Source organism: Schistocerca americana, chromosome 3 (genome assembly GCF_021461395.2).
Source record: "Schistocerca americana isolate TAMUIC-IGC-003095 chromosome 3, iqSchAmer2.1, whole genome shotgun sequence".
NCBI classification, from domain to species: Eukaryota; Metazoa; Arthropoda; class Insecta; order Orthoptera; family Acrididae; genus Schistocerca; species Schistocerca americana.
In genome coordinates, this window is record NC_060121.1 from 662,448,982 (window position 1) to 662,521,070 (window position 72,089).

Consider the following 72,089-nt stretch of genomic DNA (forward strand, 5'->3'; position numbering starts at 1 on the left):
TACCATGTTCCATATCTAACAAGCCAGATCAGTGTTATACAAAAATAGTTTGCAAATTAAAGATCGTACGTCCACAGCAGAAAATCTTTCAGTGTTGTGCGTATCCCCACATATTAGGTAAAAGTGCATAAAGTTAAAATATTTTCAGTTGCAGAAACTAATAGTGAAAATCGTATTTTGCCAGTTGTGCTTGCAACAATAAGGAATATAAAATTAATTAAAATATTATGTCATAAAAACTACATATAAATTAAAAAATGTGTGCGGTGGGCACTACGCGACAAGCCGGACGAGAGGGGGACCCTAGCGCATGGTCCAGCCGCATGGCTGGGAATTCCAGGGTGACGCTGTGTCTATGAAAGAGACTTGTATGCCGAGAGTGCCAAAGATGGCGGACGTTGTGAAACCATCATGACAGACATTTCACAGTTCGTGTAGAAATTACTAGTAGCCAGATGAATCTTGATACCTCAAAAGGAAACATGTACATTGCTATTATTTGCACGACGATTCTGATGGTGTAATCAGATTTTCATGTCCTTATCAGTTTGAAGTTCAGTATCTGACTAAATTAGACAAGTAACACCCAGCATCGCCCGACCTCATTCGACTACGTTCCATTATCATCGTTTTGCTTTTGTTGATGTTCATCTTATATACTCCTTTCAAGAACCTGTACATTCAGTTCAACTGCTCTTCCAGGTCCTTTGCTGTCTGTGGCAGAATTGCAATGTCATCGGCGAACCTCAAAGTTTTTATTTCTTCTCCATGGATTTTAATACCTACTCCGAATTTTTCGTTTGTTTCCTTTACTACTTGCTCAATATACAGATTGAATAACATCGGGGATAGGCTACAACCCTATCTCACTCCCTTCACAACCACTGCTTCCCTTTCATGTTCCTCGACTCTTATAACTGCCATCTGCTTTCTGTACAAATTGTAAATAGCCTTTCGCTCCCTGTATTTTACCCCTGCCACCCTCAGAATTTGAATGCGCGTATTCCAGTCAACATTGTAAAAGCTCTCTCTAAGTCTAAAAATGTTAGAAATGTAGGTTTGCCTTTGCTTAATCTATCTTCTAAGTTAAGTCGTATGGTCAGTATTGCCTCACGTGTTCCAACACTTCTACGAAATACAAACTGATCGTCCCCGAGGCCTGTTTCTAGCAGTTTTTCCATTCGTCTGTAAAGAATTCGCGTTAGTACTTTGCAGCTGTGACTTATTAATCTGATAGTTCGGTAATTTTCACATCTGTCAACACCTGCTTTCTTTGGGATTGGAATTATTGTATTCTTCTTGATATATCTTGATCACCAGATGGTAGAGTTTTGTCAGGACTGGCTCTCCCAAGGCCATTAGTAATTCTAATGGAATGTTGCCTACTCCCGGGGCCTTGTTTCGACTTACGTCTTTCAGTGATAATCATACAAGTAGTTCTCTTTTCTCCGAAGGTCTCTTTAATTTTCCTGTAAGGAGTACCTATCTTACCCCTAGGGATATATGCGTCTACATCCTTAGCCATTTTGTACTTCCTGTCGATCTCATTCTGGAGACGTTAGTATTCCTTTTTGCCTGCTTCATCTACTGCATTTTTATATTTTCTCCTATCATCAATTAAATTCAATATTTCTTCTGTTACTCAAGGATTTCTACTAGACCTCGTCATTTTACTTACTTGATCCTCTGCTGCCTTCACTACTTTATCACTCAAAGCTATCCATTCTTCTTCTACTGTATTTCTTTCCCCCATTCCTGTCAATCCTTCCCTTACGCTCTTCCTGAAACACTGTACAACCTCTGGTTTAGTCAGTTTATTCAGGTCTCATCTCCTTAAATTCCCATCTTTTTGCAGTTTCTTCAGTTTTAATCTACAGTTCATAACCAATAGATTGTGATCAGAGTCCACATCTGCCCCTGGAGATGTTTTACAATTTAAAACCTGGTTCCTAAATCTCTGTCTTATCATTATATCATCTATCTGAAACCTTCCGGTATCTCTAGGATTCTTCAATGTATACAACCTTCTTTTATGTTTCTTGAACCAAGTTTTAGCTATGATTAAGTTATGCTGTGTGCAAAATTCTGCCAGGCGGCTTCCTCTTTCATTTCTTACTCCCAATCCATATTCGGCTACTACATTTTCTTCTCTTCCTTTTCCTACTGTCTACTTCCAGTCACCCATGACTATTAAATTTTCGTCTCCCTTCACTATCTGAACAATTTCTTTTATAGCATCATACATTTCAGCAAACTCTTCGTCATCTGCAGAGCTAGTTGGCATATAAACTAGTGCTACTGTAGTAGGCGTGGGCTTCGTGTCTATCTTGGCCACAGTAATGCGTTCACTATGCTCTTTGTAGTAGCTCACCCGCACTCATATTATTTTATTCATTATTTAACCCACTCCAGAATTTCCTCTGTTTGATTTTCGTTTATGTATCTAATAATGTGTGTTAGAGCGTGTTTGTGGTCAAACAGTAGGAATATTTAATTAATTTCAAGTTATTTAAATGTAAATCCAGTACTTCGAATGTATTTCATTATGTTTGTGTGGGCGCGTTGGCATGAAGATATGACGCGAGCGCTCTCGCCAATCACAGCGCTCGTGAATGGGGAGACTGCATGGAAGGTAGTTCTGTGAGTGCTGGACGGTACGGCAGAGAGCACGGAAAGTGCTGGACGTGAAGGCGCGACGTAGAGTCGGCGGAAAGACTTGAACAGTGGAGCAGTTTGCGCGTGGTCCGGACAGAAATATTTCGAAGTGCCGACCTGTGCTCTTGTGTGATTTCCGTGGCCTCTGCAGTGAAGTCGTAGTATGCGTTCAGAGGTGAATATCTCGCGAGCTATGTTGTTGTTCATAACTAATTACGTGAAGTAGGAATCTATTGTTTCCCTGTTATTCAACTTATATTTTATTTAATTGCTGGACCATCGACACCAATAAGTGTTTTGCTGAAATATATCGCATTCCCAAAAGTAACTCTACTATCGTACTCATCATTTAAAGTTTTTAAACTGGTACCTGCAGATTTTATTTAATTGCAAGCTTACATTTATAAATGTCTATATTAATTCGCAGTTGCCGAGTGATAGAAACCTTCGACCATTCGATTCATGTGTGTATTATTATCGTATACTGTAGACTCAGCAGTATTTGGCCTGTAATGCGGCAACTGTGTATCCCAGCCCCTAGACAACGAAACCAGCCAAAACTTTTAATATTGCAAGTCTGAGTCGGAGGGTACGTGGTTGAGGCCAACATCATTTCATTCATTATTGATTGAAAGCCCGCAACCACGATGTCACCTCTCTGGTGCCTTTACCTTTCCTAAAGCCAAAATGATTGTCATCTAACAGATCTTCAACTTCCTTTTCTATTCTTTTGTATATTATTATTTGACAGCAACTTAGATGAGGAGCTGTTAAGCTGATTGTAAGTTCATTCTCCCGCTGATCAGCTTTTGCAATCTTTGCAATTCTGTGGATGACATTTTTCCGAAAGTCTGATGGAATTCCGTCAGTTTCATACATTCAAGCAGCAACGAGAGTAGTGGTTTCCTTGCCACTTTCCCAAATGATTTTAGGAATTCTGATGGATTATTATCTATCCTTTCTGCATTATTTGATCTTATGTACGTACTGCACTGGGATCCTAGAAACGACGGAGAGGCTTCGTCCCCGCCGTAGCCCTCAATGGTACACAACCCCACACCCCACCGCCGCCCCACACCGAACTTCCTGCATTCATGAATTTCCGTGAACATTTATGTACTTCCTTCTTTCATCGATCAACTCAACTATTACTTCTATTACCCATGGTTTCTTCACACTTATCTCCCTTGTACCTATGTTTTTCTTCCAACTTAAGAAATAGCCTTCTTCGGAGATGCCACTCATCTTCAACTGAACTGCCTTCTGAACTTTCATTATCACAGTATTTATAGCCTCAGACCACTTCAAGGATATATCTTCAATCCTTTATACACCGTATCCCACTTCTTTGCGCACTAATTCTTCCTTACCAGTCTCTCAAACTTGAGCTCACCATTCATCACTGGTAAATTGTAATCCAGTATCTACTTTCGTAATCTCTGTCTGATGATGATACATTGGCTCTGGAATCTTTCCGTATCTCCCGGCCTTCTCTTCGGATTCCTTAACAGAGCGATCGTTATTACTGATACTTAGTGCAGAACTCCATTAGTCTTTCACCTCTGTGGCTTCTACTACCAAGCCCATGTTCTCCCTTAATACTCTATATGAATGCTACCAGAAATCCTTATCTCTTTTACATTTCACTTTACTGGTCTCCACTATATTTAGAGTGAGCCTCTGCATTTCCCCTTTTCAGATTTTCTAGCTTCCCTGTCACATCTAAACTTCGGACATTTCACGCCTCGTCTCATACAACGTTACTATTTCGTTTATTAGCCACTCTTTTTCCCATGGCCACCTTTTCCTTGGCACTCTCCTCCCCGAGATCTGAATGGATGACTATTCGGGAATGTTTTGCCAATGGAGAGATCACTGAATGACAGATTTACAATTACACGCCACACGTGCAGTGGATACACATTATGATTTTAAGGGGGAAGGACGTCAAGCGGACCTACTTGGAACAGGAGAGGCACCACAGGACATTCTTATATCAAATCAATTCATAAAACTTTGTCAACATGACCAGGAAGAATTCAGAATTCACACTCACACTTCTAAAACATAGCAAAATAATTTTTTTCATGTGAAATATTATCATATTTTTCCCTTACTATTGGCTGCATTTCTTGCTATAGGTACACTTTCCTTCGTAAGTAAAACAGATTCTTCGATGAATTTTGCACTGCTTACTAAACACAAACTCCTTAATGCAAAACTCTAGAATTTTCTAAATTTTTAAAAACTATGGTAAAATTTGAGATAATTATCTACAAAATTTAAGTTTTTCCTAAACATGAAGTGTACAATGTAACAGCTCATTCATTTTTTCATAAATTAAATAAATTCTAGAGTTTCATACACCTGTAAGTATGGTTGTATGCTGTGCAAAATTTATCGAAGAATCTCTCTGACTTATGAAGGAAAGTATACCTATAGCAACAAATGCAGCCAACAGTAAGTGTAAAAATAATGAAATTCCACATGTAAAAAAATTATTTTGTTATGTTTTTGAACTTCCACTAGTACGGATGTGAATCATGAATCCTCCCTGACAAAGATTTTTGAATTTATTTGTTGAAGTATACGCAGTGGAATTAAAATGTCCTGTGGTGTTTCTCCTGCTCAAAGTCGGCCCATTTGACCTCCTACCCCTCTTAATGTTGTGGTTTCCAGTGTCTTCTGCATCCCTACGGTGTTGATCATTGCTGATTCTCTCGCCTTTCAGGCGCAGTGTTGCACCCCGAGGGCCAGAGAATGCTGTGAACTTCTGTTCACTCTTCCGCCCTCTTGACAATGCCATTGCCTCAATGAGGATGAATTACGTATTTCTTATTCTGCAGTGCCTACAGGAACTTCAAGATTATTGATTATTTTAGCAAGAATGGCTTGAGTGTGGATGTTATAATACCAGATAAGAGGAAATATTTTACCGACAGAGGAACTTTCGCTGGTGGAGAGAACTGATAACAGAAGTAATACTGAGTTTTTTTACAGCACTGTCGCCTTCCCTCTGGCTTTTGTCCCAAAGTTGCCGACCTCTCGTACTGTAATGGAGAACTTTCACGAGGTTACTTCAACATCCTAGCGAAAAAACGAAGTCCAATTGAAGAAACCGTTACCACACTAGGTTGGAACGCTACTATGGCTAATTTATGCAGAAATTCAATGAAATGTCATGGCAGAGGCCTCTTAGACTCTGCCGAACCAGTCCGGTCTTCATCCTCGCGAATGGTGTGCGGGGCGATACTTCAACATTGACTGATAATACAATGTTGATGGTGTTACGACAGCAACCAGCCAATTAAATTTGTGGCTGGTTGCTGTCCTAACACCATCAACATTTGTCTTCAAATAACAGCCACGGTCTCTATCATGTCATCATATGACAAAATTGCATGTTAATACAGTGTTTCCCTTTCCGTGGAGTGAGATGAATACAGTTTCTCTCAACAAGAATCGTTCTTTCCGTCAATTGACCCGCGCACTTGAAAGCTCGTTTCTGTTCTGAACAATCGATAACAACTTTTGGAGAAAGATCTCTGATAAGATGTCGACTCAATATGAAGTAGTATGAATCCCTATCTCCTCATTGTAGGATGAGCAGAATCGGGCATGTATGTTGTACAGAATACCCTCAAACTTTCTTGTCCCATTCCTGTTTAAAAGAGAAGAACTTCAACATTAGAAACTTTCAAATGATAAAAAACACCTGTATATCGACTGGGGTTCGTTCTTGAGGTTCTTGGAAATGCTATAGTCGTGAAATGTCACTTTTCGAATTGACTGGAAATATTGAGTATTCTCTTAAATGCGAGCAGTGAAGACATAAGAGAGTCGTTGCTACCCAATCCAATACCTGTAAGAGCTTTACCAGGCTTTTGTTGATAAATAAGGGTGAAGCATATTCTATACAAGACTAAATAAAAATGAATCTGTCAGATAGGACTGTTACTCGAACTTGATGCTGTATTGGAATGTGCATTTGAAAATTATTAATCAAGCTTGTTAAAGCCAGTAGCTTGATTAAAATGTATTTTTACATACATAATTTTAATCCGGTTCTAAGGATGTGGTGGTATCAAGAGATTCCTTGTTTGGAGAGCACTTTATATCTAGACAATTTGAGAAACCTTGGGTTTTAATTTCTTTCCACATCTTGATCAGTCTGGAAGGGGTGGAGATAGCAGATACTGTTTGTTAATTTTGTGGGACACCCCATAACCGTTACTTCAGGTTGAATCATATTGCCAGTTCCAGCGTACAAAAGTATACATGTTCGTAGTTCTAAGCTACCACCTCATCCATTGGCTGAACTGCTACTGAAGGTCATATTGCGTGACCGAGTATATCTGCAGTTTAACAATCAGGCTGAAAGTAATTCCTATACACTATGTGCGGAAGACAGTCAATATTCTGATATTACAGTGAGTACAAGCCGTACTGACAAAAAGTTCATCAAGCTCCAAATCCGTTGGTATATTTCACGGTACGTGTATTTAAGCAGTTTGCAAAATGTATTTGAATAGGTAGATTGTATTTCTTAAGTGTATTTGAGAGACAGGACAAGAGAAGAGACTATTAGAGTTCTAGAAGCTTTGCAGTGCAGTTATTTTTGAAGAACTCTTGCATTTCGCCATTTCGCTTTCTATTATATTTGGCTTTGTATATGGTTCAATCCCTCTATGAATTGTAGTAGAAAATGATTCAGGTTACGTCACACACTATGTGTGGTAATTGTCGGTTCTCTGATTCCTATCTTTCAGGTGTAGACTTCAATTTAACCTTTAAATTAGATCTTTGGTATACTATTGTAGGTTTGCAGCTCAGTAAATGCTAGTGTCCCTCGATTAGTTCGGTTGGTGGATAGTATGAATCAACGAATAATCGCAGTCGATTCATTTAATGTTAATGTGAACAACATTGCACTAATTTGTTAAATGTTGATAAATAGTTTATACATGTAACTGAATACTTGTCACCTCGAAAACAGGCATTTTTACATAGTTAATGGGGAAGTTGCATAATTACTCGCTTTCATTCTGGACAGATCGTGTTAATGTACGATACCCACAAAAAATTGCTGGACATTGTGTCAGTCAGCCATTGAATCGAATTTCACTCATAATGCAACAACCACAGCATTCTGTCACGGGCGACTAACTGCTCAACACAGGGCTGGATCCACTCGCAGATCGCGGTCGCCAGTTTCTGGTTTATTTGCCGGCACATTATGGCAGTGGAGTACATTATTGTAACTGCACTGTTCACAGTGGAACCTTCCTCCCACGATAATGCTGGATATGATGATTCTATCAGAGGATTTTCGTAATGTCTACATCATTCGCTATTTTATGAATAATGAGACGGATAGTGTGTTACTTCGAAAGTTTATCTTTTCTTCTTGAACAGTAATTCAGTCACTTTATATTCAATGATTGATTTATCCTATTTACCTCGGGAAATACACTGGGCAAATAATGTATCACTTTTTCGAAACCTGGTAAACTTTCTGCCTTTGCGACTCATAATTTTGAAACTGGGCTAAAAGGTACCCGAAACCTTCTTCTGTGATGATGCAAGTGTGTGGCGACCTACGACCGTCCCTCGGGCTCGGCGACGCTTCACACAACGAAGAGGTGTAAGCTGGATAATGAAGTCACAATAGCACCAAATTCCCCACACTTCCGCCCAGCGCCATCGTGAACATGTCACGTGATTCTGGGGTCGCCTCAACCTTTCTTAGCCATATTTCACCCATTACTTCAGACGTCTCTGCAATGGAGGTCAGAACCGCGACATCAAGCGTTGAAATCACGCGTTTTTTTAATGGGTGGACGAGGGAAAAATATCAACACACCACCTCAGAATCGACACAAAAAGTCTCCCGGACAACGGGTACCAATGGAACAACCCTTTCCCTCGATCCGTTGATTCCCACACATTTCGAGGTCGAAAGCGATAGTTCGAACTGTGATGAGCCACAGGATGACGTACTTCGACAGTACTGGCACGCCCGGACTGTTCAACCCTACTCCAAGGACTTTGTGGGGCTGGATCCCCACTGAAATTGATCTGGAGTGTACTGCGACTGCATTTTTCGTTCTGGTATACAGGGTGAAACCACTAATTGCCATTCAAAGCCATTCGACGAAATCTGAACGTTATCCTAAGCAGCAGAATTTGTTAAAGCTATTTTAGCCCTCCTGTTCCGAGTTGTCCTATGGCATCGTCACAAAGGAGTGCAACATGGACCAGTGCACGAATAAAACTGGTAAGGATCTCCTAATATCACGCAAATTTATAAATTAACTCGGTGCCACTCACACACCATTACTGAGGGCGTTAAAAATGTATCCGTCAGCGCAAGACTTGCTTTGACCTACGCTTCTAAGGGGTCAGATTACGTTTAATGAGGGTGCAGTCCTGCGGTGTTCTTAGAGTAGCGTTGAATACTCGGAGGTGTGTCAGCACTGTATAACGTTGATAGGATCGTCGTCATGTTGCTCATAGCACTGCGAAATACGTGGGAATTAACACCGCTAGAAAATAGGTGATTTCGGCGACGTCCGTTATGCCTCATGGCTTTTCGTGTTGGTTCTGAGCGGTGGTATGTCTTAAATGTTTTCCTCTGACACTCATAAGACAACTCTATGATTTCAACGTTGGGTACGGCGGTTCTGAGCGCCATCGCGTGAAGAGAAGGGGTTAAATGTGGGCGAGAGCGGGTGTGATGACTTCCTATCGTGTGACGCATCCACGATGGCACTGAGCAGAATTGTGGTGAAATTTCATGTCAATGTGACGTCACTAACCCACTTTACAGCTCACGTGAACTGAGTTCTGACCTTTTTTCTTGCATGTGTCGGCACCTCGCTGTTAGAAGCTTCGCCATCTCCGAGGGTGCAGCCGGATCGTTACAGAGAAAGGTTGTATGTACCTCTGAGCAAAATTTCAGGTAATCGTGGGGGTTTGAAAAAATGAGGCTTTCCTTCTGCGAAATGTGGTTACATGACACAGTTCACAGGTGAAGTACGAAACACAAGATGAAATTGAAGAGTATCCACAACACATCTTTCCGTATAGTTTCATACGATATAAGAGAAGCGCTAATACTTCGCAAAAATTGCGGAAAGGCGTTAGGTCTTCACGCACGACATCTGTGAGTTTACGTTCTGTCGACTGCACTTCCCAAGCAGAACTTCGAAACGACCTCTGGGCCTCTGAGATTTCAGTGTACCGGGTGTACAAGTATGAAACCTGAATTTCGTTGCAATAACTACACGTCTGTTGTTTGAAACTGATAAACAATATTTTACTCAAAATAATCTCCATTACTTCTCTGGCGGGATATGAATGCCATGCCAAAGAAAAAGACTTCTTCTTTTGAAGCGAATGAGTCAGTGATCCATTTCTGTACATTTTCATACGAATTCAAACATTATTCGGCTGGAGCGTGTCCTAGTGATGCAAATAGATGATAATCGGATGGAGCCAAGTCTGGAGAATAAGCCACATGCCCCAGTATTTCCCAACTGAACACCTCGATAGTTTCCCTGATCCGTTTTGCTGTGTTGACGGGGCGTTATCATAGAGAAATATGACTTTGTGTTGCCTTTTTTTATATTCCAGTAGTTTTTCACGTAATGCTAGACTGAAATCGATCATTTGCTGTTGATAGCGATCAGTGTTAACTGTTTCACCAGGTTTTACCAGCTCGTAATAGATGACATCCTTCTGATCCCGCCAAACACAGAACATTGTCTTCTTCTCAAAGCGATTGGGTCTTGGAATGGATGTCGATGGTTTGCCTGGATTCACCCATGATTTACGACGCTTAGGATCCATTTTTCATCACCTGTCACTATTCAATGGAGAAAAGACTTTCTTTTGTATCTGGCGACCAGAATTTCACAAGGGGTCTTTCGATTTGCTTGTTATCTTTCATTCAGTTAATGTGGAACCCATTTTCCCACTTTCTGCACCATTTACATAGCTTTCAATCGAAGAAAAGCGCCTTTCTGCATCCCATTCAGTTGATCCGCTAGTTCCTGTTGAGTCTGAGTATCATCTTCATCCAGTAATGCATGAAAATCATTGTGTTTGAACGTTTTCCATGGTTTCCCGCACTCCACTCGAAACGTTATGATTTCGGAACATCATGTTTGCCGAAACTTCGACAAGCATTCGATGCGATTCTGCAGCAGTTTTCTTCAAATGATAAGAGAACCAACGGTGTCCGCAAATCGTAGTTCGTAGGCACAAAACTCGACATGTTTTGCGGGTTTGAAAGAGGCTGACATTCCTCGCCAGCCGTTACAGGAAGCAGATGGCGCTGCAGACGCTGTCTTACGGTCTCTGCACTGACGGCTAGCAGCATCTATAGGGAAATTCCGGTTCGATACTTAGACACCCGGTAGCGGTATTGCTATTGATAATTTTATGGAGCAGTCTTACAGTACGCTCACAGCTGCATGTCTGATAAAGGCTGCGGTATCGTTAGGAGGGAGTAGTCTGTCGGTAGCCCAAATTTGCTCCACAGAGTTTGCTCAACAGACACATTTGTATAATATTTCAAATTTGGTATTAATTACTGCGTCGCAGTTACCAGGTTGAGCAGTATCATACCACGCACTATGTTCTATTTTAAGTAAAATTTTCAGCTTCACGATAAGCACTGGTGTTGCGGTTAATTACTGAACGCAGTTTCCACAGGCACCTACAACTCGTATCGGCCTTCTATGTAATTTCGTCGAGCATTGTTAGTGCTAAAAAATTCATTTTCTCGTATACTTAGGTTCAATGAGATTTCAAAGAGATCTGCACCGCACAAGTCTTGCTCAAAATGATGGGACTCATTACACTAAGCATTCATTATCCATGAAGAATTCCAAATGAAGCTTAATGAATTATTTTTCTTCATAAAACACATCAAGGGAACTTACGTCGCACTTGCGGAAGTTCGGCACTTGCTTGGTAAAATCCCCCGAGGCTGATAGCGTTATCACAGGGCCTCACCTCAAAAATAATCGTACATCTGTTTAAAACTATAAGTAAAGTTGAAAGTCAACGGTTAGCTTTCAACGCATTCCACCCGTTGCAATAGCGCAGGGAACTGGTATGCTCTGTCTTGGATTTATTTCCTGAAATTAGGGAACCTACGTCGCACTTGCGGAAGTTCGGCACTTGCTTGGTAAAATCCTCCGAGACTGATAGCGTTATCGCAGGGCCTCACCTCAAAAATAATCGTACATCTGTTTAAAACTATACGTAAAGTTGAAAGTCAACGGTTAGCTTTCAACGCATTCCACCTGTTGCAATAGCGCAGGGAACTGGTATGCTCTGTCTTGGATTTATTTCCTGAAAATTCGCGTTTACTTTGAGCAAAACTGCTACTGAGCATTAGAATACACATTTCGAACACTTCTCCAACACTTATTGACTTATCATCACTGTGGCTATTTTTAAACAGTCAAAACGAAAGGGTAAAAGCAGCACCGAAGCCCCCAGGCTGAAGCACCGTTTCGATTGTCGTGTAGTGGGTGCTAAACTCGTGAGAATCTCAAAGTTTCCGCAGCAGTGTGTCAACACATACAGCTACGAAGGCCAAGTTATGTGTTCTTCGATTGACAGTAAAAGAACGAGTTCTGTGTTTTGAGAAAGAACTTATTTTTTGACGAGGTTATTTTAATTCCCTTTACTTAATGGAACGCTTTTGCCATAAATACAGATTCCAGGTCTGATGTGTAGGAAGGTCTGCAAATTACCCGTCTAAGGAATTTAAAACTTTAAATGGGAAACAAAATATTTTAAGCCTATCATTTTCTGCACGTATGGGAATAAGTTGAAGTCAGAGGGAAACAAGTCTGATGAATGAGTTCCTCAATTTTTCTTTTCCAATAATCATTATTTTTATAAATTTTGTTTCAAATGGCTTCGGCCAATGAACCACACAAACAAGGAAATTATTCAGAAGCATGAGAATGAGTTAAAGTGAAGTTACTTTATGTGGAGAACATGAGCGTCGAAAATAGTAAAATTTGTAAAACTAATTTCTGTACAGTTTATTATGATGCATATAATGAGATTGCAGATTGTATCATTCAAAGATTTTTCCATAAAAAGTTAAATTATTGACTCAAGCAGGACCTACAAACTTAGATCCCTCTGATAAAGCGAAATAAACTTAGAAATACATTTACAAATTTTATACTTTGAAACGTTGGGATCAACCGAAGGGAGAAATAATTTATAACTATTTGTTCTTCGTGTAATGTTTTCATACTTTATTATCCTTGAATTTTACACACTACAGTAAAAAATGCATGATGCAATCATAAAATGTACAGCAATCTCTATTCAGAGAAGATATTAACTTTAAGCGCTGTCTTCTGTCTAGTTTTTTTTATGACCTGGCCTGCTGTTAACTTATTCATGATCACAATCTCCTCCTGTTTAAGACCTGCGTTAAAAGATATTGAGCTATGAAGTACGTGATGTTGCATACCCAAGTATCCATTTCCTTTGCAGTTAATGTCCTCAACTACATAGCGTGACGAGCATGGTGGCCACATCCACTGTGCAGCGACCATCGCTAGCATACTGCGCACTGGTTCGCGTACTGCAGTTTGTGTCGAGCACACTCATTAGCAGCTGGCGGAAGGCAGCGTACAGGTGGCAAGAGAGAGAGAGAGAGAGAGCGGCGACAGAAGACAACAGCTTGTAAGTGACCAACTTTAGCTACTCATGGAATCATTCATCGGAAGGAATACGTTGTGGATTTCCGTTCCGTTGTAGTAGACCAAGAATTTGTGCGAAGCTGACTGGCTTGTGAGTACTATGAATCTTACCTCTGAAAACGTATCAGGATTGCAGTTTCATTTCTTGCAAAACGAAATATTTGTAGGTAGTTTCGAAACAATATGTCAAAGAATAGTGGGTAACAGAGAAGATTAGGTAGATTTTTAAGCAGTTAGTGTGGCTGTGTCGAGTGCGGGATTAGGTTTCCCTATGGTTGGAATTTACAAGTTACCCATAGAGATTGCAAATGAACAGACTCCATTGGTGCTAAAAATTATGATAAAGTGTTTCAAGTACTACAATAACAGAGGACAACGAGTGGTTACTTTAACATACCTGAAGCAATTAGTTTTGTACGATTTGATCTTGCGAAACATGTCAAGTCATCTATAAATGTTATAAAGCCCTGCGCTCTTGTCGTCTACAATAGGCAGTCACCTAATTAATTACAACTAGCCGACGCTGTAGGAGGTTCTCTGAGGATCCTCACCATGACCTCTCATGCGACAACCGTTACACACGGAAAAATTCAGTCAATAAAAACACCCAATTGAGCTGAAACAAGTCCAGTAGAACATATGAAACAATAACGAAATAGGGGACCCTGTCTCGGCTAATAATGGAACTTCAACAGTGTTATATACAGACGATACTAAAACTCAAATTACTGCCTCGAGTTACGCAACTTGGTCAAAGATGAGAAATTCAGCTACGTGTAACATTGGGACCATCCCATGCAAATGGCGTTCACCTACGTCGAAAATAATAGGTCAAGCGGATTTGATCATATGAAAGCGCAGGCTGACCTTTTACCTCACATATTCAATAGTTAAATTATCTTGTTTCGTTGTTCTGGCCATTCCTGCTATTATAATTTATGCAGCAAAGCAAACAAAAACCATACAGATCACGAGGTCTTTCGTGCTTAACGAGTGACGCATTTTCCGACAGATATAGTAAAGCTATAGACATTCTGTCGCTTCTTAACCCTGCTGTTCTGTTCACTTTTACTATACAAATGTACTTTTTGGGTTAATATACGTAATAACAAAATACTGGAAAAATCTTCTACACTCACGTATTTTTCGTACAGTTGTAAGCCATCGACATTGTTGTTATATTAAAGTTTGCTGTTAATGATCATAGCGATAATAATAATAACAATAATACACAGAACTTCACTAAAGAAAATTTATTATTTTAATATTCATGCAGGATATATTAGGAACAACAGATGATTCCACCTAAAAGTCATTCTCAACACCCATCTGTCCGTCTGCCCATACCGCTTTCTTTCCTTCTTACTCACTGCGGTTGGGACATGAGTACGTGACGTGTGTTTTGCGTACGTGTTTATTACACTTTCAACAGAACGTGTTTGTTTATTGTCATTGCTTGAACGACAGAACTGACAGCGTGCACGTTTAGTAGAGTTTCTTGTTTGTTACTGATTTAGCTGCACCTGCCACTCCTTGCGGTTCTCGTATGCTCCTGACCATTCTCAAAGAATCTTCTGTTCATGGAAAATGCTTTCTTGATGCAAAGTGCTCTGAAACCAGTGACTTTTCAAGTTCCTCCAAAAACATTCTGCTTCTTGTCAATTTTCTTCTATTCCAGTTAGGGACAATCGAAGTCCATAAGACATGCTTTATAAGCAAGAACATCAAGAATACTGTACAAAACTATCATGGGCCATCTATTGGTTTTCCGTTTGCATGTATATGAACCCGTTAGCTGAATCAGTGTGTCTACAGCCCCTTCGGGTGAATTATAATCTAAAATCATTCTTGGCTTCTTATGAGACCTGTCACTTATTTCGCACCATGGTGGAGAGTGCTCAATAGTACAAAATTCTTATTTGTCTTAGGAATATAATTGTACAACGTAGTGTCATTTCTGAAGTAGAATGAAGAGCTATGAACCTCCTTGTTGGTCATATTTCGTGGAAACTATGGTTTATTTTTACGTATGGTATCAGACGTTGTCAGTTTCCTTTTCAGGGTCACTGTCCCAAATTGTAAGACGTAAAAAAATTGTCAAATGTTACATTCTGACCTCACACATCAGAGGTAGGATCAGCAACTACTCTCACTCCCTCATTTTTTCTTGGTGTCTTTACACTCTCCTTTTATGTACAAATTTGGGTTGGTTGGTTGGTTGTTTGGGGAAGGAGACCATACAGCGTGGTCATCGGTCTCATCGGATTAGGGAAGGAAGTCGGCCGTGCCCTTTCAGAGGAACCATCCCGGCATTTGCCTGGAATGATTTAGGGAAATCACGGAAAACCTAAATCTGGATGGCCGGACGCGGGATTGAACCGTCGTCCTCCCGAATGCGAGTCCAGTGTCTAACCACTGCGCCACCTCGCTCGGTACAAATTTGGGCTTTGAGAACATATGAAGATTTGCTGTCACACAGAGTCCATATCTTGATCCCATATTTTGCCGGTTTGCTTGGGATGTACTGCTTGAACGGACAGCGGCCTCTAAATGCTACCAGATGACCGTCGACGATTACATTTTCCCCTGGATTATTCAGGTTAGGAAGAACTTCTAACTACTTTTCCCAGATACTGCGAATTGCGGCGAGTTTATCAGTATGTCGTCTTTCCTCACTTGTAAGTTTCTTATGAAATTGCAAGACGCACGATATTTTACAGAATGTTTCTAGGGACGTGGTTGCTCAAAATATGTTCCATCCAGTATCCTTATCCCACAAACTTTTTGCGGATTCCCCACGTGGGCGATATATACCGGCATGGAATAAGAGTCCTAAGAAAACGTGAAAAGAGAATCATCAATATTTGTCCATTGTTTACCATAAATTCGTTTCCCTTCAATGTTTGAAACCTCTGTTATTTCATTCTGAAGTGCTAAAGAACACAATACTTCAAATGAACTGTGTACATCACTTATTCTGCTGCTTGCATACCTGTTAACTCCTGTGGTATTCCTGATCGATGTTCGAAGTAGGTAGGCGGCCGTGTTGTGCTGGTGGTTGCAACTGCCATTCTACGTTCTCGTTTTTAAAAATAGAAGTCTGTACACTATTTTTAACAGGCTGTGGACTGCCATCAATGACATCAGAACAGTCGCTTACAGATGCATTACTGATATGATCTTCGAGCTCGGAAAGTGATCCTTCGTCTGTTAAGCTATTTTACTAATTCCTCCAACTCACCGTCAGTAAATGACGTAATCGCCATAATGTCACAATTCAGACCAATCAGAAACGATAGAGAACACAAACTGAGCAGAAACAATGGATAATACGAACAGTTGACAAGTCGCAATGACAGACCCATTGTTGTAAACGCAGTGACTTTGTTGACTTGTTGAATGTTGAGAGTAAGTATGAACAATGAAAGTCATTACTGCTATAAAATATGAGACAACCAGGAACTATTTGAGTTTAGATTAATCATATTAATGTTAGGTCACTGTGAACCGAATGTATGTACCCCTTACGGTTTATGACCAGATGACTTAAAATATTTCAAAACTCTTTTAACCACGCACTGCCCTTGCATTTTCATAAAGTTATTTTGATATTTAAATAATAAGAAACGAAATTCATAACCATTCCCGATAAAGACCCGAACAGAACTGAGGGTTAATCCAACTTTCAGTATTGGTTCTACGTGACACCAACCATTATACGCCTGTTAAAACAATTTTCAAGAGGAATTATACACTGGGGACGTCACTGCTCCTGAAATGATTTGTTAGCGGCCAGAGGGCTTTATGACGATACACAAAACAAAATGAAATATAGCAGGAATTAAACCGTTCAAAGCTACCATTGCACAGCTAACACCTATCGTTACAAAGGTGTATGCCATAAGATCAAATTTCAGAAGTTCACGATGCATTATGTTATGAAAGAGTATCACTCCGCACAATATCGCATCATAAAATGGCTAACAGACACGCAGGACCTTAAATACGACACCGAAGGGGAGATGACGTTTTACGACATTTCCGGGATCTATACACTAATACAGCAGCGCCAAACATTCGTGTACCAACCTGACTATCCGAAAACTTCGTACCAGAATGTGAAAACAAACTTAGATAATCAATAACTAGTGTAAACTATAAATCAATGTGAAACAGCTGCAACAATGAAACGAATTCCTCCTACTAAATCCTCGGGCACTGGTGGAATCCTCGCAGGACCGAAACTGACGCAAATTTAAAACGATCTATTACGAGGAAGTGGGTTGCGCTTGATTTCACGGAAGGTTTCATCGTCTTAATGGAGAAACAACCTGCTCCCACCTAAAAAAAAAAAAATTACTTTCATTTAATAATATGTCTCAATACTGATTTCAACTGTTTTATCTATGTTCTCAATTCACAGTCAAAACAAGTTATTCACGGAGACTTGAATGATTATCGAAACATTGTAATTGCTTTTGGAAGTCTAACCAATATAACGGAAACATGTCGTGATGTGGCAGCCATGCCAGGAGGGCCAATTCTCCTGTACTACTTGCATTTTTATGCTTTGAAAACGACATATAATCATGGATCGTGAGGTGCGTTGCTACTACTGCTACCAGAATGAAAATTAACCAATCCCTCACCGCCCCAGTATTGTTAGACAAGGACTCCACACAGGATGCTCACTACCGATTACACAATTTACGTTGGGAGCAGTGAGAGCACATGTTGCACCAATACGGAGATAAAACTATGATGATGGGGACTGTAAGATGATAGTTATGGTGAGGTGTGACTAATGTCTCCCGTCGGGTAGACCGTTCGCCGGGTGCAAGTCTTTCGCTTTGACGCCATTTCGGCGAATTGCGCGTCGATGGGGATGAGATGATGATGATGATTACATCACAACACCCAGTTCCTGAGCGGAGAAAATCTCCGACCTAGCCGGGAATCTAACCCGGGCCCTTAGGATTGACATTCTGTCGCGCTGACCACTCAGCTACCGGGGGCGGACTTGGTGAGGTAAAGGATATAGATACACATTACATTGTCCTATCAGTTCATGCAAGTGCACACTCGAACATCTATTGATTCGGCCGGGCGATGTGGCCGTGCGGTTAAAGGCGCTGCAGTCTGGAACCGCAAGACCGCTACGGTCGCAGGTTCGAATCCTGCCTCGGGCATGGATGTTTGTGATGTCCTTAGGTTAGTTAGGTTTAACTAGTTCTAAGTTCTAGGGGACTAATGACCTCAGCAGTTGAGTCCCATAGTGCTCAGAGCCATTTGAACCATTTGATTCGGCCGGGCGATGTGGCCGTGCGGTTAAAGGCGCTGCAGTCTGGAATCGCAAGACCGCGACGGTCGCAGGTTCGAATCCTGCCTCGGGCATGGATGTTTGTGATGTCCTTAGGTTAGTTAGGTTTAACTAGTTCTAAGTTCTAGGGGACTAATGACCTCAGCAGTTGAGTCCCATAGTGCTCAGAGCCATTTGAACCATCTATTGATTCGATACAATGGAGCTGTTAACGTCCAGTACTGGGTCGAAAACTTTAGAAGAGATTACATAAATCAGAGACCACAGCAGAAAATTCATCCAGACACAAGAAAATAAAGGCCATAGTTATGAGAAATCGTCAAAATTTTATACAACTCCTAGCAGATAGAATTAAAATTCTGAGTGTATCTTGAATCGCCTAGCATGAATATGATCAATTAATAGGATTCTCACAAAGTGCATTTTTCATCTCAGTGATGATCATACAGTGGATGGAAAAGCTGTGAAAAAAATCGAATATGAAATACTACTGGCCACCGACATGTCCTCTGTGTTCTCTTAGAGGTGACGAGAAACAGATTTGAAAAATGCAGTCAATCTGGGTTAGTAATTTCAGCTTAGAAACACGTTACACTTACAATAAACTAATGGAACCAACTATTAGTCACCCTCTTAAAACACAACTTTTTGAAGAGCTGTAGATAGTGTGAATTGGTTGTAGGCATTCGTATAACACTCCGTCGCTGACGTAAGCCATACTGAAGTAGTACGCACATGCAAGTCGGCGGTACAGAGCCGACGTAAGATGGCTCAGCAAGGGGTCTGATGAAGGGGACAATCGTGTTTGTGGTCTATCAAAGCAGACTGTCATATCTGTTACATATATAATGACGGGAAAATAATTTCAGCACCAAGAAGGACTTGGGGGACATAAACGAAAGTTGGTAGGCGTGTTTCTTCATCTGAAAGACTATGTATTTTAGAATTTTGCTTCAGTCGCTTAAGAGTGGCACTAGCAACGTCACTATGAGGGTGAAAATCAAGTTCAGGTTAAATACACATTGTAACGATCGTAAGCATTAGTTACTTTTGAGGCGGGACGTGGTGCGTCAAGAAATTGTGTAAGGCGACAAAGACGCCATTATCAACAACTCACAGTTCGAACGAAGTTGTGTAATAGGGCCAGGAGGAGCTAAATGTTCCTTCTGCGACATTACAGAAACACTTGGCAGTAAAGTAGGCACCGAAACACTTGGCAGTAAAGTAGGCACCGTACATGTTGGCTGGTAGCGGGGGCCACGAGGCTGTATAGTCGCAAGGAGATGAGGCTCCGAAAGGCCACTTGCAATACCGACAGGATAGACCATCGTTTTCGGTGCATGACTCTGGCGCAATATACTGCATCTGCAGGGGAAATCTGAGCAGTGGTTGTTACCACAGTCACACAACGATGTGTTACACATCGGTTACTTCAAGGACAACTCCGAGCCAGACCCCCAGTAGCATGCATTCCACTAACCTAAAACCAGAATCATTTGTGACTTTAGTCGCAACCTAGAGCTCACAGGGTAGTGGTCTGTTGTGTTTTCTGATGAAAGCTGGTTCTGCCTCTGTACCAGTGATGGCCATGTGTTGGTTAGATGGAGGCCAGTTGAGGACCTGCAACCAATCGGCCTGCATGCTAGACATACTGGACTTACACCACGAGTTATGGCCTGAGATGCGATTTCGTATGACAGCAGGAGCACTCTCGTGGTTACCTGACGTACCATGATTGAAAACTTTTACACCAATCCGGTGATTTGACCTCTTGTGCTGTCATTCTTGAACAACATTTCAGGGAGTGGTTCCAATACAATAATGCTCGCCCACATACGGCTGTTGCAATCCAACATGCTCTACAGGTTGTCGACATGTTGTCTTGGCGTGCTCGATCACCGGATCTGTCTCCAATCCAGCGTCATCCACAATGGCATTAACCATCCCTGCACTGACCACAAAGTGCAACAGACATGGAACTCCATCCCATAAACTGACATCCTGCACCTGTACAACACAATGCATGCATGTTTCCATGCTTGCATCCAATATTCTGTCGGCTACACCGTCTATTAATGTACCAGCATTTCACATTTTCAGTGGCTTATCCCACACTTACTTAACCAATGACCTTGCAATATTAATCACTTAAATATGTTACCTATACAAATGTTTGAGATGAAGAGGTTGGCTCAACAGAGGAATTCATGGCGGGTGGCATCAAATGGCTCAAATGGCTCTGAGCACTACACGACTTAACTTCTGAGGTCATCAGTCGCCTAGAAATTAGAACTAATTAAACCTAACTAACTTAAGGACATCATACACATCCATACCCGGGGCAGGATTCGAACCTGCGACCGTAGCGGTCGCTCGGTTCCAGACTGCAGTGCCTAGAACCGCACGGCCACTCGGGCCGGCGCGGGTCGCATCAAACCAGTGAGAAAAAGACTGATGAAAAAAAAAAAATGTTTTTCCGAAATTTCATTACTCTACATTAATTATTTTTGGTACTTTTTTCTGTCATCGAACATAGAAAAACAGAGTGCATATGTGTATATCTGGGATATCCCTAATAACTAGATCGATTTCAACCCATTTTGGCTCAGAAACAGTGGGCTGACACGTATCTACAGTGTGAGGTTTATAGCCTCTTAGGTCTAATACAAGCGGATATATGGGCAAAAGAGTGTTTTTCCCGTTGCTTGGAAGGCGTGTTGTTGGGGTAGTATCAGACTCTTACACTGAACTATTTGCAAAGGCAACGAAACACACGCCAATGAGCTTGCTGGGGGACAGCTTGATATGGATGGAGGGGAGTATGGACAGGATATGGAGAGCAGGAAATGGACAGAGAGAGAGAGGAGGAGGGGGAGATGAATGAGGCAGATGGTGTAATGGGGCAGTGGAGAGATGGACAGGAAGAGAGGGGGAGGAAGAGATAGAAAGAGAGGGGAGCAGGACGATATGGTCAGAGGGAAGGGAGAGGAAGGTGCGGTGAAAGTGAGGGGGTGGAGAAAACGACCAAAGAGAGGGGAAGAGGACACGAAAAGGAGAGAAAGAGGGGAGGAGAATGTAGATAGATGTGGATGGATGAGTTGAATGGCCAGAGGAAGGAAGAGATGGTTACAGAAAGGGCAGGAGGAGGTTTGTTCCATATGTGTGTCGAACGGATTCAAGATCGAAACCATGGGGAAACGTCTAGTATATGTGTAAAGAATGCTGTACCACTCACAACTACGTAACACAATATGAAAATGTAGGGATAGAAAGGGATCCCAACTGACAGGGACAGGATACATTTGCCACGTCATGTCATAAGTAGTCAGATTGAAATCTGACAGGAATTGCTACTGTCAGTGAATGATTGTCCGTCTCACCAGATTCCGAGCGAACATTGCAAAGGAAACGTCATTTAATGTGGATTTGTAATTGGCTACCATTCAAAAGGAAAAGCTCACAGTATCACATAAATCTACATGTCTTTGACGAGCCAAAACAACGCTGTAACTGGACTGTACTAACTGGATGCATGTAGTGTGGTTAGATGAGTCTTTCTCTTTTGAAATAATGCGAGGCGTCAAGTGCATTGATGTGCCAAAGTATGTAGGGCTAGTTAAGGCTAGAGTTGGTTCTGTGATATTATGGGGGTAGTTTCGTTTCGTGACTTGAGTCATAGCATTCATGATAATGTGAACATGGGCTAGGAAGGTTATTTCACAGGGCTGCACACTTACGTTTCCAGTTGACAGACACTCAGGTGTTCGATCACATTGCAACTGCCAGGCAAAATAACGTACCTTAATCCAATATAAATGTCTGGGTCCATTTGGTACAACGGATGAAACGTAGCAGTCAGAATCCCAACAATTACGTCCCTCTTTGGGATACAGTCATTAAATAGTGGCTTGATCTGGGTATGGCATATCAGAAGAAACCTGTAGACTCTGTGCCTTGCCCACCTGACTCCATTACGTAGTACATAGGAGATGTTACAGGGTATTTTCGTGATGATCTGGGGAGTGACTAATTTTTTGCCTTCTCTGGTTATTTTCATTACATTTCATAGAGGCATATCATGGCTCATCTTCCATAGTAGACGTGAAGGTCTGTCAACCAAGTGAAGTCGAGCATGGTGACAACCAATTACTGATTAGTAAGATAGGGTTTCCTTTCGACTAATAGCAGTAATGCTTGTGGTTGCGGTGTTATCTGTACACTTACAATAAATCTGCCAAACTGTCGTGCCTGTCTGTTTGTCTGTCTGAACACGCTGCTATAACCACTAGAGGAATTGTAATGGGATTTTGACATGTAATTTGAGCATAGCTTCGGGCAAGGTATGCGATTTTCTCATCAAAATCGGATGATAGAAAAAGAAGATATCGTGATCTAAAAATGTGATGTCTGCTTCTTTGTCTGTTTAAACAAACTAATCTCTTTCATGGTGACGTGAGCATAGATTGGAGCACTGTGCAGGCTTAAATTCACGAAAATCGGATGACACGTAAAGATGATACCGTGACTTGAGAATATATTGGTTCACGGTACCGTCTTTATTTCATCAAAATCGGATCACGGAAAAAAGGCATAGTAATTAAAGTTTTATCCACACTGACATTATAAATTCGAAAGTAGCTCTGTCTGTTACGTTTTCAGAACGAACTCGCTAAACCAATTTCGATGAAATTTGGTGTGGAGATACCTTAAACTCTGAGGAAGAACATAGGCTTCAGAATGTGTGTAATACAAGATAATTATTAATTTGATTAGGGATAAATATTGACTCTTTGAAAGACTTGTTTACTCTTTGACTTTTAATCTTTACCATATTCGGGAAAATGTTTTTATTTATTGTTATATTTACTATGTGATACGATTTGAAGTAATGAATAGCAGTTTACGCAATATTCAGCGTGTTTAATCTCGCTTTCACATTGTTTATCGTGTAATCTACACATTATGTTCTGTATAGGTACTTCAGTAGCATGATACATAGGTGCACGCTGCTCCTCATGCGATGCGCCTCCTGTAGGCTCTGCTCGCCAGTGACGCTGCACGTGCTGGTGCATCGTGCTTTGGGAGAGCTCTAAAGGGTGTGCATGTGTGTGTGTGGGGGGGGGGGGGGGAGGGGTTGGCGGAGCGCGGATCGAATGTCATGAGCTGTGGTTACCTGAGCAGACAGACACGTGAGCGCAGCTGATGTTATCGTACATACAATGGCTCACTCACTCACCATCACTCATCATAACACAACCACTGATTTGCAAGCACAGCTGCGGACGACAGTTTAGTAGAGCATACTACGTCTATTTCACACTGTCACCTAGCCCCAACACTCCCAACAAGTGACCAAGTAGCGGGAAACTCAATTGGACACCATGTAGTCTGATACTGAACTGATATGTTCTAATTTACTGTGCTTTATCAGTTTGTAATAGTGTGTTTCTTAGTTGCATGCTTTGTGCCATGCATTGTATCTATATTAGAATACATATTCTACGTTTGCGTGATCCAGACACGAAATTACTAAATCGGTCTTCTTACAGAGTATCTCATAAAAAATATCCAGATACGCCTGTGTAATGATTGTACAGGTGCCTACTAGATGTCACGAGTGCGCACCCGCCAATACAAGAGGTGTCGATAGTCATTTTGTTGTGCAATAACAGCTGAAATGAGTGGTCAGGTGAGCTCAATAACTTACAACGTGGACTTATCGTTGGATGTCACTTGAGTAGCAAATCCATCAGTGACATGTCAACTCATCCAATTCTGCACATATCCACCGTGAAATGGAAATGCGAATTAGTAACCATAGCTAAAACAAGACCAAGCACATCCTATGTACATCACAGGTTCCTCCGAGCATTTCTGGGGGTGATTGTAAAAATCGCATAAAATTAAATCACTAGTAGTAATCACTTGTGCATTTCAAAGTGCCATCAGCAGTCCAGCTAATATAGTGACTGTGTGTAAGGAGCTAAAAACAGGGGGGGGGGGATACAATGATCAAGCTGCTCATTATTAGGAACACGATTCAATAGTCAGTGCTAAGTGACAAGTGAGGTGGTGTAAAGAGTGAGGCCATTGGACAGTATATAAGTGAAAGCAAGAGATTTGGAGTGATAATCGGAAGGAAGCGATTGCATTATGTCTGGAGAGCGTTACCTGCTAACAAGTGTAGTGGCAAGAGTGAATTACGCAGAAGGTGATGTTACAGTGCGAGACTGTTTATCGTTAGGGTATGATCCCCTTATTGCACTTAAGGGAACGCTAAGAGTGGAAGGATATGGACATATTTTACAGTATTGTGTACTGCCTGCAGCAGAGTAGGGCTCGTAGACGATGATGGTTTGTATTCCCATGTCAATGCACACTGTCACGAAGTTGTATCCATAGGCAGTAACACTCGTGAATGGAGTGGCCTGCCCAGACTACCGAGCTGAACTCAACGGAAAAACATTGGGATAAGACTACAGACCCCAGCGTCCAATATCGTTATCTTCTCTGGTTTCAGCTGTTGAGGAAGAATGCGCTGCCATTCCTACAAAGACGTTTAGAGACCTCACTGAAAGTGTCTGGAGCAGAGCTGAATCCATCGTAAAGGAAAAATGTGGACAGAATTCGTATTAATGTCTCCTACATGTCAAAGTGTCTGGATACTTTAAAGTAGGTAGCGTATCTGTGTAGCTTATTGCGCTGCTAAGTTTCCATTTCACATACAGCAACATGTAGCAGATTACAAGTTTATTACTGTAATAATCTCACCAACTCTCAAGATTGGCGCTGTTTTACAGAAGCTCGAAAATGAAAGTCAACTTCAATGTGGAATGCTTTTAATAGTTTCTGCTACGAAACTCTGTCTCAAATCTGGCTGAATATCCAAAGAGGTTCTGGTCGTATGTGAAGGATACCAGGGGCAGGATATAATTAATACTTTCACCCTGCGATAACTAATATACTGTTACTGATAACAGAGCCACTAAACGAATGTACTGCTTGGTATAATAACTTTTGGACAGTTTGGACAAGCAATAATTATTATGACGTCTAAGCCTCGAGGACATCGCTCTTGCAACGCGATGTCTACATTGCACGTCTTACACTTCACGTGTTGCGAAATAACAAAGAAAAACGATAAGAAAACGTTGTCACTCAATCAGTGATTCGCATTAAAATCCTAGTCAGCGTCTTTCAGTATCGTAGCACAGGCACTGACTCCTACCTAACTGCTCTCAGCCTCTTACCTATTCTTTGCACGCTTCGATGACATACTGCATCGACGCCGCGTTGGATACGCTACTTTAGTACCTTTCTGCCCGAGTACACTTTCTTATCATTCGTTCTTACTTGAAACGCAAATTTTTTTTTTGGTCATCAGTCTACTGACTGGTTTGATGCGGCCCGCCACGAATTCCTTTCCTGTGCTAACCTCTTCATCTCAGAGTAGCACTTGCAACCTACGTCCTCAATTATTTGCTTGACGTATTCCAATCTCTGTCTTCCTCTACAGTTTTTGCCCTCTTCAGCTCCCTCTGGTACCATGGAAGTCATTCCCTCATAACTTAGCAGATGTCCCGGAGATCCGAATGGGGGACTATTCCGGAATCTTTTGCCAATGGAGAGATCATCATGACACTTCTTCAATTACAGGCCACATGTCCTGTGGATACACGTTACATGTCTTTAATGCAGTGGTTTCCATTGCCTTCTGCATCCTCATGTCGTTGATCATTGCTGATTCTTCCGCCTTTAGGGGCAATTTCCCACCCCTAGGACAAGAGAGTGCCCTGAACCTCTATCCGCTCCTCCGCCCTCTTTGCCAAGGCCGTTGGCAGAATGAGGCTGACTTCTTATGCCGGAAGTCTTCGGCCGCCAATGCTGATTATTTATCAAAGTTTAGGCAGTGGCGGGGATCGAACCCGGGGCCGAAGACGCTTTGATTATGGATCAAAGACGCTATCCCTAGACCACGGGTAAAACCGTGTGTAGTACAAGATACAAATACAGTGTCAAAAGTCAGTCAGACACACACAAATCAAGATACGAAGCGAAGGAATTGCCTTGTCGTACACATGCTGGCACTTGTTGACGCCATGCCAACGTATTCTTCTTTTGAAATCCTCCTAACTATGGCCATACGCTACAGGTAGGCAGTTAAGGGTATCCGAGGAGCTGGAGGAGGAGCTCGGAAATCCAACGAACAATTTTGTTCAGTGGCTTGAAATTTTGCCTTATACTACACTCCTGGAAATGGAAAAAAGAACACATTGACACCGGTGTGTCAGGCCCACCATACTTGCTCCGAACACTGCGAGAGGGCTGTACAAGCAATGATCACACGCACGGCACAGCGGACACACCAGGAACCGCGGTGTTGGCCGTCGAATGGCGCTAGCTGCGCAGCATTTGTGCACCGCCGCCGTCAGTGTCAGCCAGTTTGCCGTGGCATACGGAGCTCCATCGCAGTCTTTAACACTGGTAGCATGCCGCGACAGCGTGGACGTGAACCGTATGTGCAGTTGACGGACTTTGAGCGAGGGCGTATAGTGGGCATGCGGGAGGCCGGGGGGACGTACCGCCGAATTGCTCAACACGTGGGGCGTGAGGTCTCCACAGTACATCGATGTTGTCGCCAGTGGTCGGCGGAAGGTGCACGTGCCCGTCGACCTGGGACCGGACCGCAGCGACGCACGGATGCACGCCAAGACCGTAGGATCCTACGCAGTGCCGTAGGGGACCGCACCGCCACTTCCCAGCAAATTAGGGACACTGTTGCTCCTGGGGTATCGGCGAGGACCATTCGCAACCGTCTCCATGAAGCTGGGCTACGGTCCCGCACACCGTTAGGCCGTCTTCCGCTCACGCCCCAACATCGTGCAGCCCGCCTCCAGTGGTGTCGCGACAGGCGTGAATGGAGGGACGAATGGAGACGTGTAGTCTTCAGCGATGAGAGTCGCTTCTGCCTTGGTGCCAATGATGGTCGTATGCGTGTTTGGCGCCGTGCAGGTGAGCGCCACAATCAGGACTGCATACGACCGAGGCACACAGGACAAACACCCGTCATCATGGTGTGGGGAGCGATCTCCTACACTGGCCGTACACCACTGGTGATCGTCGAGGGGACACTGAATAGTGCACGGTACATCCAAACCGTCATCGAACCCATCGTTCTACCATTCCTAGACCGGCAAGGGAACTTGCTGTTCCAACAGGACAATGCACGTCCGCATGTATCCCGTGCCACCCAACGTGCTCTAGAAGGTGTAAGTCAACTACCCTGGCCAGCAAGATCTCCGGATCTGCCCCCCATTGAGCATGTTTGGGACTGGATGAAGCGTCGTCTCACGCGGTCTGCACGTCCAGCACGAATGCTGGTCCAACTGAGGCGCCAGGTGGAAATGGCATGGCAAGCCGTTCCACAGGACTACATCCAGCATCTCTACGATCGTCTCCATGGGAGAATAGCAGCCTGCATTGCTGCGAAAGGTGGATATACACTGTACTAGTGCCGACATTGTGCATGCTCTGTTGCCTGTGTCTATGTGCCTGTGGTTCTGTCAGTGTGATCATGTGATGTATCTGACCCCAGGAATGTGTCAATAAAGTTTCCCCTTCCTGGGACAATGAATTCACAGTGTTCTTATTTCAATTTCCAGGAGTGTATATACTAAAGCGCCAATGAAACTGGTACACTTGCCTAATATCGTTTAGGGACCACGTGTGCATGCAGAAGTGCCGCAACACAACGTGCTTTATACTCAACTAGTGTGTGAAGTAATGCTGGAGGAAAATGACACCATGAATCCTGCAGGGATGTCCTTAAATCCGTAAGAGTACAGGGGGGTGGAGATCTCTGAACAGGACATTGCATGGCATCCCAGATATGCTCAATAATGTTCATGTCTGGAAGTGTTTAAACTCAGAAGAGTGTTCGTGGAGCAACTCTGTAGCAGTTCTTGGAGTGTGGGGTGTCGCATTGTCCTGCTGGAATGGCCCAAATCCGTCGGAATGCACAATGAATATTAATGGGTGGAGGTGATCAAACAGGTTGCTTACTTAGGTGTCACCTGTCAGAATCGTATCTAGATGAATCAGGGGTCCCATATCAGTCGAACTACGCACGCCCCACACCATTAAAGAGTCTCCACCAGCTTGAACAGTTCCCTGATGACATGCAGTGTCCATGGATTCATCTGCTCGGCATAATATGAAAGGAGACTCGTTCCAGAAGGCAACATGTTTCTAGTCGTCAACAGTCCAATGTTGGTGCTGACGGGCCCAAGCGAGGAGTAAACCTTGGTGTCTTGCAATCATCAAGGGTACACGGGTGGACATTGGGCTCCTAAATCCCATATCGATGGTGGTTCGCACAATGACACTTGTTGATGGCCCAGCCTTGAAATCTGCAGCAATTTGTGGAGGGGTTGCATTTATGGTCACGTTAAACGATTCTCTTCTGTCTTCGTTGGTTCCGTTCTTGCAGGACCTTCTTCCGGTCGCAGCGATGTCGGAGATTTGATGTTTTACCAGATTCCTGATATTCATGGTACACTCGTGAAATTGTCGAACGGGAAAATCTCCACTTCACCATTACCTCGGAGATGCTGTGTCCCACCGCTCGTGCGCCGACTGTAACACCACGTTCAAACTCACTTAAATCTTTATTACTTGCCACTGTAGCAGCAGGAATCGATCTAACAACTGCGCCAGACGCTTGTTGCAGACGTTGCTGACCGCAGCGCCGTATTCTGCCTGTTTCCATATCTCTGTATTTGAATACGCATGCCTATAGTAGTTTCTTTGGAGCTTCGGTGTAGAAGGTTCAAAGTATCTTTTAAGTCAACAAACAGCAACTGATTTTTTGAAACAGAGATGTTATCACTTAAGTGTTCGGTTTCCCCGCGCGCTGTGAAAGTGGAACGGTAGAGAAATGGCGTGAAAGTGGTTCAATGAACCGTCTTCTAGATACCAGAGTGTGGAGAGCAGAGTATGTGGATGTGTTAACTTGATCAAAATTCCGAAACAGAGTGTAACAAACACTTCGCTTCAGTTAACTTTTTGAACTGTGAGAAACGTACTGATGGGCGAGGTTTCACTTTACCGATATGACGGGCCTTTGAAAATGCCTACAGGGTCGCAGCCGTTGGCGGACAAAGGGCCGAGATGCTGCCGTCAGCCGCTGCGCTGTGGCTGCTGGTGTCCGCATGCGGCGCCGTGCCGCCCGTCATGCTGCGCAGCCAGTGTTCGGCGCTCGGAGGCCGCAACTCCCCTCCTATCAGCTCTACGCCGTACACGCCGTCGCTTCGGGGGCGCAGTATCCGAGTCGGAAGCTCCGTGGTGGGCAGCTTGCCGGCCGATATCTCGCAGTTCCCCTGGCAGGTGTCGCTGGAGGCGCTGGGCCGGCACGTGTGCGGCGGCTCCGTCATCAGCGAGACCTGGCTGCTGACGGCCGCGCATTGCTTCTCCCTGACTCGAAACAGAGGCCTGTCCGTCAGGGCCGGCACCTCCTCACGCGGCAGCGGAGGCACGCAGTTCAACGTGGCTCACAAGGTCTGCCACGAGAAGCACGGCCTTACCGCTGATTACGACATCGCTGTCGTCTCCATCTTGGGCTCTTTCTTTGCTGACCTTAAAGTGAAGGTAATGTTAGCCTCAGCCGTTAAGTTTTAAGAGCCTAAGAAAAATGTGACGACCCGTGCTGGAACACATTTATGTTCCAAGACTGTGATACGACATTGCCAGCAGCATTCCCAGCAATACTCTCCTACTGTCGCGACACGCGCTACATGCTGATGTAAAGTTTTTTTGTGACTGACATTATACTAAGGGGACGTGGAATGCACATAACATTGTAAATGTCTGTCCTCTAGATAGTAAACAACTTTGTGAAAGTCTCTCTCCCAGTGTGTCGCTACTTCAACGTTGCTCAAAGTATCTTGATTGATGAGGAATGACATAAAATCCAGGCAGACATCAGCTACAGTGTCTAGCTATATGTAGCTAATTGAATAAAATAATGGTAGAACGAGAAACCAGTCCAATTTGCAAACTTTTACTGTTTATTCATTAGATGACTAGTTACGGGCAGAGACCCATTTTCAAATCATCATGTGCAACGAATATTTACAGTGCATACAGTTATCTGTATGCACTGTAATGTTTGTTGCACATTTTAGACAGCTTCGGAAATGCCATTTTCAACTGTTTTATGATGGTTTGAAAATGGGTCTCGAGGCGAAACTAAGTTTGCAACTTGGACTGCTTTTTCGTTGTACTGATTAACAAGCTGCCCCACCAAGCTGGAAGTTCGTAAAATAATGGTATGGTATACCTGTCCTTCCCATTATTGTGACTGTGTATCGTTTCACAACACTTGTGAGAGTGCTCTGTAGTTTATTGTTCAATACAACACGGTACAGGAATATACGGAAAAATCGCGAGAAATGAGTGCTTGCAGATGAATCCAGATGCTAGCCAAGTTTGCAAGTTGCGCTGTTGTATTTGACAACGAATAGCACTTGTGTGGTATCCTCAATACAATCCACGTGGTCAATACAGTGCTCAGTGAGTGCGTTATTTCTTAGCTAAGTGAATTCGAACGTAGGCGAACTGTCAATGCTCGTATGGTGGATGCTTTCGTAATCAAAGAAGCCGAAGTGTTTGGTGTTCCCAGAGTAACCCTTCCGAAGATTTATACCAGACACAGGGAAAGCGGAGAAATCAGCATCTGGTAAGTCACGAAGCGGAGGAAAGTTTGTGTTTAGTGATTGTGGTAGACAGTCTTTGTAGAGAAATGTGACGAAAATTGAGACGACGACAGCTGCGAAACTCAGTACGGAACTGAATGGCGCGCTCTCGAAATCTGTTAGCACGAAAACAACATGAACGGGTCTCCATAAACATGGAATTTCAGGGTGCGGTGAAATTCCAAAACTACTCATCACTGATGTAAATGATCGTAGCAGGAAAAAGTGATGCCGAAGGTATTAAACACGGACTATGGCGTACTTGAAGAAAGTTACTTGGTCGGATGAGTCTAATTTCACATTCTTTCGAATTTCCCGTAGGTTTTGCTCCGAAGAGTGAAACATGGTGGGGCTCGGTGGTAATTGCGACAGCCGTATCGTTATACTCTATGGGACCTATGGCTATTCTGCAAGGTCGTATACCGCCAAGGATTATCTGACGATTTCTGGGCATCAGATTCATCTCATCGTGCAATGTTTGTTCCCTAGTGTTGATCCAGTGCTCCAAGACGAGAAGACCCCCGTTCACGTAGGTATCATCGTCCATGACTGGTTTTCTGAGCCCGAGAATGAATTTTCACGTCGTCCCTCGGCACCACTTTCAGCAGATCCCAATGTAATTTTGACTTTGTGGTCTTCTTTGGAGAAAATGGTCCACCATCACAATCAACCTCCATAATTGTTATCTGAACTTGCCACTATTTTACAGGGACAGTCGTGTAAGATTCCTTTTAAAATCATAGAGGAACTGTATTTATCCATTCCAACGCGAATGGAAGCTGTTTTGAATGCCAAAGGGCTTCCTACAACGTATTACACATAGTAATGTGTTGTGTTTTGGTGTTCTGTCCATCGCTGTAAAAAGTGAATAAAATGTGAACGGTGGAGTGGTATCCACCTGTGCTTCCTACATCTTTTACAGGTTCAAAACACGTGACACCTTCAGATTAGCTCTTCATTCTTGTCTAAGCTTCATGGGGTGCTATTGTACGACACGAAAGTAGCTCATGGCATATATCAATATGTGTAGTGGTTTCTCTGCTGTTCACGATGTAATATAAATGACCTGGCAAAAACGTCTACATTTCTTAGTGTACCTTGTTCGAGAATCGCTACGAACCACAGAATGACTAGAACATCGCCCATATTCAAAATATTCCGCATTGCGTAACAACTCCGAAAACTGATACGAGGACTGGCAAAAGACTCTCGATATCAACGCAAAGAGTAAGAACTGCCGTGACGACCTCATACTGCACAGGCGTCAAGAATCCTAGAGGGTTTAGCATAGAATCAACACGGCATTCAAGCCATGGGAAAGGGAGATACCAGACTCGGATTTACTTTAAGCATCATAATAAAGGACAGTTCACACACAAAAGACGACCCTTGTCGAGTTGGATTGATAGGAGAGGTTAACAAAATCGAAAGACGAGTTGTGTGCTTCGTCACGGTGAAAGTTTAGTAGGCATGAGTACGTCACACATCCGCTCTACAAACTGTGGTGCGAGGCGTTAAGAGAAGGCGTCGTGAAACGTGGGAAGCTTTTATTTGCACAATTCCGAGACCGCAAGTCGTAAAATTAGTCAAATTTGTATCTCACGTAATGTCCACGTGACAGTATTGGAACATTTTGTGTTTATAGAGAAGGACGGGGACAATAGCCTTTCGGAAATACCGTCGGCACAAATACAATGCGATCCCTACGCCACAGGCTATTCGGTGGCTTGTCGGATACAAATGTAAATGGCCGCTGGACATGTATGTACCTTCCAGCACAAACTGATTTAACTGAATTTAATACTAGCCACGTTTTCACGTCCACTAACGAATGAAGTCCGCCTCCAAATTACTCCATGCGTTGCGTTCTCACTTTCTCTTCAGTTGTGTATTTTTTTAAGTGACATCTACTCTCCTTAGATTAGGTTATCGTCTTGATCTGTAATTTTCTCTAGGAAATCGTCGATCAAATGCAATCCTCCATCCTTGATCTAATTGCCTGTATAGGAGAACCACCCAAGCGTTTCATTTTCGATACGTTCTTCATTATGTGTCCATTCCAGTCTCTTTCTGGATCATTCTGTTTGTTTCCCTGCTCCTTGTAGTGATACACAACACCAATATCTCTGTTGACTGCTGGCAAAACCTAAGTTTATGAACAGTTTTTGCATCAAGATCCATGTCCAACTGTCATGTGTCAAAACTGACAATATACGCCAATTTATAAATGTCGGAAGTTTAATTCTGAGCAAGCAGATATTCTCTTCTTTTCTCCTTATTTCTTTCGAGGTCCATCTATTCGCTAGCTTCAACCGCCCCATATACGAAACCAGTCAGCTGCTGTGAAGGTAAAATCCTCCTGGGTGAGTAAGACGTACCTTGCTGCTCTTTAAACATTTTCTCCAAAATTCCGTGTTTTAATCCTTCAGCTGGAATCGTCCTCAAACGTCTTCTGGCGCCCGCAGGTTGTTAAATGTTCATTTATCACCTTGTGTTACTGATTAATAAGTTAATAATAATAATAGTAATTAAAATATGCCGATCAACGGACACACGGTGGTTATAAGCTTTCGCTTCTTGAGCCAGTGCAGACGGAAAACTGTTTACCCTATGGATACCGAACACTACCGGAATGATGTTCAGACTGTGCACTGCAGGATTTGTGTCGTAAATAGTGTTAGTGATATGACTTGCCGTTCGTGCTGGTGCTGGCATGGCGATGTAGGGTTGAAAAGGAAGTACCGATGTGCATTACAGTTTCAGACAGTCAGCATGGGTCTGGACAAGGTGAGCAGGGCTCTATTCGTAAAGCTGTTTTATCAAAACAATAGCAACAGCGCCGCAACTCTTTGCGAGTTAGACCTGTTAAAGGGATACAGAGAGGTTCTTTTTTCCGAACCAGGCTAGAAGAAAGTTATTCGGAAGTTCAGATCAACTGGCGATTTGATAATTGCTCCCATGAGAGGCCGTCGGTCGTTGTGCCAGAAATTGTTGAAGATAGTGTTATCATTGCTGAGAATCTTGGACGCAATGTGCGATCTACAAGCAGTGTACGAGATGTGTCACAACAGCTGAACATTTCATCGTCCATCACGTGAAAAGTGCCTCTAACAGTTATGAAACGGTATCTGCAGTGCAGTTCCAGGCCATTGTGAATGATGATGATCGTCACATTGAGCAACGTTTGTAACATGAAACGTAAAAACCGTACGCAATTGAAACATGTGTAAATTAAAAAGGGTTCCTTTCAATGGTTTATTTTTTATTTCTCTTGCGCATGTTCTTTCAAACGTTGCCACGAAATTGGACTGTCCTACGATCACTCGTTTTTCGGGGGCCTCCCAAGTAGCGAAAGAGTAATTCTAGCCACTCTGAACATGATGATCACTGCTTACCACGAAACTGAATGCCGCCAGGAGGCACTATGGGCGCATGATGCGGCAAGTAAAGAATATTTGAGAGGAACGAGAAGAATGGATAATCATTCTAACGGAAAGAAGGGTCACAAATGGCAAATCCACTGACAAATAGCTCCGAAAAAGGAAAAATTAATGTGACCTGGTGTTTGGGAACGAGCATCTCGGAAACGGCTAAGCTGGTCAACTGTCTCAATACTACTGTCGTGAGCACGAATGTAAAGTGGTTGCAGATGGTGAAATCACAAGTTGGCGGCAAGGTGTTGGACATCCACGTCTCACTACAGAACGTGGAGGTCGGACGCTTGTCAGCTCTGTAAAATGGGACAGGTAACGACGTAATGCGGCAGACCTGATGAAAGACAACAATTCTGTAGACAGAACGTTTAGGATCACACTGTTCGGTGCATATTATTGTACATGGAACTCTTCAAGAGACGATAACTATGTGTTTCCACGTTGACCCAACGACGTCGTCCATTACTGTTGCAACAGGCAGAGGATCGTGAATAGACCGTGGATAAGTGTAATCATATCGCCTGGTCATATGAAACATGTTCCTTGTTGCAGCAGGTCGATGGTCATGTCCAGATACACCATCGTGAAGTCGAACAGCTGTTTGAAACATACCCTGTGGCATGGACAGTACCTCGAGGCCAGTATTCTGCTATGGGGAATTTTAACCGGCGATTCCACGAGACCTGTAGTAGTAATCAAAGGCCACGTGTCAACTGTGCTGCATTTGAACATTATTGGAGACGACGTGTATACCTTCATGACAAATGTACAAAGGACTTGACGAATCCGTGCCACGCAGACCTCCAACACGGGCAATGGTGTAGTTGCACTAGCGTGCAGACACATTACAAGATGTGTAAATATCAGCCTCTCCCTATTGAATTAATCTGTAGACAGGCAATCCAGTGAACAGATTTTCTGCTGCGCGCGTTCTAGGTAATTCTTGTTCTCCAACTGCCCGCACGTATGAACGTTTGCCGTGTCACAAACTGTGCCCATATTGAGCACCTTTAGTGTCAGCTAAAAACTTACACTGCTATGGGTAAAAAGTTCTTGGTTTATTTGTTGCATCAAGTTCGGGTCAAACTCCAATCTTTCGATAATTGTCCCCGTTATCGTCGCCAGGGACTAAGAGTGATTGTCGTGAACTGGCGAGGTTCCCACTTTCATACCAACTACCTGGCATCCGATTGGCTGTATTACCGTAATGATGACAACACAGAAATGGCGGTGCTGAGCTGGCGCCCTCCATGTCTATAGATTTTTTACTGTACTCTCTATTGATTGTTGTTCACAGCGCTGTCCCTCGCATTAGGCGTTAAAGTGAGAGAAGAAGCCTTCGTCTAACATGGCTTCCAGTTTGCGGTGCAACAACGTAGAGTCGTATACAGAGAAGGGACAAGACCAGTCCTCCGGCCACCCAGAACAATTGTAAATTTCCGTGGTGTCTGTAAAGTATGGCGTGTGTACGGTTTAGTTGCCTAATGTTGTCTCCGCAATGGAATTCTTGCGCCTACAAATGATAAAGATGATTCTTCCATTGAGAGTTTACACCTACGGATTCCCATCATATTATAGTTTTACTTCATTTACCATCTTTGTCGTGATGGCACTAGAATGAATTACAGCCTGGAAACCATAAATTATTAATTATGGGGAAAAACATGCAGCTTGCAAGAAAGTGTGTAAATATGAAACCCACAACGTCGAATTGTACTCTACAATTTCGCGATTGGCAGAACGAATGTTTGACTGATCTTAGACTGCGCCCCCCCCCCCCCGCCCCCTACTGGTTCCCAGTCACCTGTTATTAAATGGACACAAAGTTGGCTGATACTGACCAGCGGTTAGAAACGAAACACATTCATCCTGACTCACACTTTCAGAAAAATGCAGTGGACATTCAAATGAAACTCAACACATTTATGGTATTTCCCCTTCTCCCAAACTGAATTGCGCATATCACTTATTGAGGTAGGGAAATCAATTGTCTTCCACCGATGATCTGATCACGAGAGCGTTGGTCATTGTGAAAATGATGTTCCTGATATACCTGTAGTTTTGTGTCTACATAGTGGACGCAATATGCCTTCTGAAAACTCCAAGGGATGAAAATACCTCAGTAGAAGACAGAAGATTTCTGTTTTCTTACTAGCCAGGAACAGAAATTTGACTTAAGTATTCTCCTATAAAGGATCACTTCAGTGTCATATTCCACAGAAATCTAAACAATCATCATTCAAGTAAACAGAATAACAACTCTTACAACGAAATGACTTCACATGCTCTCCATGTCGAACTTCTCAGTCTAATCAGCAGATTGTCCTCTGTGGCTGTCTGCGGTGAAGTCTCTGTGTTGACCCCGTGAGAGAACTGTTTTCGATCTTTCCAGGCGGGGAAGTGGCCTTGCTTGATCCCTGGATGGAAGTGTTCTGTCCATGACACCCCCCCTGGAAACATGATGTCTACAGTTACACTCAGATGACGAATCGCAGTCACCATTACAAAGACATTATCTCCCACCACATGGGTTATGAATCAGCTAGCCAATCACATGCAGCTCCTACTCCTTTCAGAAGATTTTCTGGAAGTGTCCATTTGCCCTCCTACTACCTTAGCATTCCACCAATAAAAACACGTCTCTGCTTTTCATAGGGAAACTTACCTCAGCGCTTTCTGTGAGATGATTTCTTGATGTCAACGTGCGACCATCGTTTTTGATCCTGAGCATTCCTTCAATCTAAAAGGGTGTCTTTTCACCCTGTTCCTTTCCCGATACTCTTCCTCCAGGTACGCTATTCTGAGACTTTTTCCGTCCACCAGAGAGCAACCTCCCATCCGCTCTGTGCTTGCTACAATGGATCTGTGGCCTTGAGCATTGTCAACTGCTGCCTCACACTCAGCTCTCTCTCAAGGCAGTAATTTTCCACAGCTGCAGAACGCAACAAGTCTCTTTCCAGCTGCTCTTTAGCCGACAGCGGCGTCTGAGGAACGCGTGGGCCGATTCACTCTTTGTCAGTGCTCAGCTCCACTTAACTCCCAGACATGCAATTTTACAGAAATTGTTATGATATGATGATAGCCAGTATCAGCCACTGAAATGATTAATAATCTGATTATACAATTGAAACAGTTATCCAATATAAATGTAAATCTAATGTAATATCAAATGTCTGGTGGCAAAATCTTACCGCCTTACAAAATTAAATAGATGTTGCGACCAGTAAAAAATAATGTCGGCTTGCGTGCACTAGGAATTTATAACATACTTGTGAGTGTGGCAAATGTTATGTGGATGTGGACCAGTCTGTATGGACTGTTGCCAATCGCTGTGGCAAGCATCAGCGTCACCTTAAATACAGGTATCTGGCTAAATGAGCTGCGGTTTCTTTTCTTCATTATTATGGCTGTCAGTGGTACAGTGTTCCACATTTTAACCGACATAATTCTTAAAAATATAACAAAGATGAGAAGAAAACATGACGACCCTCGTTTTAAAACAAAGAAGATCAAAGATGGACAGCTAAAAAGACGAAAATATACACAATTTAAAAATATGTTTCAACTTGGTGAGTTTCTTTTACGAAATAGCACCGCAGCACTCCACTTTCACATAAAATATGAAGAACCTACATTGCTTGAGAAGTATTTTGGGAGGAGATAATGCATTCTATGGTCCTGAGTGATGTAGGTACAAAAGACAAGGATCTGTTGATAATAAATCTATGGAGATGAAGGTAGTTGTTTGGGAGGACAGTGGGAAGACAGAAGATGGGAATGTGAGAGGATGAGGAAGAGTTTGGTGTGTGGGTGGGGTATCAGCCACAAGAAGAATGGAATGGAGATCAATGGAGAGGGTAAAGAAGAGAAGAGCCCTGATGTGGAGTGGGATGGGTGGGAAGAGAAAGCCCGTAGGAAAGAGCAGATCTTATTGTCTGGGATAGAGAGTTGGTTGAAGTTGCCTTGGGGTACCATATGGAGTGCGTGTTGGTGTGGGGGGCTGTGGTATGTGTTTGGAAATGTTCACAACAATATGTTTCTTGTTCATAGCGTAGAAAAATTGGTTATTAGAATGTAGTCTGCAGGTAGTATAGCCAAGTAAAGATAAAAAGAAAAAAATGGACATTTAAGTCTTTAAAAATGAAAATGAAAACTGCAATATTTATTAAAATGAAGCATGCACTTTCACTAAAGAGCTGAAGAGCGTGCTGAGTAAAGAAACTCTGGGCAGATCAAGCATTTGAATGATGGTAGGTATAAATTCAGATGTCGTTGGTTAGTGTATGTAGAAATAGGATGGTTAGTAAGTTGCGTGTTGTGAAATATGGAAGGAAGAAAATGTTAAAATGTGTGTTAAATCTTATGGGACTTAACTGCTAAGGTCATCAGTCCCTAACTTACACACTACTGAACCTAAATTATCCTACGGAGAAACACACGCCCAGTCCATGACTGCAGCGCCTAAGATCGCTCGGCTAATCCTGCGCGGCTATGGAAGGAAGAATCAGTCTAGTGGGTAAGCAAAGCTGTAGTTATGATAAGGAAAGGGAGGGAATAAAATGGAAAGTGAAGAGAGAGGGGGAGCCCTGATGTGGAGATAGGTGGAAAAAGCTATGGCTGGTTGGATGGATAAATATCGAAGCAGATTTCGTTGTTTGCGAGAGGGGGTCTGTTGAAGTTGCACTGGGATACGATATGAAGTGTATGTAGATGCAAGACCAGTAGGACGTTTTTGTAAAGGTGCAGCAGCGTCCCAGGATTGGTGATCAGAGGGGAAACAATGGGGTTATTTGAATGTAGTTTGAGGGTAATATAGGAGTTAAGGAGGTGTTCGATGTGGGTGATTTGGAAAGTAATGGCATGGTAAGGTATCCATGTGGGGCTAGTAAACAGCTGCAGAAAGCGACATGGAGTGCATGGTGTTCGAGGATATGGAAGGACTTATGGGAATCTGTCAGTGTCAATTAAATTCATCAACAGCCATGTAGCTTAAGATGTTTTTTTTTTAGGGCTACCAGTTTCAACATTTCGCTACGCCATCTTCAGGCCCCATATGCAGCTCTCCAGATAAAGGAAAATGTCATATGGAGCCATAAATCTCTGGATGTTGCGAATCCAATCATTACAACAGTGCTTCATTCGAAGACTTCAAGTCTTCAAATGAAGCACTAGTGTAACAATTGAATTCACGACATCAGTAAGGTGGTGATTGTAGTGGACACCTTTTTTGGCAGTGTCAGGATGGGAAGTTGAAGAATCGACCTTGATAAAGTGGTGGTAGATAAGAGATCTGTCTATAAGGAGAAGGCCTATGGTGGTAGCAGATTCAGAGAAGACACAGACGAGACGAGTGGGGCCAAGGTCATTATTGATATGAAGGGCCTTTCGACTTTGTTCAATTTAGATGCCACTTCCTCAGAAAGGACACAGCCGAGGTGAGTAGGGCCAAGGTTACTATTGATCCAAAGAGCTTATCGAACTTCTAAATAGGGTGGTTTTTCAACTCAAATGCCACTTCTTTAACCGTGATATCAACTTTAACCTTTGTGATGCTGGAAGGATGGCAGGAGGATTGGGCTGTTTAGCCCTGGATGTGGTGGTAAGAGGTGTTTAGGAGGAATTGAGACCAAAAGCAATGCAAGGAATTTTGGAGAGAAGGGCAGTATGGGAATTGAGGTTCTGAACTGTAGTAGGATGAAGTATCGTACTTTCTTGAGATGATTGTTGGATGTGGAGACTTGTTAGCGACTTTTTTTAATTTCGAGGGTGAAGAATTTGGGTTTGAAGGAGTTTGGAGAGGATGATGGTTTGGATGGTAGAGGAAAAAGTAGGAGGAGTAGGAGCTGTATCCATCTGCTGAGTGTTGTCAGTTTCGGTTTTCGGTTTTTAGATGCAGTAGAAGGAAAGATGTCAGTGGTTTGACGTTTTGTAGGTTTCTTAATGGCTGTTGGAGGGAAGGATGGTGAGGGATGGGATGCGGAAGGAAATGACGTTGTTGATGATTACCCTTCAACAGGACTTGATGTGGTCAGTGCAGTGATGTTCGATGAGGTGATGCTTGTGACATCAGATATTGCAACAATTACTCGATGGGCTATCACACGTGCGGCAGTGGTGGAGGTGGCTGGCGAGTCGACGCTGAAAGAGAAAAGACAGGGAATTCTGGGGACAGACAGAGGTGTATACATAATTGCTGTACTAGGACAGGGTACGGTAGTCTACGTCTACGTCTACGTGATTACTCTGCTATTCACAACAAAGTGCCTGGCATAGGGTTCAATGAACACTATGAGCTTTTTTTAAATAGATATGCTTTGCGTTTCTTTTTGATGATTGTAGGTGTTACCAGCATTCAGCCTAGCGGCAACCGCCTTGTGGTCGCTGATCCCTGTATTCGTCACGCTACTCACTATTTGTCCAGGATTATTTGTTGCTACGAGGCCAAGTATGTTTTCGCAACCACTTGAGCTTCGTGTGGGTTCTGAACTAATTGTTGAAAATAATTATCCGAGAAAGCATTCAGTACAATTTCGGATGACTTTTTATGCCTACCGCCGGTTTTGAGCGTATAATTTTTCCAGCATATCGAGGGCAGATTGAAGCCACCACCGACTATAACTGTGTGAGTGGGGTACCTGTTTGAAATGAGGCTCAATTTTTCTTTGAACTGTTCAGCAACTATATCTTCTGAGTCGGGGGTAGGGGTGGAGGTCGGTAAAACGATCCAACCAATAATTTTGTCCGATTGTCAATTATAACCTGTACCCATACCTTATCGCAGGAACTATCTACTACATTTTTACTAAAAGGCAAACTACTTCTGACATCAATAAATACTACACCTCCAACTGTATTTAATCTGTCCTTTCTGCACACTGTTAGCTCGTTTGAAAAAATTTTGGCTGAACTTATTTCCGGTTTAGACAGATTTCTGTATTACTATTTGAGCTTCAGTGCTTTCTGTTAGGGCTTGGAGCTCTGGTTCTTTCCCAACACAGTTACGACAATTTAAAACTACAATACCGATCGTTTCTACAACTAACATACTGTGTTTCATCTGTCCCCCTTTAGACAGACGCCCTTTCTGTGGTTCCCTGAGACTCTCTAACCTAAAAACCGTCCTGTCTTTTCCATACAGCCCTAGCTACCCGTGTAGCCGCTTCCTGTGTGTAGTGTACTTCTGACCTATTAAGCAGAACCCAGAAGCCCACTACCTGATGGCGCAAGTCAAGGGAACTGCAGCCTACACTGTCACAAAACCGCCTGAGCCTCTGATTCAGACCCTCCACTTGGCTCTGCACCAAAGGACCACAATCGGCTCTATCGACGATGGTACAGATGGTGAGCTCCTCCTTAATCTCACAAGCAAGACTGGCAGTCTTTGCCATTTCCGCTAGCCTGCGGAAACCAGAGAGAATCTCCTCTGATCCAAAGCGACACACGTCATTGGTACCAACATCAGACACCACCTGCAGCTAGCTGCAACCTGTGCTCTTCATGGCATGTGGAAGCACCCTTTCCACATCCGCAATGACTACCCCCAGTATGCACACAGAGTGTAGAATGGCTTCCTTCCCCTCCTTGGCAGCCATGTTCCTAGGGGGCCCGATTACACTCCTAACATTGGAGCTCCCAACTACCAGCAAACTCACTCTGTGAGTGCCCAGACCTTATGGGCCAAGAAGCTTCCTCTAGAACAGCCTGTCATCTGGCTGGAGACTTTGACAGCCACAGATAACGCCTGAAACCTGTTCGTCAAACGATCCAGACCCTACAATCGGCCCTCAGGAAGTTTTTCACTGCCTGCCAGACTTTGGAATGATCTCCCACTTGACCACGGGTGAGGGGTCAACCTCAGTTCAGGCAGTACCCAGGGTGGCCATAGCAGTGGACCTATTGGGGGACACGTGGGACATGCTCGACATATGACCCCCACAATGATGCCCCTTGGCAGCAGCCTCAAGCTGTGTGACGGAAGCCAACGCAGCCTGGAGCTGTGAGCAAAGGGTCGCCAACTCAGCTCGCATCTGTACACAGCAATCACAGTTCCTAAGGGGATGGACGTGGGAGAGGGGGAGGGGGTAGGTTAGAGGACATGCTCTATTTATTGACAGTGGGAGCAGGAGATGGAGAGGTGTGGATCATTGATGTAGTAGAGTGGTCCATGATGGAGTAGAGTGATGAATGGCGTTGGTGAGCAGCTGCCGAAACAGGGTGGTGACAGTGTTGACGCGCTGTGGTGATCTTGTGAACGGTGAGAATGTCTCTGACGTGACAGGGATGGAGGCATCTATCTCAGGCGTGCAGTGGCGGCGATAAACAGATGGAAGTGGCAGCGGTGACAAACAGACGATGATGCGGCGGTGACACTGATGGAGGTGAAGGCTGGCAGTGAATATGGGAGCTTGCACTGACCAGTGGCGAAGGCGAGATCTTGCTGTGACGATGATGACTAACATGGAATGCAATGGTGGGTATCACGTGATGGTGGTGAAGCCACTGACGCCTAGAGAGAACTGGCAGCAAAGGTGACGATGATTGAAAACAATGCCCTATCGGAGTTTAAACCCTGAGAGCAGCCCAGTCAGTTCTTATTCGTGAGAGGAAGAGAGATTCCAACCCTCGAATAAGGGTCAGTGGTGGCTTTTTTTATAAATTGTGGTTTCATCGCCCTTGCCCCATATGCCGGCACAGTTCTGCACTTTTCAGCCAAGCGAATTATAAAAAAAATGACAATGAAAAATGCAAAAAAGTTTTGGGTTGTTCTATATTTGAAATTAAAAATCAAAGGATGGCAGGTAAAAAACGGAAATATACAGGGTGTTTTACAAAACATGTTACAAATTATGGAGGCTGTAGATGGGACTTAGTACCCAGAATTTCACTCAACGATGCTACGGAGTGTCAAAGCTACAGGTGCCGTCACCTGTAAATGTATATATATTCAGGATGATTTCGTGATGACGTTGCAAAGTTTATAGTATGATGGAGAAGGTTAAATGTATCAAACTGAGGCAAGGAACCAACGAGTAGAAAGCTATAAGCGAAAACCGTTGTGATACCTCTGACAGTGGAATACCTCTACTACGTTCAAAGATGATAGGATCGACCAAAGCAAGGAACAGAGTACAGTATACATGGGCTCTAAATGCTTACTTTAAGGACTATGAGCATTTGCTCAATAGAGAAAATGTGTTTCACAGTACTGAAGATGAACACGTGTTCATAGCTTCTGAGATAAGCATTTTAGAGTCCATGTTTCCAGGAGATTTTTTTCCTTGTTGTGGTCCATAGTACCACCTCTGAAACTACCCTACGATCTGAGCTTCAACACTACCAGTACATGTATTCCACTGTCAGAAGTATAACAACGGTTTTCGCTTATAACTTTCGACATGTTCGTTTCGAGTAAAGGAAACCTTACCTCAGATTGATGCACTTATCCTTCTCTATCGTCCTAGAAATTTTTTAACATCATTACTTAATCCATCTGTATATACATACATTTACAGTCACCGGCACCTGTAACTACGATGCTGTGTAGCTTTGTTGAATGACATTTCCGAACATGAGTTCCTATTTAAATACTGATGTACGAAGTCCTCTCTGTAACCTCTGTAAATGTGTAGCATGACATTAATTGTGAAACACCCTGTATAGATTTTAAAAATATATTACAGGAAGGTGAAAATTCTTATGATTAAAACACCAAAGCATTCCTTTTTCACTTAAAATCTGATGGAGCTACATTAGGGTGAGAGGTGAGAGGTATTGCCAGAGAAGAAAGTATGTTCCATAGGATTGAGAGGTGTGAGTAGAAAGATAGAGCTCTAATAGGTAGGTAAGAGCTGAGGTGGATAGTGGGAAATACAGTCGGTGGGAATAACACAGAGTAAGGGGTAGTGAGTCGTGAGGGTAGGAAAGTGGTTGCAAGAGGAAATGGACTGGGACAGTTGGAGAAGGAAAGGAGACAGGATCGCTGATGTTGTGTGGGATAGGTGGGCAAGAGTTGAATTTGGTAGGAGGGATAAAAGTCTGGACGGTTCTCATTTTCTGGGAGAGGGAATTGGCTGAAGTTTTTTGGTATAGTATGTGGAGTGTTTGTAGGTGTAGGGACGGAGGAATGTGTTTGTCAAGGCGAGGCAGCATATCAGGGTTCATTATCAGACTAGACACAATGGGGTTAGTGGAGTGGAGTTTTCAGACAGTAGTTGAGTTGTAAGCTTGGTCTCCCTGTAGTGTCTTTAACTAGTAATTAAAGCTTTCTCGGTCCTAGGTCCGAGCACAGCCACCGCTTGAATTCTGAAAAAAAGTCATCAGCATTGGCAGCCGAAAGCTTCTGGCATAAGGAGTCACCCTCATTCTGCTAACGGCCTCGTCAAAGCGGGAGGAAGAGCGGACGGAGGTTCAGGTCATTCTCTTGCCCTTCGGGTGGGTAACTGTCCCGAAAGGCGGAAGAATCAGCAATGATCAACGGCATGAGACTATATAAGGCAATGGAAACCACTACATTAATGACACATGATTGGCATCCATCGGGCATGTGGACTGTAATTGAAAAAGTGTTATAATGATCTCTCCATTGGCAAAGTTCCCCATTCGGAACTCCGGGAGGAAGCTGCCAAAGAGGAGGTGGCCATCACATGAAGACTGAATAACTAACGGAAGGGTAACGTTCTACGTGTCGGAGCGAGAAATGTTTGAAGCTGGAACGTGGTAGGGAAGCTAGAATATCTGAAAAAGAAAATGCGGAGGCTCAGTCTAGATATAGTGGTCGTCAGTGAAACGAAGTGGAAAGTGGACAAAGATTTCTGGTCAGATGAGTATAGGGTGATCACAGCAGCAGCATAAAATAGTATAACGGGAGTAGGATTCGTTATGAACAGCAAGTAAGGGTAGAGAATGAGTTACCGTGAACAGTTCAGTGATAGGGTTGGTTTCATCAGAATTGACTGCAGACGAACACCGGCAACGATTGTTCAGGTCCACATATCGACGTTGCAGGCTGAAGATGAAGAGACAGAGAAAGTGTATGAGGACGCTGAACGGGTAATTCAGCATGCAAGGGGAAACGGAAATCTAATAGTCATGGGGGACAGGAATGTGGTTATCGGAGAAGGTGTGGAAGAAAGCGTTACTTGAGAATATGGGGTTGGAGAAAGACTGTTTGAGTTCTGCCGTAAATTTCAGCTGGTAAATGCAGAGACTCTGTTCAATCATCACAAGAGGAGGAGGTCTACTTGGAAAAGGCCGGATGATACGGGAAGAATTCATTTAGATTACATCATGTCAGGCAGAGATTCCGAAATAAGATACTGGATTATACTGTGTACCCAGGAGCACATGCAAACTCAGATAACACTTTAGTAGTGCTGAAGAGTATGCTGAAGTTTAAAAGATTAATGAGGAGGACACTGTACACAGAGAAATGGGACACCGAAGTACTAAGGTACGGTGAGATATGCTTGAAGTTCTCTAAGGCTATTCACACTGCAATAAGGTACAGCTCAGTAGGTAGTTCAATTGAAGAGGAATGAACATGACTATAAAAGGGCAGTCACAGAAGCTATAAAGAAAAACATAGCCAGAAAGAAGGTAGCTGCGAAGAAACCATGGGCAACAGAAGGAAGTGTTCAGGAAAATTCCGGAATACAGAAATATAAGTCGCTGAGAGAAGAAATAAACAGGAAGTGCAGAGAAGCTAAGACGAAATGGCTGCATGGAAAATGTGAAGAAATCGAAAAACAAATGAGTGGCGGAATGACTGTCTCATCATACAGAATAGTCAAATCAAAACAACCATTGGTGAGATTAAAGCAAGGTTGGTAACATTAAGAGTGCAATGGCAATTCCTCTGTTAAACGCTGAACAGAGGTGGAAAGATGACACCAACAGTCTCTATGAGGGCGACGATTAATCTGATGTGATAGAAGAAGAAACACGGAGTCTATATAGAAGAGATAAGGGATCCAATATTAGAATCAAAATCTAAAGGAGCTTTGGAAGATTTAATATCGAGTAAGTCAGAAGGGATAGATAACATTCCATCAGAAATTCAGATGATGAAGTGGCATCAAAAGACTACTCACGTTCGTACGGAGAATGTGTGAGCCTAGCGATATCCCATCTGACTTTCGGAAAAATATTGTCCACGCAATTCAATGCATCCATGTTGCATTCAAGAATAGTACATAAATGAATGGAAAATAAAATTGAGTATCTGTTAGATAACGGCCAGTTTGGCTTTAGGAAAGGTAAAGGCACTAGACAGGCAGTTCTGACGTTGCTGTTGATAATGGAAGCAAAACTGAAGGAAATAAAGACACGAAGATGTTCGCAATTCCGAGGAAAACATGGATAAATACCATTAGTGAAAACACGATCTAGATCGCCATGATTATTTATTTAGGCCATCTTCAGAACAGGACCATCAGCTGAAATGATGTCCAGAAGAGTCATCAGACTTCAGTCACTGCAGTTTCAGTATTTTAAATAAAATAACCACCGCGATCTAGATTGTATTTTCACTAATTTTATGTAGCTTACAAGATTGTCGTTTTCTATAAATATTACTAACAATAGGGGTAAGCCATAGGGATGTACAAGAGCTTAGAGGTAACAACGAGAGTGGAAGACGAAAAACGAACTGCTCGGATTAATAACGATGTATGACAGGGATCTAGTATTTCGCCCCTACTGTGGAATCTATACATCGAAACAATGACTGAATTAAAAGATAGTTTCAAGGATGGAGTTAATATTCAAGGTGAAAGATATCAGTGATAAGATTTGCTGGTGACGTTGCTATCCTCAGTGAAAGTGAAAAGGAATTACAAGATCTGCTGAATGGAATGAACAGTCTAGTGAACACAGAATATGGACTGAGAGATAATCGAAAAAACAAAAAAACAGAAAAGTAATGAGAAGTGGCAGAAACGAGAACGGCGAGAAACTTCAGAGTGGGATTCATAATCAATAAGGGACGGAGAAAGGAGGACATAAAAAGCAGACTACCAGTGGTAAAGAGACCATTACTGGCCAAGAGAAGTCTACTAGTGTCAAACATAGGCATTAATATGAGGAAGAAATTTGTGAGAATGTACATTTGGAGCACAGCATTGTATGGTAATAAAACGTGGGCGATAGGAAAACCGAAACAGAAGAGAATTGAAGCACTTGATCTGTGATACTACAGACGGATGCTGAAAATTAGGTGGACTGATATGGCAAGGAATGAGGAAAGGAATATATGGAAAACACTAGTAAGAAGAGGGGACAGGATTGTGGGGCATCTGTTAAGAATTCACGGAATAATTTCCACAGTACTAGAGGGAGCTGTAAAGGATAACTATAGAGGACGACAAAAATTGGGATACATCCAGCAAATAATTGAGGGCGTAGGTCGCAGGTGCTACTCTGTGATGAGGAGGTTGGCATAGGAGAGTAATTCTTGGTATTCCGCATAAAACCAGTCATATGACCGGTGACTCAAGAAAAAAGGAAATGAGATGTGAAGTTATTCAGTGTGGCTGGGGATAGGGGGACGGAGGGTGGAATTCGATAAATGGTAGGGGACCCAGGTGGGGGAAGGTAAATAGATGCAGAAAGCGAGACAGACTGCATGAAATTTGGGGATTTGGAGGGACTTGCTGAACTTTGATGAGGTGGGCATCCATACATAGTATTTGCGTAGCAGAGGATGGGATGAATCAGGGTTTTATAGAGGTGGAGAAAGTTCGACCAGTTAGTAGTTTTAGTAGTTTTAGCCTATTGTGGACTCTGTTGGGTGCTTAGTAGGCGAGGTTTCCACCTTAATTGCTGGTCTGGAGTTAGTCCAAAATATTTTAGTGTATTAGTATAGAAAGGTTGTAAATGACAAGGCGAAAGTCGTGGAGGCGAAAGGTGAGGGTGGTTTTTCCTATAATTATCGCTTGGGTATTGGAGGGTTTGGTCTTGAGGAGCCATTGGTTACAACAGGAGGTAAACTGATTGAGGTGGATTTGGACAGATCGTTGGAATCTCTGCATTGTAGAATAGGGGCGAGGAAAGCGGTATCAGCAGAATGTTGAAGGAGGTGGACTGGTGGGGGTGATTTGTATATCAGTAGTATAGAGGAGATAAACAAGAGAAGACAGAACAGAGCCTTGGGGAACTCCTGCAGTCTAATGGAAGGTATGGGACTTGGTGTTGCTAATAGTGACAAGGAATCCGCTATTGGATAGGAACGATGCCACAAGGTTCACATAGTTAATTCGACGCTCGAATGTCTAGAGTTTGGAAGGAAGACCGGAATGCTGTGTATGGTCACGGGATTTTTTTAAGTCGAGGGAGACAAAAGTAGCGCATTTACGGGAGTTGAGTTGGTGGGATAGGCGGTTGGTGAGGTGCAGGAGCCGATCATTGGAGAATAAACGGGGACCGAATTCGCACAGGTTAAAGGGAAGAATGTGGTGTTGGCTCAAGTGTTGATGGATGCATCGGGAGAGGATGGATTCAAATACCACGCTTAACACTGAGGTGAGGCAGATGGGGCGGTAGGAGGAGGTGTCAGTGGGAATTTTTTGCGGGTTTGAGGAAAAGTATGATTCTGGGTGCTTTCCATTGCTGCGGGTAGTAAGGTGTCGAGAGGACAGTGGTGTAAAAGCTTGTATAATCCATGAGAACGAAGAGGTGGCCTTCTTTGAGGTGTCGATAAGTAATGCAGTCGTGACTGATTGGAAGTGCTGAGTTTTTTTGTGGAATAATTGATTAATGTAGCTTGCTGCAGTAGGTGTATGTAATTCTCTTTGTAGTATGTTGCCCAAGCACTGGAAGCCAAAAGCCAGGGCTGGAACAGTGGTAACTGTACGTTCTTGGATGTTAAGGGAACGTGAGTATTGAAAATGTGTGTTATCAGGGATGGAGAAGGTGTCAGACAGGTAGGATGCCAAAGGATTAGCTTTGCTCAGGTTTTTAGGTTAGGGACGGATATCGTAGAGAAGCGGGAAATAAGTATGGGATTATTACCAGTGAGTCGATGGAATGCTTTCCAGTACTTGGCAGAGTTAATGGGGAGTGTAGCATTGAAATGATTTCATGTCTTTTCTCAGTGCTGGCGTTTATTTTACGTATCATAAATTCTTGATACGTTTCCGTATTTCCCAGAGACGTGTGAGTGCACCCAGGTCATGAGTCTGCAAGAAGGAGTAGTACTTACAACGGTATTCTCGGAGGAGTAGTAGGCCATGCGAGGGAAAGTTTAGTGATGGCAGGGCACAGCCTGTTAAATACGCACAAGATTTTGTTGGAACAAATGAGAATACTTGCTCACGCATCGACCTATGGGGACTCTGCGATCAGGGAAGTAGTTGAAATTAGTCTTTGTGAAAACAGCTTCAATAGAGACGCCGGCTATGATCCTAGCGATTGTTGGAAGCTTGTACATGATAAAGAATAAGCACAGAGGAAAACTTCTTGCAGTTTACCTCCTCATGTGGGGGATGTCGCTGCACGCATCGTTGGATAGAGGGTGCAACTAAATCTATGGAAATAGAGAGCGCCACCTCAGCACGCACCATTCCCGTGCTGTCATTATGACGTAATGCAGTCAATCGAATGCAGTTCTGTGGGTATAAAAATGCGGGTGTGCTAGTTCTCGATATTAAGTCCTGGCTTCTGACTACGACGATAGAGGGAACCATCGAAAGCTTGGAATTTTATCCCAGTTTGCCGGGGAAAGTAAATTAAGGATTCAATCGCGAAGAACTTCGTTTCTCTTGAAATGTTTTTAATTTCTGTATACCTTGTAGTTCTCAGACAGCCGTCTTATGAAACACTGGAGATACGTAGGTAAGAGAGAGACAGAGAGAGTTTGTAATTCAGAGAGAGTTTGTAATTAAGAGAGAGAAATGTTAATCATTTCCCTCGCAAGAAATATAATACTTTTTTATAATTACTTGGCTCCAAACCTTACGAGGTAGTCTCTACAGCAATTGTTATCAATGAATTTGTACTTACTACGCTCCACAGTTCTTAGATTTGATAGAGTTTGTACTTTCCTAAATGGCATCGATCAGAGGAATACTACCGACAGAAAAGTTAAGACATCGAAGCCTCATGAACATAATCCATCCATCAGGGTGCTGTCGAATAGTTCTGAGATAACATGGTTAAGTACTAACTCTGTTCTTTTAAACTCAGTAGATTTTTCCAACTGAGGAACACAAACTTAGGCTACACCGCTCTCGAGACAGAATTATACAGGGTGGTCCATTGATCGTGACCGGGCCAAATATCTCACGAAATAGGCGTCAAACGAAAGAACTACAAAGAACGAAACTTGTCTAGCTTGAAGGGGGAAACCAGATGGCGCTATGGTTGGCCTGCTAGATGGCGCTGCCATACGTCAAACGGATATCAACTGCGTTTTTTTAAATAGGAACTCCCATTCTTATTACATATTCGTGTAGTACGTAAAGAAATATGAATGTTTTAGTTGGACCACTTTTTTCGCTTTGTGATAGATGGCGCTGTAATAGTCACAAACATATGGCTCACAATTTTAGACGAACAATTGGTAACAGGTAGGTTGTTTAAATTAAAATACAGAACGTAGGTATGTTTGAACATTTTATTTCGGTTGTTCCAGTGGGATACATGTACCTCTGTGAACTTATCATTTCTCAGAACGCATGCTGTTACAGCGTGATTACCTGTAAATACCACATTAATGCAATAAATGCTCGAAATGACGTCCGTCTACCTCAGTGCATTTGGAAATACGTGTAACGACATTCGTCTCAACAGCGAGTAGTTCGCATTCCGTAATGTTCGCACATGCACTGACAATGCGCTAACGCATGTTGTCAGGTGTTGTCGGTGGATAACGAAAGCAAATATCCTTTACCTTTCCCCACAGAAAGAAATCCGGGGACGACAGATCCGGTGAACGTGCGGGCCATAGTATGGTGCTTCGACGACCAATCCACCTGTCATGAAATATGCTATTCAATACCGCTTCAACCACACGCGAGCTTTGTGCCAGACCTCCATCATGTTGGAAGTACATCGCCATTTTGTCATGCAGTGAAACATCTTGTAGTAACATCGGTAGAACATTACGTAGGAAATCAGCATACATTGCACCATTTAGATTGCCATCGATAAAATGGGGGCCCATTAACCTTCCTCACATAATGCCGCACCATACATCAACCCGCCAAGGTCGCTGATGTTCCACTTGTCGCTGCCATCGTGGATTTTTCGTTGCCCAATAGTGCATATTATGGCGATTTACGTTACCGCTGTTGGTGAATGACGCTTCCTCGCTAAATAGAACTTGTGCAAAAAATCTGTCACCGTCCCGTAATTTCTCTTGTGCGCAGTGGCAGAACTGTACACGACGTTCAAAGTCGTCGCCATGCAATTCCTGGTGCATAGAAATATGTTACGGCCGGTCGTTGTGGCCGAGCGGTTCTAGGCGCTTCAGTCTGGAACCGCGCGACCGCTACGGTAGCATGTTCGAATCCTGCCTCGGCCATGGATGTGTGTGATGTCCTTAGGTTAGTTAGGTTTAAGTAGTTCTAAGTTCTAGGGACTGATGACCTCAGATGTTAAGTCCCATAGTGCTCAGAGCCATTTAAACAATTTTAAATATGTTACGGGTGCAATCGATGTTGGTGTAGCAATCTCAACACCGACGTGTTTGAGATTCCCGATTCTCGCGCAATATGTCTGCTACTGATGTGCGGATTAGCCGCGACAGCAGCTAAAACACCTACTTGGCCATCATCATTTGTTGCAGGTCGTGGTTGACGTTTCGAATGTGGCTGAACACTTCCTGTTTCCTTAAATAACGTAACTATCCGGCGAACGGTCCGGACGCTAGGATGGTGTCGTCCAGGATACCGAGCAGCATACACAGCACACGACCGTTGGGCATTTTGAGCACAATAGCCATACATCAACACGATATCGACCTTTTCCACAACTGGTATACGGTCCATTTTAACACGGGTATGTATCACGAAGGAAATACCGCCCGCACTGGCGGAATGTTACGTGATACCCCCCGTACTTATACGTTTCTGACTATTACAGCACCATCTATCACAAAGCGAAAAAAGTGGTCCAACTAAAACATTCGTATTTCTTTACGTACTACACGAATATGTAATAAAAAATGGGGGTTCCTGTTTCAAGAAACGCTGTTGCTATCCATTTGACCTATGGCAGCGCCATCTAGAGGGCCAACCATAGCACCATCTGGTTTCCCCCTTCAAGCTAGACAAGTTTCGTTCTTTGTAGTTTTTTCATTTGACGCTTATTTCGTGAGATATTTGGCCCGGTCACTATCAATGGACCACTCTGTATATTCCTTCGTACTCCAGTTTGGAGGACTGGTCTGTTAGAAGTAACTACAAAATAGTCATGAAAGAAGAGCTTCAGGTGTCGATCATTTCGATACAGGGCTGTTCGATTCAAGTGAGAAGGAGAAAAGCTAAGATTACGGAAAATTCACGGGTCCCACACACAAAGTAAGATTTCAAATCATTGGAAAGAAGGTACAATAACCAATGTATTGAAGAAAGGAGGCAAAACGAATACCAACAAATACTTGTAAATAACCCTTCTTTAGATGACGTATAATCTTTACACTGGGATACCCATCACACAACTCGACCAATAATTTAGAACTTCTTGCTTGAAGAAGAATTTATTCCAACAGGTGTGGATGCAGCACAAAGAATGTTCCGGAAGTGAAGCAGAAGGCTGAGAGAAGTAATAACTGAACCTCAACTGCTACATTAAGGTAGTCGGATAAGACACGTGTCGTGTTATTTTGAGAAGCAAGCTCCTGGAAGTAATGGACAATGGAGCTTTCACGGGGTGTACTACATAGAGGAACCCCTACTACCAGGCTCAAACAGTTGTGACGATGGCGCCACTATAAAGCATTACTTGCACACGCCAATCAGAGAATTTAACTAAAGTAAACTGAATGAAGTGAAATAAAACTATACTATGATAGGAATTTTGATATAGTCCGTAAAGGTACACTCAGTATAATCAGCAATTATCGTTGAGAAAATAATAAAACATTCTGTATGTCGACAGATAGGTAACGACCATACAAAAGATTACTCACCTATTCGAGAAATATCCCTTTCGAGATCATTGTTTCCATATCTTGCAGAGTGCAGAAGAAATCCATGGTTACGTTGTTGTGTGACTGACTATAATTATGTGCCCTTCAGTAAGATAATATTTCAAACGTTTTGTGAAGTGGTGAGCCTGAAAAAAAAATTCTTTGGTGTACAGGTGGTCCAGTTAATTATTATCAAAGAAAATTATATAATAGATATGACACTATAGAATCCTCTCTTTAGTCCACCAGCTAAAGTCCCTCTACAAGTCCGAAATAATAGTAAGTTGTCAGAATCCAACCTTTCAGGAACTGTAGTTAAAACCACTCTTCTTCCAGTCTCTTTCTAATACTCTTCAGCATGTATGTCTTTCCGTTGTTTGAACTTTGAAGTAATTTATGATACGACACTTTTTCCTTTGTAATCTCTGACATCAAAACATTCTTTGCAGCCGGTCGTCCTCGGCAGATCGGAGTTGTCTGGCGGCGCCGGGGTGTTCGTCTCCGGCTGGGGTGATATGAGACACGGAGATGCTTCCTCAGACCAACTGCATGCCGTCAGTATGACGATTGTTGAACGTTCCTTGTGCAATGCCATTTATCGTGGTCTCATAACAGACCGTATGATATGCGCAGAAAACACTGACACTGGCAGGGATGTTTGTCATGGTGCTGGCGGAAGTCCACTGGTTGAAGGCGCCATACAGTATGGCATCGCCTCCTGGGGCAACGGATGTTCGTCGGCTACTTATCCTGGAGTGTATACCAACGTTGCCGGTCTGCGATACTGGATTATTTCAACAACTGGCATGAAGTAAACTATCTCACCGATTTATAATGGCCACACCATAAATACTCCATCGATTTAAGATAACTACACCATAAACATCCCACCGATTTATGATAACTACACCATACACATTACTGATCTACAATAAAGTGTTAATTCCGTCCTGAATCATATCCCTGTAAACCAAGAAAGTACTCATAGATTTTTTTAAATTAATTTTTCAAGACGAAGGTGAAAAACCGCTCTGACAATTCAGGCATACCCAAAATACGTTCATCCTACTGAAGTAACCTTAATCTCACATTTTCTACTCAACGACTTCTGTAAGAAATAATTACTTCATAGCACGCCCTATTATGGACTTGGGTACAGGAACAAAAGAGAAGTGATCATACTAGTGCTATAGGTTTGCTTTCAGCTGTAGTAAACACACTCTACCAGAAATAGATAACTGTGTGTGGGTCGATGTTCATAGTGTAATAGTATCTCGAAGATGGACACCAAGCTAAGGAACAACCTTGGATTATTAATCACCGCGAACAGTACAGCACAAGCAAGTGGCGAACCATGTAGCAGCAGCGGCTTAAAGTCTGTGAATCCCATTAAGTTTAATACTTTTTATTTACATGCTTCTACTCTGCAGTAACTTATATATTGTTCTTGCTTGTATGTAATGTTTTTTGCTGTTTCTGGTTTTAAAAGAGTTAGAATAAAGTCTGATTCATTATGTGGTATGTGTAAACATAGTCTAAAGATCTTCGCTCGCATGATTCAGTCTGAACCAGCGGCTGTTAAATGAAACTGAGTAGCGCTCAGATTTCGAAGCAATGATTGTCTATTGGGGTTCAGTGCGGTAGTCTCAGTTCTCAGTACTTACACAACTGTTTGTGGTTCTGCTCTATGTGGTTTCTTGGTAGAGGCTTAATCACCACCTACATTACATTAGGAGTATCTTTAAAATTTTTGTTTTTATTCTTTGTAGACCATAATTTTAGCAATATCGCTTTACGTCGCCTGCGACGCAATAGTCGTTTTGCTTTATTGCCTTTTCTTGGGGTCTGCTAATAGTTTCTCAGTCTCTGACTAATTGTCTTAGTATGTTTTTTCATGGTATTATATATTTCTGAATGGTAGGAAATTGATAGAGATTGCCCTTGTGAGGAAATTTTCGCTGTCCAGAGATAGTTAAAAGTTTGGACACGGTCGCGAGGGTTCAGACTGTGGACCATAGCTCTAAATACCTTTGGACAGCCGGCCGGGATGGCCGAGCGGTTCTAGGCGCTGCAGTCTGGAACGGCACGACCGCTACGGTCAGAGGTTCGAATCCTGCCTCGGCCATGGATGTGTGTGATGTCCTTAGGTTAGTTAGGTTTAAGTAGTTCTAAGTCTAGGGGACTGATGACCTCAGAATTTAAGTCCCATAGTGCTCAGAGCCATTTGAACCATTTGAACGTTTGGACACTTGTAGCAAAAGCCATAGTACCTCTGGTGGGTCTGGAATTCCTCAGAAACCGCTTTGTCGCTGTAACTTCTGATAGGCATGATTGCCCTCTATTGAGGCCAAGTAGTAGATCGCGTTGGTTGGCATATTTCTGAGTTCAAGGTGAATACGAACACTGGCTTTACCTCTGTCTCATTATTCCTTGACAACAGTTATGAAGTGTTCCACGTAACATAGTTAATAGCATAGCTGCGCCAGCACGGAGTTCTTTATCTTTTGGCCGATTCCCCTGAAAAGTATGAACGAGCATGGAGGAAAGATGTGCTGATGTCTGGGTGTTGCAACATTAGATGGGTTTGGAACCCCACAGTCGCGGATGTAGCAGGCAAGTAGGGAATGAATGCCGCTATGTCTCGGAATGGTAATGTTTGTCGGAAATCTCAGCCGTGATGTGGATGAAGCTCTGTCAGTGATTGCTGAACGCACTGGATGCAACCGGCTGAAAATATAGGGCATATCGACACGAAAGGAACGTGATGGTTCTATGTTATTTCTGGCGGCTTGCTGGATTCCTGAAGACCGTCACACTCGGAGTGTAAGCAAGACTGGCAATTTGCATCATCGTACTCACAGCCGATCATAGTGCTTCGGTCTGGACCCAAGTGACAGGCCCAAAACCAGTGGCTCGGACGATTCTGCGAAGATAGTACATGTCGTTTTTTTTTACCTCTGGTATCTGTTCGAGAATGATATACTTAGCCCACACCCTTCGGAATATGAGATATAGAACTGTTGTTAGATTAGACTCCTCTGTAAGTTGGTTAATGAATAACGTGGTAGAGGAAGGAGTTAACCACTCAAGAGAACAATCATCCCAGCAGATCAGAGAGAGTATTAGTTAACTGCAGAAATATACGTCGTAATGTTTCCGGAAGTAGTTTCATTAATTAAATACAATAATATCTGAGCACTAGTAAGAACATAATTGTGGCTGTAAGCGGAAGCAAATAGAAGCGAAATCATTTATAACTGAACAAACAGCACAGGGGTAAGTAAGATGTTAATGATAACAATGCTTCCGTTATTGTAAAGATGACGATTATTGCTAGTGAAGTAATTACACATTCTGAGTGTGTAAGCATCGAAGGTGGCTCTGGAGCTGTTACAGAGCGCCTTACTGAGGAGCTGTCGTGGCAGAATTAATTCAGAAGAACTTTGTTGTAAATTTTGTGATCATCCAATCAGAAAAGACAGAGCCTTCAGCATGTCATCTGCAGGATGATAATACAATGAAAACAAATTCCTGGGACTTGAATGGGAGAAAACTGATACCTGAGGATGACGTCTTAGATATACTTAATAACAGGCCTTAATAACTTTTCGAATCAGTTAAAGTAGAGGAAGAAGTCATTTGACGATATGACGTCTTTAGCGTCACTGACTAAAGCTGTTCTAAGGAATATTGTTAATAATTGCAGTCAATACCATCGGTTCTAACTTCAATTACGTTTTACCACAAAGACGAGGGAAGTTCCGTCTTTTGTAAATGAAATTTGTTCTTGAATACCAGACACGTTTCGCCTGTTCATGTTAAGCATCTTCAGTGCTGTAGAATTCATAAAAAATTATTTAATTATACACATTTTGGCATGAGATTTGTAGTGATTCTTTGCAGGTTTGTTGGGCTCTACCTGTTTCTATTTACAGATACGCTGAGGTGACAAAAGTCCAGGGATTGCGATGTGTACATATACACATGGTGGTAGTAAGCTGTACACAAGATACGTAATGGAATTGCATTGTCGGAGCTGTTGTTTGTATGCAGATGATTCATCTGAAAAGGTTTCCGATGTGATTATTGCGTCACGACAGGAATTGACAGACTTTGAACACGGAACGGTAGTTAGAGATAGACGCATGGCACATTCAGTTTCGGAAATCGCTAGGCAATATTCCGGGATCCACAGTGCCAAGAGTGTGCCGAGAAGACCGAATTTCATGCATTACCTCTCATCGTGGACAACGCAGTGGCCGATGGCCTTCGCTTAACGACGGATTGAAGAGGTGTTCGTGTAGAGTTGTCACTGCTAACAGAAAAGCAACACTGCGTGAAATAACCGCAGAAATCAGTGTGGGGCATGCGACGAACGTGTCGATGAGCAGACTGCGGCGAAATGTGTCCGTTAATGGACTGTGGCAGCAGACGACCGACGCAAGTGACTTTGGTAACAGCACGATATTGCCTGCAGAGCCTCTTCTGGACTGGTGATCATATTGATTGAACCATAGATGATTGGAAAACCGTGGCGTCGTCAGATGAGTTCCGATTCCAGTTGGTAAGAGCTGATGGTAGGGTTCGAGTGTGGATTAGACCCCACGAAGTGATGGCCCCAAGTTGTCAACAAGGCACTGTCCAAGCTGGTGGTGGCTCCATAGTGGTGCTGGTTGTATTTATATGAAGTGTAATGGTCCTCCGATCCAAGTGAACCAATTATTGAAAGGAAGTGGCTATATTCGGCTGCTTGGAAACAAGTTGAGCCATTCGTGGACTTCATGTGCTAAACAACGATGGGACTTTTATGGATGACAATGCTCTATGTCACCGGGCCCCAATTGCTTGTGATTATTTGAGGATCATTGTGGACAATTTGAGCTAGTGATTTGGTCTTCCAGATCTCCCGACACGAATCCCATCGAACATTTATGGGACATAATCTACAGAGCAGTTCGTGCACAAAATCTTGCAATGGCAACACTTTCGCAATCATGGACGGCTATATTCCTGCAGTTGAGTTCCGACGATTATTTTAGTCCGTGCCACGTCGAGTTGCCGCGCTACGCTGGGAAAAACGGGATCAGACATAATCTCAGGAGGTGTCACATGGCTTTCGTCAACTCTGATAATCCATCAAGGAAAGTGGGACTGCAGCTGGACACGGAGTACTTGAATAATGAAAACAAAACCAGCGACCTTATTTGAATCCACGTAGTTTATTCTTTTCACCACGTGTTGCCAGTTTCTACACCAAATGGTGTCATCTTCACGCCCTTGCATATGGAAACACACATAACATGAAAATATGAAACCACAGCCAACATAAATCATAGCTTATGATAAAAAAGGGTAAATCACATCATAAAATTACCTAATAATATCATGATATTGTTATCCATACAAAACCAAATTTTGCATCAAATTTATATCGCAATTTTTATAACAGTGGTGTAATGGGCTCGAGGAGAACCCACACGTACAATGCAGGTGACACATTTGCTAGGCATTTGCTCAGTGGCTACTGAGGTAATTTTTTTTGTGTTTTTGGGGTAGCATTACATCAACAGAACAAAGTCGTAGCAAATTCACAACACAACATAATGAAAGGGTAAACAAACGGCATGCTCACACCCCTTTTGACTGGGTTGCTTTAGTGTTTGTTAAGTATCCACACCAAACGGTCCAAACAATAAGTCCAGTACCACACATTAGAAAATTTAGAAGTAACGCCCCCAGCAACCATACCAGGTTACTTAACAAACCATTCCTGTTTTAAGGGGTGTGAGCATGTCGATTGTTTACCCTTTCATTACGTTGTGCTCTGAATTTGTTACGACTTTGTTCTGTTGATGTAATGCTATATAATGAATGACTTCAACTGTCACTTTTATTTTTATTTTTGTTTTGACTGTATCGTTGTATCACATTCATTAATAACTGGAAGTGGGTTCAGTGTTGATTTTCTTTGTACGAAGCGCCTTTTGGGCGCACGTTTTTGTTATACTGGTGTACCGCTACCACAGAGTTTTAACATATGAATTATGCGTTTCGCCTAGAACGTATATGGATGCGATCGCCGTTTGTCGCGTTTACGTGAGTATTACCTAGCTTACTATTATTATGAAATCTTCAGAATTCTTTGTCTTGGTCCTGGGTGTTCATATGTAGATATTTTTGGTTTTAATCTGCTGTGTTTCCATATGGGAGTTTCTAAGTTCATGGTCCGATACATGTAGTTGCAAATAGGTGGCTACTGGTTTTACTAATTAATTTTTACCATGTTATTCTTTATAGACTATTGTTACATGTAAATAGCAGATTTGCTGCACGAGATGTTCGTCGGCAATAGTTTCTCGACATATATGATGTATTTACCTTTAACAGTGTGGGTACATTTCGACGGTGACTGTTACTAATGGTGGGAACATTGTTTTACATCCGGTGGCTTTTTTGGAATTAGTAGGAACTTTGATGACATGCTTCGTTGTTTCTTTCGAGATATTACACCCATTGCCTTTTGCATATGCAAGTTACACATTCGCTAAGCTCATGTCGTGGACCTTAGTGATGTGACTGGGTTGCTTTAGTGTAATATCAGTAGAGCACAGGTCTATCTGTATACCAGGTTTTAGGTCGTGTTCTACATTGTTGATGTTTTTGGAGTATTAGATTATATGTTGGTATGTAGTTGGGTTTTTATTCTCCAGCGTATGTTCGTTCATTATATTTGTGTTGTAATTGTTTAAACAAATTTCGGGCTTGCAGCCGGTCGTCTTTCAATACCTCGCCCGATATTTCAACTGGGCAACTGCTAGTCATCTTCAGGTGAGCCGTCGCAGACTGGCGAAAACGTCCTCCGTTCCGCAATACATAGCGCGCTGTTAACTATTCTGCGCATGCATCGAAAACTTCTTCAATTTGAGCAAATTGTGGAGATGATGGGATCCCATGCACTGTCCAGCTGATAGCCACTGTCACGGTTCAACAGATTTTCCGCTAGGCGTATTTCTACTGATTCTTTAATAATGGAGTCCCAGAAAGATGTTGCTGTGGAAAAAATCATTGTTTTCTCATACTCCATTGAATTTCCAGTGGAAATACAATGTCCAGCAATAACGGACTTGCTTGGCTGAAAAAGGCGGGTGTGTCATTGATGTTCAGTGCAGCGTTCTTTCACAGAGCATGTGGTCTGACCTATGTAAGCCATACCACATTGGCACGGTATCTTGTAAATTCCGGCCTTTCGTAGTAACGGATTGTCCTTTACTGATCCCACAAGGTTCGCAATCTTTGATGGAGGGTGAAAAACCACTTTTATCTTAAATTTTCGGAGGATTCTTGTTATTTTAAACGAAGTGTTGCCAACGAAAGGAAGAAAAGCTGAAGATTGTTCCGGCATGTTCTCCTCTTTATCCACTTCCTGCTTCTTAGTTTTAACTGTTAGTGCCCTGTCAATATGCTTGACAGAATACCCATTTTCGCTGAATACTGTCTTTAGATGAGCGAGTTCTTGAGGTAAGCTATCTAGATCTGAGACAGTATGAGCTCTATGAAAAAGTGTTTTAAGCACACTCATGGTTTGGTACGGGTGATGGCAACTCGATACTTGCAGGTACAAATCAGTATGAGTGGGCTTCCGATAAACTGAATGCCCTAGAGAACCATCATTCTTCCTTCATCCAAGAAAGACAAACAACCATCTTTCTCTATTTCCATGGTGAACCGGATGTTGCTATGAATGGAGTTAAGGTGATGTAGAAACTCCATTAATTTGTCTTCTCCATGAGGCCACACTATGAAAGTATCATCCATATACCTCGAAAAAACTGTTTGTTTAAGGGCAGCTGATTCAAGCGCTCTCTCCTCAAAATCCTCCATAAAAAGGTTGGCCACCAAGGTAGACAGGGGGCTACCAATGGTGCCACCGTCAGTCTGTTCAAAATATTCTTGATTAAACATAAAATAAGTTGAGGGAAGAGCGTGCCTAAACAAAGCAGTGATATCAACAGGAAACATGGTACCAATCAGTGTCAAAGAATCTGCTAGAGGAACCTTTGTAAAAAGTAGGACCACATCAAAACTTAGCAGAAGATCTGCACCGCTAAGACGAAGAGCCCCCAGTCTATTAATAAAAGCAGTTGAGTTTCGTATCCGATGTGAGCATTTGTCCACGAAAGGTCTCAGCGAGGAAGCGAGATGTTTTGCTATATCATATGTAGGAGCTTCAATGTTGCTCACTATTGGACGCAGGGGAAGACCCTCTTTATGAACCTCTGGAAGGACATACAGTCTTGATGGTGCACAATCATGTGGTCGTAACCTCTTGATGGTCTCTTGCGGTAAGGAGGAGGAATTTAATAGTGCTGAAGTTTCCTGTTGCACACGTCCTACAGGATCATAATCAATCGTCCTATAGGTAGAGTCAGTTAGCAGACCTTACAGCTTATCTTTATACACACCACGAGGTAACAAAACAGTTGCATTACCTTTGTCAGCTTTCAATATCACTACGTCCGGGTCTTCTCTCAGATTTCGTAATGCAGCTCTTTCTGCAGAGGTGAAGTTACTCCGTTGAGTAGGAGCCTTCAACAGAGCACGGCAAGTTTCCCTTCTTATTTCTTCTGCAGCATCCAAAGGAAGACGTCGTACAGCTTCTTCAACACCACTGAAAAAACTTATTAATGGCAGTGCTGTAGGTGTAGGTGCAAAATTGAGTCCCTTGCTTAGTACAAACAGCGTCGCGTCGTCCAAATTCTTCTCCATGAGATTGACAACGGAACGTCGTACAATTATTCCTTCTGTCGACGGCTTCTGTGGCAACAGGAGATAAAATTTTGATATCTGCCGACAGTTAGCATCCTTGTGGATCCTATCTAACTTGGCCGAAGTCAAACTTGGCCGAAGCCACTCCATCAGCCCAGTCCCATGATACAGGAGGAAAATGCCTTGCAACCTTTAGATGTAACTGGTAAAGTTCTGCTGAAACAGCATCTAGCCTTCGTCTTGTATAGCAAATCATCTCTTTTAAAATAGCATGACTAGCCTTCTCAGTAATCTTACGTGCAGCGGCGGTCTTAATGAAATGAGTCACCCTAGCAAATTTTGGGATAATGTCATGTTCCCGACATCTCAATAAAAAGGTTAAAGAACTTAAAAGCTTTGCTTTTTTAACACGTAGCTTCTCGAAACTTCGGATCTGTGAGGCCATCTCCTCCCCGTAAAGGCGTCTCATGTGAATTTTAAGATTTTCCCGGCGAATTGATTCTTCAAAAAAACTTCGGGCCTGCAGCGGGTCGTCGTTCAATACCTCGCACGATATGTCAACCGGGCACCTGCCAGTCATCTTCAGGTGAGCCGTCCCAAACTGGCGAAAGAGTTTTTTTTTCCTTTATTGTCATTTCATTCCCCTGCCCCATATGGGCAGGGGAGGGCTGTCAGATGCGCAATCCGCCGCTCTTCAGCTGAGTGACATGACGGCTAATACAATAAGAAAATGGTACATATAAGAGCGATAAAAAGAGGGACATAAAACAGAGTAAGAGGAGATAATGGAGGTAAAAATACACTGACATGGAGACGTCAGTCATGGGGACAATTAAAAAAGTAGACACAAAGTTAAAAAAAAAAACAGTTGGCTAATCGTAGAACACAAAAAATGCACTGAAGTCACACACACAGTTTAAAAGTTCGCCACAGTATTTAAAACACTCCAGAACAACACACTTCAAACCTACTTGGACCACATACGATGAAGAATAAAAGTGCCAGTTGGGACCTGCCAAGGGAGAGGCCTGAGAGGCTGGGAAAGGAGGGTAGAGCAAGGTGCACCAGGGGAGGGGGCGGGATGAAAGGAGTAAGGACGCCAGTGGGTGCACAAGAGGCAGGAGACAGGTGGGGCAGAAGATGAAGACGAAAGTCAAGGCAGGAGGGAGTGCAGAGACACTGAAGGGGAGCACAGCAGAGGGAGGGGGAGTAGGAGGGGAAAGCCGCTCAGGAAAAGGGAGGGAGAGGAGAGGGAGCGGCGAATACGTCCTCAGTTCCGCAATGTAACTATTCTGCGCATGCATCGAAAATTGATACATGTACCACACTGACCGCCGGCAGCGCCCTTGCTGATGAATAGCGGAACTCGGTACCCTCAACGTTGCTGTTTGCTGCGGTCGTCGACGCACTCTGTCGTCTTCGATTTGAGCAAATCGTGGAGATGATGGGATTCCATGCAATGTCCAGCTGGTAGCCGCTGTCATGCTTCAACAAATTTTCCACCAGGCGTGTTTCTACGGATTCTTTAATAATGGAGTACCAGAAAGATGTTGCTGTGTTATTGTTATAAAAATTGCAATATAGATGCAAAATTTGGTTTTGTATGGATAACAGTACCATAAAAGTATTATTGTCTAATTTTATCATGTAATTTATCCTTTTTTATCATAAACTATGATTTATATTGTCTGTGCTCTCATATTTTTCTATCATGTTATGTATGTTTCCATATGCAAGGGCCTGAAGATGACACCATTTGGTGTAGAAACTTGTAGCACATGTTAAAAAGAATAAACGATGTGGAATCAAATAAAATTTCTTCCAATAAATGTTTCTTTGCACATAACCAACACTGTAGTGAAGTACACATCCTTCCACTACCCTTGGTCTCATGCCTTAGAAGTGGCAGAGATGTCACAGAAACTTACTAAGGGATCATGAGAGAATGAAGTGAGCTGTTGGTGTGGAAAGAGTGAGTAATCGGGCACTTGCTCCCACTGCTCTTTGTCACATGCCTTATAAATGACGGAGGAATCGTGGGAACTGAGTAAGGATCATGTGAGACTGAAGTGTGGTGCTGATGTAGGAAGAGTGGGTATTAGAGCACTATATTTGTGTGTGTGTGTGTGTGTGTGTGTGTGTGTGTGTGTGTGTGTGAGTGCGTTCTGTACAATGCAAAGTTTGCGCACAAATACCTATCTGAACATTTCAAACTAGAATATAACAGAAATGTAGAAAACTCCTTAAAATTAATCCAAAAAATAAAAGATACACACATTCCATAAACTGTAAAACTGCTATGCTTCGATGTGAAAGACATTTAGACTTCAATTCCAGCTGCTGATACGATTAACATTATAAAAAAAAAACTGACAGGAAAACCAGAAATTTCAAAAACAGCTAAACAAGATCTTGCACAAATAATATAAATCATAAAAGTGCGCACTGAGGAAAACTACTTTAAATTTAAGACCTGCCAATGAGAAGTCAGATCTCATACATACTGGTAAATATCCTCATGAATTACGCTGAAGACATAATCTTTGCAGAAATAATAGAAACAAAAAGGATACGAAATAATATACTGGTATAGATATGTAAAAAATATTATATGCTTCTTAGATGAACCGCAAGAACATACAAACAGTTTACACAAACAGATAAATGACATCAACCACAATATTCAATTCACCATGGAAACACAGACATAAGAGTTAATATATTACCTCGACCTTAATAACGTAAAATCTAACAGCAAACACACTTCCAACATTTTTCCTAAAGGAAACAGCAACAGACACGATAACTCACCAGGAATCAAAAACAACCTGCATTCTCAAAATCTTGCAGCCATCAGACATTTGGTTTACAGAGTATGCTGATTACCACTAAGCAAAAGCAACTATCAAGGAGAACTAACTGCGGTCATTAATGTAGCACAAAGGAATGGATATGGCAGAAACTTATTAGATAAACTACATGACACCCTGAAATAGATGATACAGACACAAGACAACAAAATTAAAAAAGAAGTCCGAATATACCAACAAGTAACAATAATACACAATGCACACTTACACCAGAAAACACACCCCTGAAAAAAGTGACACATCACGCCGTACCACAGTCAGCTCACACACAAAATTAGTAACATCTTCATAAAACACAACATATCCTTCAAGAAAAATAGCACAACACAAAAAGTAGAAATTGTGACAGAGAGAAAGGTAAATATGAGAGTTGAATAAAAAGTAATGCCTCCACCTTCGTTAACTGGGTTTGGATGGAAATATTTTAATAAATTAAACGCAGAAATAATCCTTAGAATTTGATTTTTAATTACCAATATTCACTTTTCCACATAATCACCAGCCGATTGGATACATTTCTGCCAACGATGAACAAGTTTTCTGAAGCCGTCATGGAAGAAGTAGACACACTGTTTCTGCAACCACAGTCTCAAAGTTCTCTCAGTGTCTTCATCAGAAGCATAATGATGTCCCCGCAGATCGTCTTTTATTATCGGGAACAGATGGAAGTCAGACGGTGCTAAATCTGGACTGTATGGAGGATGCGGTATGGTAGTGAGATTCAGTCTCTGAAGCTCTGCTGTGGTGGAAAGTGAAGTGTGTGGTATGGCAAAGCAATAATGTGACCCACACGTTCTTATGAAATGCCGATTGTGCTTGCAGTTTCTCTCTGAATGATACGACGATCGTCCTGAATCAATCTGTCAAAATTTTGCTCACGAAACGTGGTGGTTGCTGTCACAGGCCGTCCAACTCTTTGTCTGTCACGCAGGTCAGATGTTCCTGCCTCAACATCTTTAAACTTACTTGCCCAACGACGCACAGTACTCACATCAACACAATCACCATAAACTGCTTTCATTCTCTGATGAATCTCCTTTGGCGTGACACCTTCTGTTGTCAAGAATTCAATGACTGCGCGTTGTTTAAATCGCATTAACCGAACGTTTGCCCAGGGTTTCATACTTTACACTGCAACAACGCAACCGTTCAATGCTAAGCCTTCCCGCCAACTGGAGCTGTAGAGAAGAGGCTACGGAACACGCCAGTACTCGTCGCATGCTAATGCTGCCAACTGTTGAAGAGTTACGAAGGTGGAGGCATTACTTTTCAGTCAAACCTCGTAAAACAGTTCAGGACTACGTGGATTAACGTGTATTAGGTGCAGCTCTAAATATATTTGAATGACTGCAATAAATTGTAACATTAGGTACAAATAATGGCGTGTGACGAGGGCCTCCCGTCGGGTAGACCACTCGCCTGGTGCAAGTCTTTCGATTTGACGCCACTTCGGCGACTTGCGCGTCGGTGGGGATGGAATGATGATGATTAGGACAACACAACACCCAGTCTCTGAGAGGAGAAAATCTCCGACCCAGCCGGGAATCGAAATCGGGCCCGTAGGATTGACAGTCTGTCGCGCTGACCACTCAGCTACGGGGGGTAGACAGGTACAAATAGCATATAAGGCCATTGAAGAGTGAATGTACTAACATAAGCTGAACACCTAATGAAAGAAAATCACCATCACACTGGGATAAGAACAGTTGCAGAAATCTTATGGCAAAACAATAAAGGAAAGGGACTGTTCACTCTAGAGGAGGAATACTTCATTCAGAATGCCATAAATGAAAATGGAAACATTCGCAATTACCAAATCAACAACAACAGAAGACCAATATCCGAACTAATTTACAGTCATAATCCACTTTCCCATGATCCCTTAGTCAGTTCCCATGAGCCCTCAATCAGCACTAAAGGATATGACCAAGAGCAGTGCAGGCAAGAGCAGTTTACTACAATATAGGTTACGTGCGTAGAATATTTACTGGGAGGAACCTGTACTACGTGCAGTTAGCATATAGAACAAAAAATGGTTCTATGAACTAGGCTGAAACATGAACGGAAGTAAGAAACACAACTGTAGACAGAAATAGCTAGATCCAAACAGCCAAATAATCACTACAAATCACATATTAAAATATGTACACTTAAATAACTTTGTATGTATCATAAACCACTAAACATGCTTAACATGAATAGGCAAAACATATCTGATTCACAACACTAAATACGAGTTGCAAAAGACGGAAGTTTTCTTATCTTTATGATATAGCATAATTATTCAGAGTAAAGCTTAGAAACGCATGTAAATGATTTTGCTGAGGAAGTGTCATAGAAAACAGACCACAGATTATATAAGCAGTCAACATCATTCAGTCATCTCGACAGAGGAAGACGTGGAGCATTAATGAGTAAAATTGAAAAGCAAAGTACGATACGCAGTTGACTTTTATAGTTAAGTGATCGATGTACAGGGAAAATACTAAACTTATTCAACACAATAAAGGCATCGTATATAGATTGCGTGGAAAAGTCTCTCCTCTTCTAGCGGCAGTTACTCTTCGGTTAGCCGCGCGGCGTAGCCCCGTTGTCTGAGGCACTTTGTCGCGGTCCGTGCTGCTCCCCACGTCGGAGGTTCGAATCCTCCCTCGGACATGGTGAAACGTCCCCTTTGAAATATTATAAATGACTGTGCTTAAACTCACACACAATATTTTTAGCGCAACGCGATCTGACTTTCAAAACTCCCTACAAAAGAATGGCCCTGACTAACATTAACCTGTACGTTTCACAAATCACTTACCTCACAAAAATCTTGGTTACTCGAACTACTGCAATACAGCATGCGCCACTACTGCCAGCTAAATAAAAGATTCAAACTATGGAAGGCACTAACTACTGATAGGCATAGTTAGCAAATGAAAGATTTTAGTAGAGAACAAAAAATGTAGTTACTTAATAGTCATCAAAAGTCATAATATATATAGCAGTTCATGACATCAATTCTTACAAATGTACTGTTTCTGATGGACACACCTCCAGATTATCCATTCTGAAAAATCCGCCATCTCACTTCCCCACATCCACCACTGCTGGCGGCTCGCCTCCAACTGCCAACGCTATGCGCTGTTCACAGCCAACTGCCCCACAGTACAATGGCAGACAGCAATGCAAACTAACCACAGACTGCACACAGCACAGCCAGTGATTTTCATACAGAGCGCTACGTGGCGTTACCAATATAAAAACTTAAACAGCCTACTTACATAGCCCCCGTGCTCCCCACAAAAAATTTTACAAATTGTTTTGGGCATTGGCCAATACAGATTTGAAAAAATTTTTCATAATTACAGTAAGAAAGAAATCAAATGCACACACTTATTAATAGAATGTGGGTCAAAAGCTAAAATTTTCTCACAGTCCATAAAGACAGTCCTGATCATTCATCACAGTAAAACTGCCATTTCTTTTCTCAAAGTCTGAGCAGTAAAAGACAATGCACATGGAAGTAGTGCATTTTCATGCAGTCTTGAAGTAGTGTTGTCCTTCCAAGGGAAAGACAGTGCTGACTCTTGACATGCTGATGGGTAATGGGCCACAACAGAGCAAACCCACAGCAGAGTCATTCGACGTTTTGAAGAATATTGATAGGTAGGTCATCACAGAGCAGACCCACTGTAGTCCTGGTAGAGATTACGGTATTGGTGGGCCACCAGAGGTGCAGACCCACTGCAGTCCTTGTAGAAATAATGGTATTGGTGGGCCATCGAAGGTGTTGACCCACTGTAGTCCTTATAGAAATAATGGTACTGGTGAGTGAGCAAAGATGTAGACCAACTGTAGTCCTTGTAGAAATAATGGTATTGGTGGGTCATCAAAGATGCAGACCCACTGTAGTCCTTGTAGAGGTGGCCAGCAGCCATCTGTTGTGACTGTGCAGGTACACAATCACCATTGAAGAGTCTTGCGGATAATATAGCAAGTCCATAACCACCACTTGTGCACTCACAAGGTGTTTGGAATTGTCCTTAGAACCAGCAATGCTGTTATCCAGTCCCTTGCTGAATTATTAACACACGTGCAAACACTAACAGTCCCTACTTCTCACATATTGTCCATATACTATGACCAACAGAAACGTGTGCAGTGAAATGGAACTTACAAGTTAATAATATGATGAACTGGTGTCAATTACAATTTTATAACATAAGAATACATTTACAAAGGTACAAAATACATCATTAAAGAACATAACAATACAGATAACATTTGTAGTACAAGCTTCACAAAAGAATCGAAATAACATATACATCAGTGTTACAGGAATTATGACATGAGATCAGAATAACTTTCGAGACATCAACTTCACACATGAGCATAAAAACAGAACAGAATAAATAATGTCCAAACATCTTTACAAAGAAAATAACATAGTATTTGAAAAATTCTCAACATAAATCTTATTAGCTAAACACATAAAGACAGGAAAAGGACAAATACACAAGGGTACATAAACACATTGCAGAATAACACAGGAGAAATGGACAGGGTTTGTTTTCAGTGTAACATTTGGTACTTCAGTCCAACCCAAGACTTCATTCCATAGATCTTTCGTCTTATTTCACCATTTGTTTCCACCAAAAAAAATCCTATCCAAGCATGCTTTCTGTACTCTGTTCACATCCTCTTTCAAAAATAGTTTTTCTCCACTGTGCACTACTTTTTTGGCGAAACCATTTTCTCATAGCTTCTCAATGCATTTCTTCCAATTCATCACAGTTAGTTTCTTATATAGTCTACCCCCTCTTAAGCTAACTTAAATCAACTGAGCTCAGATGCTAAACTAAGGGACGAGGCAATGCAGCAGCACAAAACAATTAACACAAACAGCAATGACAAAAAATTCAAATTGGCAAAGCAAGCTGCAGTAAATCTAAGTTACCAAGCAATGCAACATTACAACTAATATGAGCCAATGTGCAGCAACAAGAAAAATAAATCAGTAGTAAAACTAGCTTAATAGACTAATACAAAGTGAAATTTAGTAGCACTATGCCTGGCAAACAGCAGCAGCAAATGCAATAACTTATACCTAAACATGACAAAGCTCAAGCAGAAAAAATAGCACACTAAAGCCAACAATGCAGATAAGGGAAATGTATAATCACATCTTAATGTCTACATAATCAAAATGGTGCACCACAAAAACTAATTCTACACAAAATTACCAAGTACTTGAAAAGAAAATTATATATGCAGTTACTGTTATTAGTCCCTTCTTATTGTTCTTTCCATTCCAAGAGCTCCTTTTTCGAAGAATGTGGATCATAAAATAATTATTTAATAGATCTGTTGACAGAAAGTGTTCACATTAGCAAATGCATTTAAGTTTATTTTATGAAACCAATGCTGCAACACAGCTGGAAACTAGATATCAAATGAAGTAAGCAACTATGAAAAGCAAAGCATAAAAATATCATTCAATAGTCATGTGACATTTCAAAAGTTAGTAGAAATTCTCTCAATTCTCGTAGAAAGACGCTTGTCATAATCAGGTGTGTAGATGTAAGTATCTTTCCAAGTAATGAGCGTGTCGTATTTGCGATGCTTTCTACAAAGGAATGTCAATAGCGAGTATAATGGCCTCCCTTTTTTTCCACATGTGCCCCTGAAAGGCACACACTAATGGCTTTTTCTCCAGGCAACTGGCACACCTGGGCACCACCTGGGTCACTTAGCTTCCTTACCGAAATATTTACGACAGCAGTTTGCGCTACAGTGATGGTCTCATAAAATGAAAAATTCAAAGGTTAGAAATTTACATTAGAAGTGTGTAGAAACAAAACCTCATATATAACAGTGTCCAAAAACTTTCGCTGGCATTGTGATAACTAACATTCACGTATTTACACACATTTCATAACTCTTGAAGTACGATTCTTGGTTTTCAAGATCCTTTTCATAAATCAGAGTCCCTAACCACTACTCATTATTCCTTGCTTTATTACACATATACATATTCGTCAACACTTCTTCAATATTTCATCATAAGAAATACGTAACATAACCAAATTCCTCATATACGGTACATCATCTTATTGATCATAAACATATCTCAACAGCATAACACACATCGTCGTTGTAATAATATCATAACATCTCAGTCAATTCTCAAAATCGTCGTAGCTTCCTCCAATAATTTCAAAACCTAAAAAAATTCTCTACTCATTTCAATAGTGTCATTTACGTCAAATGTACTTTAAAAATCATGATCCCATACCAAATACATCATTCAAAGCTCTCATAGTATCACAATGGTTCAGAAAAAATATGAACAGTTCACAAAGTACAGACAAAATACAATTTCATGAGTGTGAAATTATCCAACTGTGTAACTGCGAAAACATGTGTCACTCACACT

At 42.4% G+C, this 72,089-nt stretch overlaps 1 protein-coding gene across 1 annotated transcript; it reads left to right on the forward strand.

The window, feature by feature from the left end:
• Positions 1–29,861: 29,861 nt before the first annotated feature.
• On the forward strand, positions 29,862–55,558 carry LOC124607354 (trypsin delta-like). The gene is made up of 2 exons (XM_047139656.1): positions 29,862–30,363; positions 54,479–55,558. Exons 1-2 carry the CDS (start codon positions 29,887–29,889, stop codon positions 54,842–54,844), a joined length of 843 nt encoding a protein of 280 aa, XP_046995612.1. The 5' UTR covers positions 29,862–29,886; the 3' UTR covers positions 54,845–55,558.
• Positions 55,559–72,089: the final 16,531 nt, after the last annotated feature.

What these genes read in the sequence shown, in the direction of transcription:
- LOC124607354 (XM_047139656.1), top strand. Translation starts at nt 29,887, where the DNA reads ATGCTGCCGTCAGCCGCTGCGCTGTGGCTGCTGGTGTCCGCATGCGGC. An exon ending in TTGCTGACCTTAAAGTGAAG is followed by an intron (nt 30,364 to 54,478) that starts GTAATGTTAGCC and finishes CATTCTTTGCAG; the next exon opens with CCGGTCGTCCTCGGCAGATC.